This window comes from Adiantum capillus-veneris, chromosome 14 (assembly GCF_014529385.1).
Source record: "Adiantum capillus-veneris isolate H3 chromosome 14, ASM1452938v2, whole genome shotgun sequence".
Classification (NCBI taxonomy): Eukaryota; Viridiplantae; Streptophyta; class Polypodiopsida; order Polypodiales; family Pteridaceae; genus Adiantum; species Adiantum capillus-veneris.
The window spans coordinates 53101028-53173116 of record NC_140944.1 but is presented as its reverse complement, the minus strand read 5'-3'; the positions used below and the strand labels follow the sequence as shown (position 1 = coordinate 53173116).

Genomic DNA, 72089 nt, shown 5'->3' with positions numbered 1-72089 from the left:
ACTTTTATGTCCTGTTAGGTTACCATTCTAGTGTTAATCTTTTGAAAAGATTCTTGTAGGTCACGGCTATACTCAATGGCAGCAAAGATCTTCCCATGTACTTTGAGTAGCAAGGGACTTTTAGGTCTTCCCTCAATGATCTCGAAATGTGCTTTTCCCATAGAAGTATGTATAGTATTATTGTAGGCATACTCTACAAGAGGTAAGTATTTTTCCCATTGTGAGCTTTGATCTACTTCAGTAACATAAGTCTTGAGTAGATTGAGTATCGTAAAATTGGCTATCTCACTTTGGACGTCCATTTGTGGGTGATAGGCCGAAGAGAAATTCAATCTTGTTCCTAGATTTTCAAAGAGACCTTTCCAAAAATTATTGGTTATTCTAGGATCTCTATCTAACACAATGGATGTGGGTAATCCATGGTGTTTGAAAATATGAGATATGAAGAGAGTTTCCATTTGGTGTGCCTTAATAGTCTTTTTGACAGGAATAAAGTGTGCTTGCTTGCTAAACCTGTCGACTATTGTTCATATTCCCGTATTCCCATAAATAGACTTGGGCAATCCAAAGATGAAATCCATGGATATACTCTCCCATGGTGAATCTGGGATAGGCAATGACTGGAGTAATCCAAGTTGCTCTCCTCTATCATATTTGGTCTTTGGCCATACTACGCATTTTGAAACATACTCTTGTATATCCACTTTCATGGTAGGACAATAGAAATACGTCTCTACTCCTTGAAGAGTAGGTTGAATACCTCTATGCCCCGCATAGGGAGGAGCATGGGATTCATACATAACTTTCTCACAAAGGGAATGGGTAACACATAGCCTATTTCCGTGGAGAAGATAACCATCCTGCAAGGTGAATGATTCCTCTTTCTTCCCCAAAGCAAGGAGAGACATTATGTCTCTAAAGTCACGTTCAATAGCATACTCATCTATCATAGAAGATAGATCATTGTGAGTAGCTATAGACACAGCATTAACTTTTGGTCATCGTGAAAGTGGATCAGCCACTTGATTGTGCTTACCAGCAATGTGAGCAATATGGAAATTTAATTGTGAAAGAAAATTTACCTACCTCATTTGTTTGTTGAAAAGCTTGGTTTGTGTCATGAAATACTTGATACTTTGGTGGTCAGTTCATAGAATAAATGGAGTCCCCAATAGGTAGTGCTTCCATGTATCTAGGGCATGTAGAACAGCTAAAAGCTCTTTCTCATAAATGACCAAGACTCATTCATCCGTATTGAGACTTCGGCTCTCATATGCTATGACATGCCCTTCTTGAAGAAAAACTGCTCCAAGGCAATCACCACAAGCATCACATTAGACCTCAAATGTCTTTGAGAGATCCTGAAGCATGAGTATACTTAACGTTCTTCTTCATTAAGTCATGTAGTGGTCCTGCTACTTGAGATAATTTTGCTATGAAATGTCTATAGTATGCACACATACCAATAAAATTTCTTAGCTCATGTAGATTCCTTGGATTAGGCCATGCTTTTATTACCTCTAGCTTTGATGGATCCATACGGATGCCATCTTGAAAGATAATATGACCTAATTATTGAATCTCTTGAAGGAAAAATTCACTTTTCTTTTGGTTGAGAAAAAGCTTAGTCTCCCTCAATGCTTTGAAAAATCACTTGCAGTGTTGCTTATGTTCCTCCAAAGACATGGAGTAGATGATGATATCATCAAAGAACACTTCAGTAAATTTACGATAAGGTCTCAAAAATTTCTTTAGGATATCTTCATCCACTATCCTTATTTGATGATAAACACTTTTAAGGTCAATCCTAATGAAGTAGGTAGAGCCTTGTAGCTTATCAAACAGATATTCTACCTTGGGCACGGGAAATTTGTTTTTGATAGTGATATGGTTTAGTGCGCAATAGTCCACACACATAAGGATGTACCATCTTTCTTTTCCACTAAAAGGATTGGAGAAAAAAAGGGGGAGGAACGAGGCCTCACCATCCCTTTGTCTACAAATTCCTGTATTTGCCTCATGATCTCCTCTTCCTGAGCTTGAGAGACTTGATAAGGAGGCTTGTTAGGCGGTGAGCTTCCTGGAAGGAGCTCAATGCGATGATCATCATCTCCTTGTTTTGGAGGTAAGTCCATAGGGATATCATCAATTAACACATCTTGGAATAATTTAAAAAATTAGATAAGTCTAACTCTTCTTGATACCTACCATTTATATTTGATGAAACATTAGGAAATTGTAGAGACTCTTTGACAAAAATCATGTACGTAGAAACTGAGCTCTTCATTGACTTATCAAAAGCAAGAGTATTTACAAGTGGAATAAAGCGACCACGCTCAATAGCATCTATATACATGTTCTTTTCCCTGTAGGTGAAGTAGATTCTCCATTCAAGGAACTTCATATTGGCAGCCATGCAATTAAACCATGGTGCCCCTAGGATAGCATCCTCATGTTGGAGAGGAGAGATGGAAAATTCTTCTTTGTCAACATAGTTTTGGACATGAAGCCTCAACTTCCTAATCAAGGGAGTAACGAAGGCTTGTTGTCCCTTGAAAGCTTTGTTAGGCATTACCATATCTCCCATCTTGAAAGCTTGAATGCCCAATTTGGTGGTCAACTCCATTGATATGAAGTTGTGAGTAGAGCCAAGGTCAAACAATATGAAGGCATCATGCTCTATTACCTTTCCCAAAGAATAGGAAAGTGATGATCCTTTGCAATGAGCATCCTCTTTTGGAGCTTCGATGGTGGAAGCCCTAGGAGTCTCATTGTGAGTATTCTTCTTGGGGCAAGAACGATATCCATGTCCTTGATCCCCACACTTGAAACACTTATGGTCCTTGCAAAAAGCTTCAAGCTCTTCAGGAGAGAGTTTGTTTTTACCTTTGTAAACGCCCTTCTCCTTGGATTTTTGTTTGAAGTGCCTTGGGAAGAATTTTAAACATTGATTTTTCCCTTTGCATCATTTTTATCTTTGTTTTCCATAGGCTTGACATTTCGTCTAGCCCCTTGATGGAAATTGATGCGTGAAGCAACAATGGTGTGATGGATTACTTCGCTTATAGTACCACTCCGTTGAGAGTTGATGTATTCGGCCATGTATTTAGGTAATCCCGCACATAATTGTTACCTTTTATTAGCAAAGTCTATCTTTTGAAAGACATTAGCCTTGAGATGTAAATCCCAAAACTTGTCTGCATACTTGTGTATAGACTCATGAGAGAGAAGCTTCAGGTTGTGCCATTCTGTAAGCACTTTGTCCTTTGCATCGCTTGCAAGGAATTGCTTCATGATGGAAACTCATACAATTTCCATGTCTTTGGGGCTTTGCCATTGCCACAAAGGCTAGCCCACCATTGATCAGCTGATTTTTGAAAGTGCATAGCTACATGGCTTAGCTTGGAGGCCTCCGTAAAGCCCTCGTCTCCAAAGGGCGCATCAAATTGTTGGATGAAGGCCAAAACTTTGTTGATAGCACCAAAGGTGCCATCATAGGTGAGAAAAAGGATACTCTTTCCTCCCTCCTTGAATTTTGTTAGCGGGTCGCCACGACAGACGTCTGCAGCATAGCTCTTTTGTACTAACATAATGTCTATATGCAAGGATGCGACTCTAGATGGGGCACGGAGACTTAATGAGAGTGTCAATCTCACTAGATTGAACTCAAGAGGGCTACTCATTCTACGACAAAAGAAAATCAACCACTTCCTAGTCAGACAATTAGTATGCATCCAATCTCACCACTCTAGGTCATCACGCCTTTTTAGCATCCAAACGAATCCGGAATGCAATGGAACTTAAGGAGAGGTATCAAAACACTTAAGGGCTCAATCCTACCAAGTTCTGTCACCATCTAGAAAGGTACATAAATCACGATCCATCACAAAAAATGTGCAGAAAACTAAAACAGAAGTACTCATGAAGGTCCTCCCTAAGCATAGAAACACTTATCCATGGTCAAAACATAAAAAAACAACCATTCTAACCTCCAAATCAATACATTTAGCTCATAGACAATGCGTCACGAATCACAGCAGAATTGAAAATGGTCACACTTAGATTGTAGAGCAAGAGACAAGGAATGCAATGTGCTATTCGGAAATGAATTCTGATTACCAGTTCAGGAGAAAAGAAGATTACAATCTGTAGCAGTAAGATGCCTCCATAGTGCACGTTCTTGATTCTTCAAGCTAATGATAATTCTCCCCTCAAAAATAAGGGTTTTGACTTTACAAGTTAAGGGGGATCATTTCCCACGGCCATCCAGCCTCTTACAAGGGTGTAGACTTACAGAAGTAGAGAGGGTATTGTCTAATTACATCACGGTTACAACTCATCCTAGGCTGAATTACATGGATTCCTTTGAAAAAATAGAGTGTTTACAGGGTTTGATGTGCATACACGTGTATATGCCTGTATCCACCAAACATTCCCCCTTCCTATTCATTGCATGTCCTCGTGCAAGCTGTCTCTGAGCGAGTCTACTACCTTCTTTCAAGCATTGCAGTGAGATTTCTAAATTTCTTAGCTCTTGCTTCAATCTCAAATTTGGTGGCTAGCTCTCTGAAGGGATTATTACTAAGGGTACTTTGGTAGGCGATGTGGCGGGCTGGCAGATCTTTTGTCATTCAATTGAGTATGGAAGAGTCCACTTCAAAGAAGCCTGTCATTAAAGCCTCTTCAAAGGTCTACATGTAATGAGAGAGAAGAAACATGACTCTTACATATAATCCCATGGTGACATTCCTGCTTGGGATTTCTGTCTCCATATTGCAGGAAATGCCCCGCATACCTTCGACAAAAACTTGCCAGGGATGCTCTACTGCTTCGATATCACTGAAAGCTTTAATGCATGTGATGAGCATTTTGGAAGTCTTTACAAGCATCTGACAGGCAAGATCTGGGATCTCCTTCATCATGTTGATTACTCCTTTTAGAGTTTGAACCATGTACTGCTCGGATGGTGGGTTGTTATTGAGAGGTTTTGTGATTACCGGATAGTTTATCATTGACGGTCTTTTGCTTTTCCAAATATAAAAACTATCCCAGGATCATCGTCTGTTGATAGGACAGTAAGTGAGGTCGATCTTGAGATGCTGGGGAGCGTTCCTTAATAGGTTTCATCAGTTGGTCGTTGATCAAACCATTTTTTTCCGCCAAAGGGGTTGATTTTCTATGATTGTCTGAATCTAAAGAGCCATAACAGGAACTTCTCTGTAGTCCCCTCTACTGTTTGATACAAGTTCGGGGAGCATCTTTTGCTACCATAATTTAACTTCTGCCGCATCAATGGAAGTGCGATCATCTCGTGCCCATGATTCTTTACTACCGCCTCTGGAGTGATCATGAGGAGGGTAGAGAATTCCAGGACCCTCAATTCATATTGCATATAATCTTTGTGTAAAGGGTCCTTAACTTCTAAGATCCAGCACTGAATTTCATCCCTTGTCAAATTCGAAGTGGATGTCATGGCTGGATCTGCAGATTCCTACGTTCCTTTTCCCATGCTGGTAGTGGGCACCTCTGTTTGATGAGATTTAAACGTTGATTGTTTGAATCCTCCTCCTTTCTCAAAGTCCCCTGGGGCCTGCTGATATTTTGTCTGATCTACTCTCTAGGCTGCTAAATCACCTCTTGCCTCAGCCAATTGCCTTTTTAAATCTTTGATTTCCTCATCCTTGGCCTATTTGCAGGGTCCTATGACTAGCCATCATGATCTGTCTGTCATATTTCTCTTGATTGAGGGCTTGTTTCAACTCTTTGATTTCTTGACTCAAGGAGGTAGACCTTGCAGTCTTTGTTGAGGAGGAGGGGGTGTCTTGTATGGCTAGGAGCTGAGTCAGAGATCTGCTAACCACTGCATACGAGCCTTGTAGCTTCTCTTATTGTTCTCTTTCTCTGGTTAGCTACTCCTCGAGACGTTGTTGGTTGACCTGCAATGCGGAGTTCGCCTCGTTAAATTGTTGCGCTTCCTTGTAATAGTAGCTGCATTCTCTTGTTCTCTTTGCAACTCCGATTGTGCCTAGAGTTGTGCCTTCTCTAGTGCTTCTATTTGTTGCTTTAGCTGCAAGGACTCTGCTGCTATTTTAGATGATTTCTTCTTGGTATCTTCTAACTCCAGCTCTCAAATATTGTAAAGAGCCCTTTGACATTGAAATTGTAGCTTGATCTACTCTAAGTGAGCATCAATGTCAAAGGATTGGACTATCTCTACTCCTTCCTCCATGGACGCTTGTGAGTGTGGCGACCTTGGCCTATGCTGGCCTTTTTGGCCCTGATCCGATTGTTCAACCGCCTCAGCTTGCTTTTCTCTTTGTTTCAAATCTTTTAGAGCAGCAGAGGTTGTGGCAGGCTTTGTTTGTGCACAATCGATTTCGTGATTTGTTTTGTGTTCCATCTGCTTTTCCTCCGCTCCTTGTTCTGGCAAGCCTACAATTTTTCCTTCCTCTTTTTTCGAAGTCTCTGGAAGTGCCTCAACATCCTTGGGAGAACCAAGGTCTTGACCTTGCTGATCGTGTGTATCGTGCTGTTCCTCTCCTTGCGAGTGACTTTTCCCTTTTTTTCTTCGATTAGATTCATTATTTTGCCTTTGCTCCATCTTTTGCTTGAGTTCATTGTGAATGCTCTGTCGCATGGCGCTGGCAATCTTCCATTTTTCTTCAGCTTCCTGCCTCTTCTGTTGCTTGATCCTTTCTAAAGCCGTTGTTTGCCTCATCCTCTTCTTTCTCATCATCCTCTTATGTTCCTTGGGTTTGTTTCTGATCTTGCTTTTGTTGGCGGAGCCTTTCCCTCAATGCCTGAGCTTCTTTCATTGTTCTCCTAGCATGTGTAATGGGAATAGCCTCTACCACATGCACAACTTTCTTTTGCAATCGTGTATATCCAAGTGTGTATGGGTTGTCCTGCTCCTCCTTCAAAAAATGGTACTCGGAAGGAGTGTCTCTTGGGTGGGACCCTTCTTCCTGGCTACTCCGAGCATCTGACTCGGTCTTCTCGCTGTCAGAATCCTTTAACAGTGCACTTTGCCTTGTCTGTTTGACTTCAATTTTTGGCCTTGTAGAAGGTCCTGCCACTGGTCTTATAGCTCTTTTAGATTTGTGGATCAGATCTATCTGCGCTTCTGTAGGTGGTAGATCCTCGATCATCCCCAGTGACTGATAGGCTATACGTGTGAGCATTGGTCCCCCGTTCATGTAAGCTTTACTTTTTTGACTCCCTTTCAGGTTTGTTTCCACAATAGTGTGAAGAAGATAGTTGCCAAAGTCGTAAGTTCCCACCTTGCCTTTAGCCAAGCCCATTGCCATTACCACGGCCATGTGTAACAAAGGTTGGGTATATCTAGGCAGCTTCTGCACCTTGAAATGTTGCGATATAAGGCACAATGGCAGTTTAGTTTTTGAGTAGATCAAGTCTTGATACGTCAGCTTGTGGCCTCATTGATTCAAAAAGTCTTTATCATTGTCTATTGCCTTTGTCTTCTGCAAGAGATTGTGCGTCACTTGCGACAGATGGAGGGATTCATTGATAATTTTCGTTGTGATCCTTACCTTGAGGACTGCCCCACCCTTGTCTGTAAGAGTTGCTTCCCCATTGTATTGAAATGAACTTATGAGCTAGTGAGCTCGTCTGAAGTTCGTACCCCAAGGAGGCAATCATAAGAAGTTGCCTAGTTGTAAGCACCTGCCCCCTGCTTTCACTTATGGCTTTTGGTGCAAAGTCCACATTTCCTGTGGAAAGATTGTGGCCTTTACAATTTCTCCTCTGCTACTTGAAACCTTCCAATGAAGATGTTCGCCGGAATTTCTTCAAGTACCTGTTCAGTGATGTGAGCTTTCTCATTGGATGAGATATCGGTTACCTCATAGGGTGCTACGTTCCACTCCCTTTCTGCTTCCTTCGAGGCATCCTGTTGTCAATTCTAGCATTGAAAATAGGTTTTAGCCAATGATTAAAACTGTCAAAAAGTGTAAACTCGACCATGAAATGAAAAATGAGCATAACTTTGTCAAACGTAATCCAAATTTCACCAGTGCATCTAGGATTACTATAGGCACAAGAATGTAATCTAACAGATGAATTTTGGTAAAAAGGAACATGGATCGCGATCCATGTTGGGATACATTGTGAAATTCTAACTTTGGGAAGTTATTCCTGGGCATATGGGGATGCTACTGAGCAATTTTCTCTAGATTTAGGGTTGAAGGTACATGGATCACGATCTATGTTGGGCAACATTTTGGAAATCTAATGATACCATCTAGTAGGGTTCACCTAGATTATGCCTTGGTCCAAATGTTTTGGGATTTGGATCAATGGTTTGACACGGGCTAAATTTTGAAAACCTTTTGCAGACTTAGAGGTTTTTTGCATTTTGACATGGATTTTGGGATTCAAATGGCTTGAAACTCCATGGCTTGGATTTCTTGAACATATTGAATCATATGGCATGGTTTTTACTTATATTGGGCAAAAAGGTACATGAATCGCGATCCATGTTGGACAAAATTTTGATACAGTTATTGTGCACATTTGTTCCTATAGATTTCCTAGTACATTGGTGAAATATTTTCAACTTTGGACATGTTTTTCCTTAGTTTGCCCCTTTTTCCAGTTTATGACCATGTTTTTTTTGTTTTGACCATATTTGTTTTAGGCAACCATTTTTGGACTCATGTTTTGCCTGAGATCTATCATTGTTTTGATTTTTGATGATTTTGGTTTGTAGTTCATAGCTTTTCTGGCTCCTTAGAAAATTTTACTAGACATTGAATCCTTTGGAGAAGACACATTGAGACCTGCAATTTTCACCATTTTGCAAGTAAAACTTTGCTTAGTTTTGATTCTACCACCATCCTTAGGTTACATTTGCTTGTTGATAGACTCCGAAGAGAGTGTGAAGTCTCCCAATTGACTTTAGCATTAATTTGAAAACTTGTCAGGACTCTGTCTTTAGCCTTTGTTTATGGGTCTTGTGGCATCCCAGCATTTGACCTCATGAGTTTTTCTTTGGGATCCCACCTTTTTTCCTGTGAAAATGACCAAAAGACCATTTGCAGATTGAAAGTAGCAATCCTAGAGGATTTGATGATCTTAAGAGCACTTCTTGTGATCATTTTGCAACACCAGTACTATTTGGACATTGTCCAGCTAGTGAGCCACTTTCACCTTGATTTTGTCAAAAAGGAACATGGATCTCAATCCATGTTGGGGTGCACTTTGATACACTAGTCATAGGATTTTGTTCCTTCCCAACTCTGGGTTCTCCTAAGCAATTTTCTCTGATTTTAGGGTTTGGGAAACATGGATCACGATCCATGTTCCACCGATTTTCTCTGTTGTTTCTACCCTGCGTGATTCTATTAGATAATTTGGATCTACTGGTGAAATGTTTGTGGTTTTTCATGGGTTTTGGACTTCCTCAATGGCCCTGTTAGTTTGCTGATTTTGTGACTATGTACTGCTCTGATTTGTTGTTTGGGCATTGTTGATGTAGTATGGGACATACATACATGCTCTTGCAAGGTTAATGATCATACCTGTCAAATTTGGTGTAAGATCCACCGAGGTGGTTACAGCGGGTAGAGAACTCCGGAAACTCTATGCTCCTCTCTCTCTCTCTCTCTCTCTCTCTCTCTCTCTCTCTCTCTCAATGCAAATGAGCTTATGTTGCCCCATTTGACTATATGTTCCTAGTCTACCCGGAATGCCACATTTGTACTTACCTTCATTGATCATATCTTGTTGTTCGTATCACCTGCATTTTGAACCGTTCATCATTGTGAAACTCGGTTTACAAATGCCGTTTGATTTGCATTTTTGATCCTTCAGAAGTTGGCTTAAAATTCATATTGTGTCAAATCTTTCCATATTCGCCATGTTCGAAGTCCTTGATTTGAAGTTTCAGCGTTTGCTTTCAAAAGTCAATTCCGATTTTATTGGCTCAACTTATCAATTTTTTGTTGATTATCTGTCAATTTTTGTTTTTTTGTAAAAGAAATTTATTTACAATGATTATTAGTCGGCCAAAAATTAGCCAAAGTCAGTGTCGCCTCCCTTATATACATACTCTTATTCTGGTATTAGATGGTGACGGTATGGCTCATGATTATGCCAACTAAGAGTTTGTCAGGCTCTGAAAAACTTGGTTTTAAAAGAAAAAGAAAGGAAAGGAAACGAAAAGAAGTAAGATGATAATAATAATATATAAAAACGATAATCCTGCCACATTTTCCCCCCTTCCTAGAGTGAGTCATCCCCGATGAACATATGTCACAGTGCTTGGGAACAAAGCGCGTGACTATGCATAGACGTATAGTGTGGCTCTATGATGCTGATGGAGGATATGCATGGGGAAACAAACTGTTTTGTATAGAGAGGTGTTGAACAATATGTTTAGTGGTTGTTGGTGGCGAGGTTTCCTTGAAGCTGTGTGGGCCAAACAATAGTAATTGGAGAAGATGTGTTGTGTGTTTAACTGTGACCTACAAAAGTTTTGATGTTGATGGTTGGGTTGCTTTTTGGCTTTGTTTTGGTCGCCATTGAAATTGCTTGGGTTTGGATTCGCTAAAAGAGGCATCGTACTAGTGAGTTTGTTTTTGTCGCCATACCCACTTAACAGTGTTTGGTTGTCGAAGATAGTGGTGCATAGGCTTAGGTCATGTGACAACAATGGTGGGCAATTTGTGGAGGTTTGATTTTTTTGTAGGCAATGTAGGCTGACGTGTATTGGTTTGTCGTTTTTGGTGTCCACAATTGCCTAGGCTTGGTTTCCATGATTTATTTTTTAACCCATATTTTCTTGACCATGGTTGTGGAATATTGCTGAGCTGGTGCATGTGGCGATGGTAGATGTTTCCATACATGATCCATTTGTACGAATGGCGTGGTGAAAGATTGGCCATCGTGTTCGAGGAGTAAGGTATTGTCCTGCCAGTTTGGCATGGATTGATAAGTGCGCATCCACGGCACTCCTAGAATAATTGCTTTGTTAAGACGTTGATATTTGACCACATCAAATTGATGCAGATGAACTGTTCCAGCAATGGTGATTGGTAAATTTATGTGGCCCAGAGTGTCTATAGCGCCTTTGTTTGCTACTTTGAACCCCATAGTGTTGGACATTAGAGGTTCCTACGTGATTTTTATGAAAGTGAAGTAGTTAACCACATTCGCTCTGGCCCCTGTGTCCACTAAGGCTCTTTCGGTGGTGCCATCGGCAAGTTGTAAATGAATGCATAGATCCATTCTCCTAACCATGTAGCTACCGTTTGTATGGATGCTATCGGAGCAGTCTCAATAGCAACGTTATATTGTGCTTTCCTTTGGAAGTTTGCTTGCTCTTGCGCTTTAATATTCTAAGTTTGGATTCGTGTTGTGCTTATTTTCGAATGTCCTGTGCTTGATGTCGGTGTTGAGCTGCTGCATGTAGTGTTGCAAGTTCTTCTGGTGTTAGTGGAAAAAGATATTTCTTTAATCTGTAGCCACTCGTCCAATTAGGCATCTCCTCTCCTCCTAATGTTGCAAGCTTGATGGCGCCACTTTGTGATATATCATGTATTACAAAAGGCCCCATTCCTCGCTTTTTGAGTTTTTTGGAGTGATGTTTGAGGGTATACATGAGAACGTAATCCCCTTTTTGGAACCCTTTTCAATCACGTGTTGATCATGGAAAGATTTCATTTGTTTTTTTTTAGCATATATCCGAGCTATGGCTCTAAGTCTAGTTTCATCTAATTTCTCCAGGGTATCTAATCTCTCCAATAGGTCATGGCCCATCCATCCTAATTGCGTTACCACTCTTAGGGTTTTGATTAGGAATTCCAGTGGTAGGATCGCATTAATCCTGAATACCAAGTTAAAGGGATTCATTTCAATGGAAGTTTTAAAAGCTACTCTATAAGCCCATAAGGGTGTGCGTAGCTTTTGATCCAAATCATTTCTTGAGTCACTGACTATTTTGGTGAGTACGGTGCATAAGATTTTGTTTGTACTCTCTGCCTGCCCATTAGCTTGCGGATGATAGGGTGCTGATTTGTGATGGACCACCATGAACTCATCAAGGAGGCTTTCAATAACATCATTTGAAAAGTGTGTTCCCCTATCGCTCACTATTTTGATTTGTAGTCCATATCTTGTAAAGACGTTTTTGAAAAGGAACTGGGCTGTAGTTCTTGCATCATTTTTAAGGGTTGCTTTTGCTTTCGTCCATTTCGTCATGTAGTTTGTTGCTACAATGATGTATTGTGCATGAGTCCTGTATCCTGGAGGTATGATGGGACCAATGAAGTCAATGCCCCATTTGGCAAAAGCACGTATGCCCTCATGGGCCTCACTGGCATTTCATTCTCCTTTGGGGTGGTTTTGTGCGTTGACATTCATCACAACATTTGACATGTCTCTACATCCATAAACAAGGTTGGCCACCATATGCCTGAGTGTAGCATGAGCCTTGCCATTTTATTATCCGAGAAATGTCCCCCTGGTTGTCCTGAGTGTGCTTGATCTAGGATAACATAATATTCGCTTTTTGTAGCAGACAGCCATAGTTGTTTGTCCTTTCCCCGCCTATATAGTTGGTTGGCAATGAGCAGATATTGTTTGGCCTCTTCTGCTATAATTTTCATTCTTGCTTTGTCCCATTCCTCGGGAATGGTCTGGTTTTTAAAGTACTCCCCATGAAATAGTTGTGAAAGATTATCTGATCTTTGGTGTGTGGTACCCTTTTTTATGACTATCGTGAAGCCAAACTCAAGCAACAATATAAACCAGTGAACAATTCTTCCAGTGTTTCAAGGTTTGTTTACTAGATATAACAGTGCTTGATGATCCACGAAGAAGAAAAACTTGTTTTTGGTGAAAGGTAGTGTCTAAATTTCTTGACAGCATAGATCATTCCCAGACCTTCTCTTTCCATAGTGGTATAATTTATCTCTGTGTTATTTAGTTGATGACTAGAGTAGCAAATGGGAAAATCCATTTTCTTATATCCTGTTGGGCTAATATGCACCCGATGGCATAGACTGATGCATCCACATGGACATGAAAGATTTTTCTCCAGTCAAGGGCTTGCAAAATTAGAGCCAAAATTAATTGTTGCTTCAATTTTTGGAAAGCCTGCTGACATTCCTCCGTCCATTCAAACTTAGCAATGAGGGCGTACAACGGCTTAGCTATTAACGCATACATATATATGAAACGCCTGTAGTACCCAGAATGGCCCATAAATGCTTGTACTTCATTCATCTTCGTTGGTCTCAAAAGTGCAACAACTATTTGCACCTTTTCTTGATCAGTTGAAATTCTATTTTTGGACACAATGTGGCCCAAAATTCTACATTGTCTTACCATGAAGACACATTTTTCTGGGTTTAAGCAAATACGATATGTTTTTCACTTTTCAAAGACTTTTCCCGGATGAGTGATGTGGTCACTTCATTGATGAGAATGAACACAAAGATCATCCATGTAGATCTCCATAAATTGTATGAGATATAGTTCTTGAAATGTAGCCGGGGCCTTGGTGAGGCTGAAAGGCATTACCCTGTAGGCAAATATACCCCACTCTGTTGCAAAAGTTGTCTTATGTTGATCTTCTGCTTTAATTGTCAACTGGTTGTAGCCTAAGAATCTATTCAAGAAACTATAGGCCTCTTTCCCTGCTACCCTTCAATAACATAATCCGTTATTGGCAGTGGATACTTATCCCTGATGGTGGCTACATTTACCTGTTTGAGGTTTACACAGACACGCAGTTTGCCGTTTTTTTGGTTACCACCACAATCAGGGACACCCAATCAGTGTGTTCAATCTTGTAGATAAACTCGGCGTCCTTCAGCTTTTTTATCTCCTCCTTAATTTTCTTGGAAAAAGTTTAATTGTACCTATAAGGACGTTGTCTGTGTGGTATCGCATCACTCTTAAGGAGAATTGTGTGCTGACAGATCTCAAGATCTATCCCCTTTAGATCTTTGTATGACCATCAAAGACATCTTTGTACCGTCTGAGCGTATTGACTAGAAGTTGCTCTTCCTCGTCAGTAAGGTCAGTGGCAATGTATGAAGGTTTAGGCTCCTCACCTGGTTCTGCTAAGTCGATCCATTTTACGTTTTCAGGCCCATCATATGAAATTATTGGTTACTTGGGATATTTTTTGGGTTTTTGCACGACGGTTTTCCTATCCTTCATGGTATATTTCATATAGTGGGAAGGTGCATCGAATTTATCATCATTTGATTCCTTATTAGTTTCCATTTTTGTTGTGCAAACTTCCTTCAAGGCTCGCTTCAGTTCATTGTATTTGTTTTTGCGCTCCATTTCGGACAACTTAATAGATTTTTTGGTATTGCTCCCTTTTCCTGGTTTTTGTGTGTTTCCCTTCTTTGATTTTATTTTGGTTGGGTCAGGTTTCATGTATTTCTTTGATATCCTGTCCTTGAGGCAGTCAGTCGCTTCTACTAAGCTTAACTATTAAATGGTTGCGTTGATGCTTCTAAAGTCATCATTGCTGTGTTCTTGTATCAATTCCACCTTCCCCCTTCCCTTCTCTGCTTGTGTGGGTGTGTTGGCTTGTATGTCCCGTCCCCCCCCCCCCGAGCTGTAGTGTGCAAAGTGAGATAGAGAGAGGTTGCGTGCATGTGGAAGGCTGTGAATTGAGCAGAGAGGGGTGATTGAGCTGGTTTGGTGTGTTGCAAGCATGTGTGTGTATAGTCATGTGCAAGCAGTGGTTTTCTTGTGAGAAGTGTCAAGTTTTGACGGTTAACTCTAGTGGATTGGGGCACTGTGTATATCAGGGTCTATATTGAGGCAGTGTGTTATGTTTTGGGTGTGTTCCCCTTTCCCCCTCTCCAGCGTGGTTGGTGCCACAATGGAGATAGACGAAGGTGGATGACCCTTGCTTGGTGTGGCAATGGGAGGCCGGAGGGAGGAGAGAGGAGCTTCCTTGAAGTTGCAATGAAGATGGAAATAAAGAGATGTTGGGGTAGAAGGTGAGTGTGATGGTTGCAACCAACGAGGGCTTGGAAAAGAGGTTCTAAAGAGAGAAAATCATTTTTTAGGCATGGACTAGTTTTGGGGTGGCTTTGGAGAGTAGGAAATGATGTTTCAAAAGTTTTTGGGAAAAAGATAATTTAGTGTATTTTGTGACTCTTGGAGGTTTAAAAAAATCTTTTTGGACCATAAAATAGGTTTAAGGGGGTTTTAAGAAGATAAGATTTTATTTTTGAAAATTTTTAAAATTTCAAATTCTTGGGGTTTTTCCATAACCGGCTCAAAAGGGAGAGAAACTTGGAGGTTCCAAGTGCGAGCTACTTGGTGACTTGAGCGTACATACACAACTCTTCGTTCTTCCAAGATAAGCCTCCTTTTCATACTAATGTTATGATATTTTATGGCTAAGGCTTTCTACATAGCTAGTAGCTAGGCTCAATGTGCATTTACGAATATCGTGAAAGAATTACATGACAACTCTTAGAACAGATCTACCACATTAGAATTAGGATGATTTACACATAGTATAGCTACACTAGCTCCACAAAATAATAGATCTACAAATTTGGAATTAGGATCTACACATTGTTTAGCTACGCTAGCTCAAAAAAAAACCAATACAAATATATTAAAAATGTGGTGTCAAGCTAAGTGGGCACCGTATGCTGAAATGGCCAAACAACAAGCCTTAGGCTAACCTATGATCTGGCATAAGTGATCAAGCATCAACTTAGCTATTTCTTCTTGATCCTTCACATCATTTTCCACGTTGTCTTCCAATGAGTGTCCATCATTGACCTCTCTTGACTTTTAAGACACTGAAGATATGTGCCTAATTAGCCACCTCAGGCTACAAGTAGGTTTATCAAGATAATAATCTTGCCTTTTTGGTTTCTTCAAGATGCTATTTAGCTAGGTCATTTTTGTCTTCTAACCATCTTCTCTGATCTGCTTCAGAGGAGGTTCCTTCATGCATTTTAATGGTAAATTAACTGCTCAACTTCTTCTTCCATTTGCTTAAATTGCTCCTCTCAGGACTTGTTCAATCTAGGGCTTGCGGTTTGGATCGCTTTCTACATATTCCTAGTAAGGGTGTTCTAGCTTTAGGGTCATTTGCATTGACATCTTTTCCAAGCTTCCACATAGCTTCTTTGGCCATGCTTCTGAAAAGAGGGTCTTTGAGAAGGTGTGCACCTAATGGAAGCATCTTTTTAGACCCTTTAGGGTGTTATCCTTCTCCTTTGGATTTTTTGAATTTAACATTGAGATGTTACCACTTTTATACCTAGTAGTGACGCAGTTCAGTTGGCATAGTGGGAGCAATAGTAGTAGTCCAAACATGAAGCCATCCAAGCATATTGCGGGGGCTGGTGTACGTGAAGCCTGGCATGTTGTTCCAAGGGCCAACCTCCCGGTCCACCAATGCCCACTTCTCACAAAGGCTTGGCCATTTAGATTTTTTGGATCAAGCTAGCATACTTGCGGATCTTGTTTTGTCCTTACTCTTCAGCACAGTATGGAAATCTCCAATAAGGAGCCACTCCCCTTCGACAGAGAAGTCTTTGAGCTGCTCCCACAATTTGGATCTTTCTTTTGCAATGCAAGACCATAAATGTTGATAATGGTAACTCACTGGTGAGCCCACTTGACCTTTACTCCAAGAGCTCTCCCAAATAGTTGATTCAAGACCACCTTTTGTGCTAGGTCCCAAAAAATGATTGAGAGGAAGCCACTCTGCCCATCCACTCCCTCTCCATAGAGCACTAACTTCATTTCTATTTGGATAATCTTCGTTTCTAACCATGATGTTCAAATTTTAAAATTGAAAACAAGGTTCAATCAAAGTATAACTTGGATTGTTTTATTTGAGGCGACATTTGCACAAAAAACAAAGGCATGTTAGCACTCTAGTCAATCTTGTTAGGAACCCCCCATAGGGGAGAGGGTAGTTTTTTAGAGAGGAAGAAATGACCCTTGATTGGATATCTACTCATGCGCGCACACACACACACACACAAGAACGAGAGGGGGTAAGATGCCCAAAATCTAACTACATCTCTTTAAGGTGCAGTTAGTGGAGGGAGGATGGGGTAAGTAAAAACCATTCCCTCCCACCCTCTACATGACTATATTATCATCAAAATGTGACATGTATGACCCGGAGAGAGAGAGAGAGAGAGAGAGAGAGAGAGAGAGAGCGGCATAGTGCTAAACAATTTACCGGACATTGTTTAGACATAATTTTTATAAAACTTATAGCATTTCAAGTGAATAGCCCAATCTGATGGCAACATTTATTCTAGCTCTAGGTATGTATTTTATTTATTTGCAATAGTCTTGGGTAGGGCAGTTTAGTGATGGGGGTACTTAAGGGTCCCCAAGCTAGTATATAAGCTACACCAAGGCCCCATCGTATAATCACTAACTCATTTCCCAATTGGTTGGTTTTGCAATACACATCTCTCTCTCTCTCTCTCTCTCTCTCTCTCTCTCTCTCATATTTCCCCCATTGCTCTACACAACAATCTCCTCTAGGCTCTACAATCATGGAAAAGATTGCAACACGATGATGAAGAGGTAAAGATGAGTCAATGAAAATGCTAAGGACAAGCAGTGGCTTCTATCAGTTGTGAAACGCTAGGAGACCAAGTGAAAGGGTCACGACGGCTTTCCATAACAACAAGAAAGTGATAAAATCATTAGGTCAAGTTTAACTAGAATTATATAAGGTGAAGTAGTGTTCGGGAATACCTCTTTTAATAAGAGATCGAGTGTCTTGCTGACAAAGAAGCAAACCAAAACTACTAGAATTTTTTTAAAAATTTGTAAGATTTTTGAACTAAGTTTTGACATCATTGCACCGATTTTTCTTCTCTTTACCATGGTTTTCTAATTGACATATATATATATGTGTGTGTGTGTGTAAATATATATATAATTAAAAAACTCATTAGCATATATATATGTATATAAATAAATAAATAAATTTATATATATATTAAAAAAAACTCATTAACATATATTATCTATTTATTATTTATTTAATTATATTATATATATATATGTGTGTATATATATACATATATACACACACATATGTATATGTATGTATATATGTATATGTATGTATAAAACTTACTAGAATTATGCAATATGAAGCTTCACTTTATCATTCTAAAAGAATAGAATGCAAGAGAAGTGAAGCCATGTGAGAAAGTGAAACGAAAGTTGAAATAAAAATATCTATGTAATACTTTAAAACCAAAATAGCAAATTTAAAATAAGTCTCAATCATCACTAAAAACATTGAAACTATTATGCCTAACCCAAACACTTCTCTAAGGCTTCTTTTAGAAAGAGAAGTGAAGCCATGTGAGAAAGTGAAACGAAAGTTGAAATAAAAATATCTATGTAATACTTTAAAACCAAAATAGCAAATTTAAAATAAGTCTCAATCATCACTAAAAACATTGAAACTATTATGGCTAACCCAAACACGTCTCCCAGGCTTCTTTTAGAAAGCCAAAAACGATACCAAACACTTCTCTAAGGCTTCTTTTAAAAAGCCAAAAATGATAACATGAGTTCTCAGCTCCTCTCTAGAGCATTTTCAAAGACACAAGAGGGGAGCGAAAGAGGAAGGGGGGAAGGGGGGGGGAAGGGGGGGATTTTTTTTGGGTCAACAAAAATTCGACAACACTCCTCGTATCTTAGATTTATAGGTAGAAATTTTAGTTGTATATTTTGGTAAATACCTTAGACTTGAACCTGAATTCCAATTGTCTCGGTAGACCTCATCCATTTTGCGAAGTGGTGTATTAGATAGATTTTAAGGAGATGCCTTTTGGCTTTGAGGGCAAAAGTGGAGGTTGTTGCTCTCCTCCATCTCAAATGATAAAGCGGGGCGCTATCATGTGGAGGACAGAGAGAGGGGGAGAGAGAGAAAGAATTCCACGTGCATGCGAAGGCGAATGGAAAGGAATATTTTTTAACACTATGGATTATGTTGATGGGAGGAGTGCCTATTGCATTCCAAATTGCCGTTGGTCTCACTAATGATGGGAGAGGAGAGGGAAACAATTGGTTCGAGGGCAAATGTGACAGGTGGTGAATGAGGGTGATAGCAAGTCCACGAGACTCTCTCTCTCTCTCTCTCTCTCTCTCTCTCTCTCTCTCTCTCTCTCATTATGTCTCTCCGTGGTCAGAGGGGAGACATGGAGCATAAACGAGAATCATAGTAGGCCCAATAGAGAGAGAGAGAGAGAGAGAGAGAGAGAGAGAGAGAGAGAGAGAGAGAGAGAGATGGTCGTACCGCTTGCATGAGAGAGAGAGAGAGAGAGATTCCATGGGCAACAGAGTCAGAAGCAAGGGATACAGAGCAAGGGGCTTGCACAATGAGGATGATGTTAAAAAGGACATGCAGAGGTACACATTGCTATCCTACTCTTGGGTGGGAGGCAAACCTCTCTCTCTCTCTCTCTCTCTCTCTCTCTCTCTCTCTCTCTCTCTCTCTCTCTCTCGTTTACAGGTGCAAATGGAGAGCCGGGTTGGAAAATCCAGCTACAAATTGCTCTGCATGGCACGGAATAATTTATGTGTGGATACAGCAACAGGGGAGGTAGCATTGTGCGCAAGGCTGAGCAAGGGGCTCTCAGTAGTTGGTGAGGAGTGGTTGATCGGAGTGTGAAGGGAGGCAGGAGGGATAATCTTCCTCGTGGACCTGCACAACGAGGCAAGCCAAAGGAGCCAGCTGATGTGCGCAGGGGGGATGCGAGGGGCGGGGGTTGTGCAGGCCATGCAACGGCCTCCTACCTTTTGGTTTCAAATTAGTGGACTTTAACGTCAACCCATTCGGGCATAGAAGTTATTGTTTTTGCTTTCTAAAAGACACCTTAGTATTCTGTTGAGCTAGGGAGACTTTCATGGTTTTCAGTGCATAATGGATACTTCTGCTTTTACAAAGGGTGACTCTACTTTGCAGCTTGAAAAAATAATGAGTAGCGAGGTATGTCACGTGTTGATAAGTTGGTCCGTCTCAAACATGCGTGTGTGTGTGTGTGTGTGTTTGTGTGTGTGTGTGTGTGTGTGTGTGTGTGTGTGTGTGTGTGTGTGTGTGAGAGAGAGAGAGAGAGAGAGAGAGAGAGAGAGAGAGAGATCATGTTTCATTTCTATGGCATTGTCGTGTGGGTCGTAGGTCTTAGAGAGAGAGAGAGAGAGAGAGACGTCTTCGTTATTTGCTGCAGTTGTGTGTGTGTGTGTATGTGTTAGAGAGAGAGAGATAGAGAGAGAGGGGCAATCCCATTTAGTCATGCTGAGGAGTGTGTGTGTGTCTATTTTTGTCCAAAAGAGAGAGAGGGTGCCATTAATTGGCCTTAGCGCTTGACAGAGAATGCTCTCCCCCCCCTTCCCCAAACTCAATCATGAACACAACCCACCACTTACTTCATGTACAACTTCTCAAATATTGTTGCAACAAGCCTCATGTAGTCTCCTTTATCAACACCCGTGGCTGCCAACAGCTGATCCGCCACAAGCCCCATACCCTTATACAACCTCAATCCTTTGTTGGCCAGGACACCAAGAGTTTGGATCCAACACATCTCCCACTCGCCACAAGCGCTTGCTGAGCCACCTACTCCTCTAGCGATGCCTGTCCACCACCCTTGATCCCGACGGACTCCATTTTTGCATAGTTGCGGCCCTCCACACCACGAGAGAGAGAGAGAGAGAGAGAGAGAGAGAGAGAGAGAGAGAGAGAGTCCCACATCCATCTCCACACTTTCTTCATCTTGTTTGGCGAGTCAGTGGATGCTACAACGTTGAGAGCTCCAATGTGAACATCCAAGCTTTTTAGCTTTCACAAGTTTTTACATCTCAAACTCCTGACACAGGCAAGAAAAAAGGGGTTCTGCAAGGGGACAGGTGGCATTGACTGTTGCTACAGTGCTCATGGCAACGGTCGTGCAAGGCGGGTCTTCAATTCAATGTTTGGGAAAAATGTGTCTCAGATTAATATCATGCCGTTTTTAATTTCAAAAATACCGTTTGAGGGCAAGGGGAAAAGGAGAAATTCTACCCCAAAATAGAGAAGTAAGTGAGTGATGAGATAGATCTTGAGCAGGTTTCTGCTAGCCGAGAGTACCTCAAAAGTCAACCAAGTCAACCATGTGAAAGGCTATGCTCCTTTCAAGGATCTTAACTACCACAATTAGATAGGTAGAGAGAGAAGATCCGGCTCCTGCCCGGGCAGAAAGCAGGCTTGCTGGTACACGCGACCCAGCTCTTAGCCTCTCACATGCTTCATTTTAATACTACAAACTAGACATGCAGCCTGAGAGAGAGAGAGAGAGAGAGAGAGAGAGAGAGAGAGAGAGAGAGAGAGAGAGAGAGAGAGAGAGAGAGAGATTTCTTCATAGTGACGTGGTTTGAGACCTGTTAATGTTGAGACCGCCTAATCCCAACTCTCAGCTATTAAGTTTAGGCAAAACTTATCCAATCTAAACATTGCTGGCAACAAGTCATCATGCTACATAGCAAGTTAGAAGAGAGAGAGAGAGAGAGAGAGAGAGAGAGAGAGAGAGAAAGAGAGAGAGAGAAAAGAAGAAGAAGAAGAAGATCACAAGAGACCTAAAAATTTTAGCTGATGAACGTTGATTCTTGAGCTCAAGGGCTTGCATGCTCACATACTTATACAAGGAGAGGGGGACATAACTTTCAATATCATAGAAACAATCACAATGACCTCAAAGGTTAACGGAGAGAGAGAGAGAGAGAGAGAGAGAGAGAGAGAGAGAGAGAGAGAGAGAGAGAGAGAGAGAGAGAGAGATTATCCTTAAAGGTCAGATTGACCTATGGGACCAAGCCCAACATGTAAATTGCTTGAAGCCTATGGATATAAGGGTCGCCACTAACAAGTTGAATCCATGAGGTGGCTAGGAGAGAAAGGTATGTAGGCCATGGTATGGGATAAAATGTGGGTAAAGCAAGTTTGATGTGATCAAAAATTGAGCACTCATGTAGGGTATGATGATCGCACTCTCAAATAGTTAAGGGATATAATTTGCATACAAAAAGGGACTTTCCTCCATGTAGCGCCTCAATGCTCTATCTCACATTTAAGGGAGTGGGAGCTAAGCCAAATGCCTGCTATGGTATAAAAGATGGGTAAGGGAAAGCATGTGAATGGTTGAATACAGTCTTCTCTTTCAAAGAAGAACGTGCATGTGTGCTCCATGTGTGTATATGTGTGTGTGTATTTTGCAGCACGCTCTTTCTTTTAGCATGATGCCCAAAACTCTTGCAAAGAGAAACTATTGAGTGAACTTTTTTGCTTTCATTGCCCTCACATTTTAAGGTGCCAATGGTGCCCAGATGTACACAAACAAACAATATGCACCTTACATGCTAGCTAGATTGAGTGCAATCCAGCTTGTAAATTTTGAAATTTATCCACATATAGAGACAAAGTTGCTATAGCCATGCAATCACCCCCAGGTCACACACCCATCATGAATATTTCCTTTGAGAAGCAAACGACACATTGATCACCAAATCAGTTGTGCATACTAATGGCAAAGTTTCTTCTACTACTATGTGGTGTAATGTTGGCATGTTGGTTCATGGCTGGTGCATGTATCCTAAGTGCCAACAAATACCAATTGATGATTTAGTTGAATGTGATGCCCCAAATACAAGACCAAAACTACACGAGAGAAGCGGGGGAGAGTTGCTATTATGACCAATGCTTTGATTGGTAAGGATGGTGAGAGGGGATGCTAATGCATCTAAAGAATTCGTTGTTCAATGCAAACACTATAATCATAGAAGGATACCAGCTCTCTATTAGTCTATTTAGAGGGCCACTACCACTCAGCAGGGTCCCATATCAATTGTGTGAGGGGGACGTCTCTAGCCTAATCGCAAATTCGCTGTCTCCTTAGAGAGAAACATAGGATGTTAAAACAAGACATCATGCGAAGGATCCCATTACTTAATTCATTCCCAAGAGACCTCAAATTGACTTGATGATTCTTGAACACACACACATAGATAGAGACGGGGGGGGGGGGGAGGGGACAAACTCGCCATGACTAGGAGGAGAATGTTGGAGCTTGGCATGATCAAGTAGAAGGAGATTTGTCCTTGGTCATTCCACAAGAATGTGGAGAGTAACTACACTTCATTAGTTGTTTGATCTTACACTCTCAAAGGTAGATATATTGTTGATCCAAAAAATAGATTTGTGCTTGGTTGATGTGAATGTGGAGGGCACTTAGACCTTGTGTGTTGTCATACATTCTCATTTAGAAAGTAGTTATAGTGGTGGTTGATGCACAAGCATATTAAAGAGCTATAAAAGCTCACATGAGAACCATAGGCATTTGCCCACATTTTCCCTTCATGTGAAGGGAAGAAGAACAATGGTTGCTTCAATTGACGCACATGTAGCCGCGGCAACGCGCGGATCACATACTAGTTAAATGTTTATTTCACTTTAATTTCATGTTGACATGTCGTGACTGTTTTTGCATTCTTTTGTTTTAGAATGTTAAAGTGAAACTTCACTTGCATAATTCTAGTAAATTCTATGGATACACCCACAGACATATATATTAATGAGTTTTTTAATTTCAAAGCCTCACATGGCTTGACTTTTCTTACATTTATAACTTAATTATAGTCAATATTCAAAAAAGTCTCTTTTATTAAGCGATCGTCGATTGAGTTTCCTTCCCATAAAGAAGCGAACGGGAAATACTAACATAAATTTAAAATTTGCACGATTTTTGAACTATTTTCTCACATATTTCACCAGTTTTTCTTTCCTTTACCATGGTTTACAACTAGGTAGTCTTCGTTTTCAACCAACTCAAGGCTAAGCTGAGACAATCTTTTCTTGAACACTGATTCTACTTAAACTCAACCTAATGATTTTATCGCGTTCCGATTATTTTAGAAAGCCAGTGTGATTCTTTCACTTGTTTTCTTTTTTAGTAGGCATCACATCAGACCTCTTCATGATAGCGAGAGATTGACATTAACGTAAAAGAGACATTTTAGACTAAGACTAGAGGGTGAAAGAATCAAAGTAAACGTGAAATTACAAAGAGAAAGTGGTAGTTCAAACTTCAAGAAACTAAGCTTGCGCTTGTAGGTCATTAGGCCCTTGTCACAGGTGGGAGGCAAACATGCACCAAAAGGATCATTTTGGGCATCATCGCTATCAAACAAGGCATGCACGTCTTTCAAATTAAGAAAATTTTGGTAGCAATTGAGAGTAGTGCATGTGGACAGTGGAGTACCCTGCGTTAATAGTGCAATAAAGCATGTCCTTGAGGGGTATGCTTGCCATCAAAGCAGTGTTCGGGAAAAATCATTTTTCCAACCATACAAAATGCCTTTCCTTGAATTTGCCAAGAGGAAATTATAGAAAATTAGGTTATTTTTTTGGATTTTTACAATATTTTTCTCTCTCTTGGGGCGGAATATCTCCTTTTCCCCTCGCCCTCAACCGAGGCATTTTTGAAATTGAAAATGGCACGATATTAAGCTGAGACACATTTTCCCCGAACATTGCATCAAAGTGACAATCCACGAATGGCACAATAGCACACACATCTAGGTGGACGTGCGCAACATAAGCCTGAGGCCTCCGTCACACATGTCGTCTCGGATGTGTATGCAAGTGAGATGGCAAAACCTTATTGGTTGGCAATTGTGTCCGTCAAAGCGAAGCTATCTGGCCTTACCCCCTCGCCCATCTTTAGCGAGCCATGGACACACATAAACATAAAAAATCTGTGCCGAAGAGAGGGAAACATAATACTATTGCAGTTGCACCTTGGCTAGCAGCCTACATCTCATTGGCAATGGTTGTGGTGAAAAATATATATATTCTCGCATATCTCTGTAGGTGCCCAAACGTGCTTTTTTTTTTAGCATGTATGGTGCCTCTCTGTGAATGAGGCCTTAATAGAGAATCCTTTCTTGCACGTTGGTGGGCAAAACTTCTCTCTCTCTCTCTCTCTCTCTCTCTCTCTCTCAAAAGTATACGTGTCGAAAAATAAGAAGTATACACATCCCTTTTACAAGTCCTCCACTCCGTGGCCATCTAATTACGTCAATTTGTCTCTCTTCCACGTTGCAGAAAATCCCCCACCTCTAGAAACGGGTTTCAACGTTTCTTACAACTTACAAGGGGGTGTGCATTTTCAACAGCATCAAACGGCGCCCTTTTTTCTCCTTTATTTAAAGAAAGCCGAGAGTGCATTAGTTCATAAAAAAAGAAAGTCCATCTAAATTAACCCTCCCAATTTCAGTCGTGTTTGAATCAGGTACCCACGTTTAAAAACAAGTCCTATTATCCATCCAAAATGAACGCTTAAACGTGAGAAACAAAAAACGTTTTACAGAGAGTGGAACTGGTTCTCTACACAACACATAGAGAGCTCCAAAAGCTTATAGAATGGAACTGGTTCTCTGCACAACACATAGAGAGCTCCAAAAGCTTATAGAATTCTCTTCTTGGCACAAGTGCCGGTGGCGACTCTTTCATGTGTATGTGTTAATGAAAGAGGAAGACTCTACCACCGCAAGCTCTTGTTTTTGTTTCAATTGCATCCCATGAGCTACTCATTATTTGGTGTACCCCCTTCATTTCCTTGTCTTGGAGAATGTTATTTCTTATTCTTCTGGAAGTTTGACATTTTGAGTTTGGAATCATTTTGTGCACACAAGTACTCTTGTTGCTCTTCACCATTCTCTCTCTCTCTCTCTCTCTCTCTCTCTCTCTCTTTTCTTGATAGCAACGCTGGACGTGCTCACCATACCCACCCCCTATCCTTCCACGCCCGCTTGGTGCATCGACACAGTCCCTGCTTGCCCATCAAAGAGCTCTCACACTTGTCCACAAACATGTCTAAACTTGCTCTTGAATTACTCAAGAAGGACTAAGAAAGACTAGAAAAGAATGTATCTAGGAAGAAACTCCCACAAGATCACTTCACTAGAGGTCCAAGTACACAATTTTTTCCATGCGATAGACAAACCGCATGCTATCCACAAGAATGCCCTATCCTTGATCTGAATACCTCGTCCTCATATACACCTATATCCTGCACCACAATAATTCGTACAATATGATATGCTCGTTGATAGGGTTTTGACAAAGTGACATGGACTTCATTGGGTTGCCCACTCTGGACAAGAGAGACAAAGTCAAACATCCTTATAGGGCCCCTTTGAGAGTCCAAATTTTCCTAATGATAGCTACTATTGCATGCAGAGTTTGAGGCGCCAATAGAGCCAAATTGACACCATGTGCGTCCAGAGAATTATGTGTGTGCACACACACATAGATGGTAGGAGGAGGATATCAAGGAGCTGTCTCCCATGGTCCACCACTGATCTTGAGTCCCCTTATGGGCTGCCATGTAGCCTCATCATCATTGTGTGAGTCTCTGGTGGCTCTTGAGTCTGGCTATTGTTCAGAGTAGAGTGCGACCATAGCTCCTACTGCACGTAGGGTTTGAAGTGCCAATAGGGCTACAATATTGTCACCAACTACGCCAAAGTTGTGTGTGTGTGTGTGTGTGTGTGTACACACTTGCAAAGGCTAGGAGGAGGACATAGAGTTTGTAGAGAAGGTGCAGAGGATTGCGTCAAAGGTTTAGAAAATGAGAGTTTGGGTGTCAAAGGTGAGACAATTAAGGGGATGTAGTGTTTCACTACCCACTGATCCCATAACTCAATGCAGCAAATGATAATCAATGCCCACTCTTCTGCAATTCTACTACCCTAAGGTGACTACTGTTGGACGTGGACAAGCTATTTTCTTTAAAGGGCTTCATAGTTTCAGGGCCGCTCGGTGGGTGCACTATGTAATCATGTTAATGTATAGCATGAGTTCGAAAGGAGGGGTTTTAAAATACAAAAATTTGAGCAATTTAATAGAGATACATTAAAATAAGGGGTTTTAATATTCAATTTTGGAAAAAAAATCCTAAAATAAGGGGTCATTTTATTCATTCAAACATGATAAAAGAGGGCCTCTTTTAATGTCCCACGGACGCACATTATATAGGGGGATATTGAACAATGAACCCCCCAAGCGGGGTTGTAAGCATGCTCCAAACTACAATGTCATCAGTAATGTTGTATCATTATTAGAGCATATGCAAGAAGTGTGGACATCCGAGACAATGAAAAATGAATTCAGGAGATAAACGGGCCATGTTTATTGGTTGGAACACTTCATGCATAGAAAGAAAGCTGGTTGAAGTTAAAATCCACGGAGAGAGAGAGAGAGAGAGAGAGAGAGAGAGAGAGAGAGAGAGAGAGAGAGAGAGAGAGAGAGAGAGAGAGAGAGAGAGAGAGAGAGATTTGACAAAATAATGAATCCATATAATTCCATGAAAGAATTGAGGATGAATGTGAATTGGTAGACATTGCAAGGAAGCCATGCCAAGAAGGTATATCAGAGATCGCTTTTGGAGGTGCTTTAGGCTATGCATGAGTAGCAACAAGTGAGGTCGCTCGTAGAGGTCGACCATCCTCATCAATTAAAGAAAGCATCACTAAGACATTGGTTGACTGTAGAAAAGGGCCTTGTGGAGGAGAATTGACAACATCGAATGGATAAAATTGGAGAGAGAGAGAGAGAGAGAGAGAGAGGTAGATTTATTTATGCTTCTTTAAAGACATGCTTGCAACAACTGCACAGATGCAGAGCATGATGCAAGGGCTTGGAGCCACCCCATTTGAGGCCATATTATCTGTTCGTTCGGCTTCGTGCACATGATGATCAGGAACTACCTCGTGCACTCCTTCTACCCTTCACTGCATGGAAATTGGCTCATGAAGTAATTTGTAGTTCACTCGCCTTTGTGTAGGTCATGATCAACAACTTATACCTTGTCCGCTTTAGTTGCCCTTCGATGCACCGACGCATCTTGTAGGTCATGAAAAATAGTTTCTACTGCCCTTCAATGCACCGCAACTAGTTTGTCTTTGCAATCGACCTGACCGCTTGCTGCTTCTCATGGCCTATAGTGCTACCATTTATAGAATATGAAAAAGAGTCACATTTTTCAGGTAATCTACATTTTTGCGTAAATCTCATCCTTTTGTAAAAGAGCTTCTGTAAGCCAAGAAATTGTAAAGAAAATTTTAATTACTTTTCCGAGAGCATTTGCATAGTGGAGATCCAGTTAGAAGTTTCGGACTTTTTGGCCAGACAAGCCATTTGTAAAGACCTAAACTATAAAGGTCAGTTTTGTAAGTTTGAACACAATCCTCTTTTATCACAAGTTTTGAAGAAAGACAGCGTACGTTTGAGAGCTTCCTCTTGCTCCAACTTGTAATCTTCGCTATTGTGGCTACGGTAATCCGAATTCAGATTCGTTTATTGCATTGTGTTCCTCTTACTTTGCTCTTCCATTCAAGTGTAAGCATTCAAGATTCGGTGTAGGTGTTAAACTACGAGTTTGAGACCTTAAATCGCTGTTTTGAGTGTTTAAACGCGTATTTTATGTTGTTTTGACCCTAAGAGAGGCTTTAGGGACCCTAAAACGACCCTTTGGGATCATCTGTTCACTGTTTTTGCTAACTTTGGGATGAACGATCCCAATGCATGTACCTCTCCAGAGAGCTGTGACAGTGATAGGATAGAATCTAAATAGTCCCCTGTAGCTCCTCTTCAAGTTTCGTGCGGATCCGATATCATTTTCATGGTAAACGGGCGTGATGACTGTAGAGCTGTGTAGAAGGACATAGGCATATTACTTGGCTTTAGTGCGTATGATTTGCTTGCAGAAATAGCTAGTAGTCGCATCTCATCGAGTTCACTTCATTAGGAATGACACCCTAGTGAGTTTCCATGCGTCATCCTAGTCGCTTCCCTTGTATTGATATTTTATGTTGATGCGTGAGAGCTATGCTATGGACGTCCGTCGTGGCGACCCCCAAACATTGGTGCCACTGCCGGGGAATGCACCTTAGGTGATGAGTGACCGAGTGTGTAGTTAGCTTCCTTAAAAGAAGATCAATCCACAAATCCATTTTACATCTCAGTTAGGCTGCTAGACAGGGGTTTAGAGCTTAGTGGAGTCTAGAGTCAGTGGACCGGCTAGATCCTCTCTTAGGAGAATTAGGGAGCTGTGAGTGAGAGTGTTCAAAGCATTTTTGCTCTTCATTTCTCTAATTTGATTGAGTACTGAAATCTCACTCGAAATCCGTCTTGTTTGTTTTGTTTGATTCATTTCTTTATGTTCTTTTATTTCTGTACTTAGGAGTAGGATAAGTAATTTGCATTCTAGTCACATTTGGGGCAAAAGTTAGAGTCGAGAAACAAGGAAACCATAACTTTGGCAAAAAGACCATAAGACTCTGAAAGTTAGAAAATCTGACCAAACAGGGTTGATATTGATTCAAATCACCAAGTGGTAGCACAAAACACTGTAAAACACTTGTTTGAGGGAGCAGACTAAATTTCATCAGATTTGTCTCATGTAGGATGATCGCGATTAGTGTACCTCTGTGCCAGAATTGGACAAGAATTGTTGTGTGCCTTCCTGATTAGATTTTAAACAAGTTTGTCTAAAGCAACCACACCCAGAAACATCAAAAATCAAGAAAATCAGGCTACTTGGGCAAAACTAGCCTAGCAAACCCAAAAAGTGCAAAATTTTGGCTTATAGTGATCCAAATGCTTAGTGAATGGGGAAATAGCCTCAGAACACCTTTGCCAACAAGCACACCAAAATTGGTCTGATTTGGCCTTTGTACTACAATCGCGATCGGTGTACCTAAGTGCCAGATTTTGATTATATTTCATCTGTGGGATCCTCAGGTGTATATAAGCATAAAAGTATAGAGGACCAAGAGCCAGAAACCTCAAAATACCTGTAAAACCATCTAAGTATTGATCCAAGTCGAAAATTGATATACTGACATAGAAATTGACTTTCACCATGATCATATACATCAAATTGGGTATAGACTATACAGAGGGAGAGCCTGTACACAGGAAAAACCGAGATAGCTTTCATATCCCAAAACAAACACCAAAATCAAGTCAAACTTACAGATTCGGGCAAACAGACACTTCCAACCAAGAACTGGTAAAAGCTTGACTTTTGGGGATTTGAATACAAAAGTAATTGGTGGGTAGCCTTAAAATAGCCTAGTGAACAAGTTGGTGAAGTTTCATCAAATTTGGGCACTGTACTACAATCGCGATCAGTGTACCTCTGTGCCAGAATTGACTCATTTTGACCTGTTCATAAACCTAGACTAAGATATCGGGAGTTGTCAAAACCCAAATTGGACATACTATCAATAATCTGCAAGCAAAATTGTGTTGAAGTCGTTGTGAAGTTGTTGAATCTGCTGACAGTTGGAATGATACAGTGATCTCATAGCCATCAAGAGTATTCATTTGCAGAGACCGATCCAGTAACAATCCATGCAGTCGTGAGAGTTGAAAGATCACTCCATCTCCAGGTAAGAGGTTTGGATTCAATCGGTAAATTCCACTTTCTTCATGTTTTTGAGATCGGGAAAACAAATCAACAACCAACACCGAAATTTAGCGGATCAAGCAAGTGTTTTATCAACGGAGGAGAGTGTAAACCAAGGTGTAGTACGACCGTTAGAGCCGATCCTTGAAGGAAGTATTTCCGATACTTCTTCAGAGAGATCTTACGCATATTTCACGGAACACTTGGGACATTTAAACCTAAACGAAAGAGAAAACATGGTAGCAGGACCATCAAACCCTTCGGCCATAATGAAGCTATTGTTCATCAAGTATCAGTATGACAACAAGCAAGGTGCCAAGATCTACAAAAATGGTATGGACCACTACTGTGTGAAAAATAGAAGATAGACCAAGTGAGTTCAAGCACTTAGTGCCTGTGAGCTATAGCGGAGATAGGTACCTAGATGACGAAGGTATCATGTACTTGGTAGTCCTGAATCCTAACATTGTGGACAAGTGGGGATTGATGGGCACGAAAGCCAAAGTAGATGAGGAACCTGAGGAGAAAGCACCAACAATGAGCTTCCTTGATGCAAGGTTAAGGCGAGAAAATGAAACTATGAGAGTCAACACAGACAACATCTACTTGGGGTTATACAAGTATAATAATGAAGAGAAAGATATCTATTATAGATGCGAGGAACCCTACGTGAGAGAGTTGACAGAGCGGAAAAGACTTTATGTATTCACCTACACCGAGGGATCAGAAACGAAAATTGACGCATACGACAAATATGGAAAACGATACGCAGCAATCGATAAAAAGGAGTTGGAAGGATATACGTACTTTGGGGGACCACTCCACCAGTATTATGTCACTCCAAGCCCATAGAGACGAGTACCTACAAATGTTATGCTAGATCCGATGGCAACAATTGGAGAGAGGACTCATGTAGCTAATTCTTTCAGTCAACCTTAGTATCCTATGCCAAACCCCATGGGAACATTACATCCCAGAGAGTCAATGGCTACGAATCGAGGTAGTGCGGTTCCTATCTCTACACATACCGCAGTAGGTCCGACATTTGCAGCCACACCATCACATTTGCCTCCTAGTAGTAGATTTGTGGCAGGGGAGCCAACGAGAGCAACCCACGACATCCATGATGTACGAGAACGATTAAGTCGAGACAAGGGAGCATTGAGATTGGTCGCGGACCATAGCCGCATGAGGCCATCCCAGGTAGCGAAGTGCATGCCAAAGAAGAATAGTGGATCAAGGATCCATATGCCCATGTGTCGCTCTTCAAGCAAGTCTTCAGATCATTGATTTCCATACTTAGTATGAGGGATTCGGGCTGACCTTGGAAGGGATGGCCTTAACATGGTTTCAACCTTTGAACCCTGAAACTTGTCCGAATATTGAACATGTATTGCAGGAGTTCGCGGAAGAATTCTCAAAACGGGGTATAGAGCATAATACTATATCACAGATATATGATTTTAAACAAAAGGAGAACGAAAAAGTGAAGGAAGCATCCTTGAGATTCAAGCAATACATTGAAAGGTGCCCAAGGAGAGAATTGCCATAGGACGAGAGATTGTCTGTGCTCTTCATTAAAGGACTTAGAAGCAAAACCTTGAAAAAGGACCTTCACTTGAAAGCCTGTAGCACGTTTGAACAGGTTACAAGGGAAGCGTTATATCTTGTTGATAACTGCAAAGCATATGGGGAAGTGGCAGAGGATACTGATTCAATAACCAGTGGCTCTTTATCTATTAAGAGTGAACCCTCTACCAAGAAAGATGCTCAGGCTTATTTGATACCGACAATTGACCAAATGATAGAGGAAGTAACGAAGAGAATGGAGCAACATATGAGATCAAATCTGGTGATGAGAAAGTCTCAGGCGAGGAAATGTGACATATGTGGGGGGGGATCACCCAACCCCGTGGTGCACACTACAGCAGAAAGCACCAGTAGCGAATGGACGAGCACTAAAATGGTGCACCATAGAGAAAAACTGGACGAACCATGGTACGGATGAGTGTTTTTACAACAAAAACTATGTGAGGAAAAGGCCATATGGACTTCCAGTAGGACCACCCCAGCCACCTCTTCCAAGATATCAAATTGGGCCTAATGTGAATATGGTAGTAGAAGTAGACAGACCTCGACCTGTGTTGGGTCAACAACCTCCTTTACCACAGGAAAATAGGGCCATGATTAGATATGCTCAACCTTACAAAGCATCCCCAGGAACAAATAATACACCTCAAAGAGGATCACAGCTATAGAGACGTTGCAACACACTAGTGCAAGAATTTGATTCAACCACAGTGAATGAAAAGAAATACCTGCGTGGTTACAAATGAAAGCACATGTCTGGATGTGTGGAGCATCTGATTGTGGAGACTTAATCAAGAGGAATGTGTGTTGGAAAGGTCAGTAGAAGACGAGGCTTATCTCCCTGAACATTTATTTGAGCCATTTGGGTGGACTCAAATATTGTCAACTTTGGATGTATGTGTTAACGAATGCACGCCTACAAAATTTTGTGACGATGAAGGATATGACCTAGTAACATTGCAAATGGATAGAGTCATCCTTGAGTCAGGATCAGATAACGAGGAATAAGAAGAACTACTACGTGAGATGCGTGTAAAAGAATAGTTGATGAGATATCTATAATGGACGATAGGAATCGAACAGAGGAGGAATTCACAGACTCACTAAGCGATGACCTTCCATCACTGGGTGATGAAATCCAAATGATAGATGCTGATGACAAAAGATCAAGTGGATCAGGGACAGATAGGAAGTATATGTCGAGACCGGACAAGTTTTATGAGTTTCCTAACCAAAAACCTAGTCGACAAGAGCGGTATAGATCAAAGAGAACAAGGAAATCAAGAGCGAATAAGCACAAACCCATGCCTCTTGTCAATGACAAAACGGGATGTCTAAGGCTTGTAAAAGCTGACGATTGTGTCAAAATAAGGTCACTGGCCGTTTTATCAAAACTAAACCATGGAAATACAACAAGAAGAAGAAGCACGAAAAGAAAACGTGTGAGACACATAAGGAGGGGGAAACAGGGTCTAGAATAACCAAAACAGAGAGGAAAATAGAGTACAATAAGCTCAAACAGACCCTCAAAGACATATGGACAACTGAAATGGAAACAAATGAGGACACGAATTCTAAAAATTTGGATGTGCCATCCCATTATAAGAAGTATACCATACAAGATAGAAAAATCATAGTGCAACAACCGATGAGAGAATTGAAGAAACCCGGTACATCATACGACGGTCCTGAAAAAGCCAAACGAATACATCTAGCAGAGCCAGGAGAAGATCCAAAACCTGCATATATTGCCACGGATCTTACTAAAGAAGAGGAAAAGCTTTTGATAGCTACTCTAAAACAGTATAGAGATGTGTTTGCATGGTCATCCAAAGATCTTAAGGGGGTGGATCCAAGTATCCGTCAACACACAATACCCCTTAAGAATGATGCCAAACCCAACAGACAACGTCCTTATACTTACAATGAGACATTTGCAAGGAAGTTCAAGGAGGAGATAGATAAGCTGAAAGAGGCAGAGTTTATTTACGAAATTGAGCACACTGACTCGGTTTCATCGATTGTGGTCCCGAAGAAAAATGGAAAGTTAAGAGTATGCGTCAATCTCAAGAAAGTAAATGCTGTTACAATTCGGGACAACTATCCCCTACCCATTACTGATCATGTAATAGAAAGAGTGGCAGGAAAGAAGCTTACAGTTTCTTAGATGGCTTTTTAAGCTACAACCAACTCGCAATAAAGCCATAGGATTAGCACAAGACGGATTTTGCAATTGAATGGGGTATTTTTGCATTCAAGGTAATGGCTTTTGGCTTCACAAATGCACCAGCCACATTTCAGAGGCTGATGGGTCATGCTTTTAAAGAATATCTAAGATATTTCTTAGAAATTTACATGGATGACTTGTGCGTTCACTCTCTCGTAAGATTGGAGCACATAGAGCCCTTGACCAAAGTGTTCAAGAAATGCAGACTGTATCGGATTTGCCTGAATCTGAAGAAATGTGTTTTCATGGTAAGACCAGGAAAAATATTGGGACATATAGTGTCCAAAATGGTATTTCGATAGACATGGAGAAGATCAGCGTAATTGTTGATCTACTACGACCAGTAAAGGTAAAGGAGGTACATGCATTTATGGGCCATTGTGGATATTATCGCAGATTTATCTACTCATACGCGATAATTGTGAAACCACTTTACGCCTTGATAACTAAATTTGAGTGGACAGATGAGTGCAAGAAAGCTTTTAAAACTTTGAAGCAAAAATTGATATCCGCTCCAATTTTGAAGGCTCCGAATTGAGAAAAGATATTCCGCATCCACGTAGATGCATCAGCATATGCTATAGGATGCATACTTGCACAACCTGGAGAAAACAACATGGATTTTCCAATTAGTTAATCCAGTAGACAACTAAACAGTGCAGAGAAGAATTACACAACAATTGAAAGGGAGGGTTTGGGTATGATCTATGCTGTGAAAAAGTTTAGACATTACCTACTTTCCAATAAATTTGTATTCTTCATTGATCACCAAGCACTGTTGTACTTGGTAAACAAACATTGCAGTACGGGGTGGATTGTACGATGGTTCATCATACTGCTTGAGTTTGACTTCATGGTTGTAGTAAAAAAAGGAACTATAGACCAAAGAGCGGATCATTTATCTAGAATGGTACATGGAGAAAACCCTATAGGACTTGATGATGATTTACCAAATGCATATCTCTTCAACATAGAAATGGTTCCAAGATGGAGCGAGGATGTAATTCCTTTGTTGATTATTGGGTCATTGAATTTGACAAGACAACCATCTATCATTGCAGCATCTAGATCATTGGTAATGCTGGCTGGAAGGCTATACAAACAGGGATCGGATCAAATCCTTAGGCTTTGTGTTGAATCAAGTGAATAGGACTTGTATCTAAACCAATCTCATGTACAAACAATGGGGATTCACAATGGGCATGCATAGACGTATCAAAGATTGATGAGAATGGGTGTATATTGGCCGAAAATGCAACAAAGTGTTCACAAGCATATCAAATCATGTATTATCTGAATTTTTTAAAAGCCGATAGAACACGCGACTCTATTCAAATTATCTGTAGCACCCAGATGGAGTAACTACATTGTAGAATACCTCACCATCGGAATACTGTCTTAAGGGATGGGTAGATCACGTATCAAAACGATCACGAAAGAGACAAAAAACTATGTAGTGATTGAGGACAATCTTTACAAGAGGGGAAAAGATAATCAATTGAGAGTGTGTGCGACGGAAGAGGAATACATTCCTATCTGAGAGCAAGCACATGGCGGACAAGCTGGAGGACATTTCTCAGCTGAAAAAATGGCAAAAGCAATTCTTATTGGTGGCATATGGTGGCCTACACTGTTCATGGATGCCGAAGATTTTGTGAAACGATGTGATGATTGCCAGAGGACAAAGATTCCTAGAGCACAATATGACATGCCCTTGAGACCAATGATGGGGGCAAGAGCGTTTGCAAAACGAAGAATAGATTTCGTAGGAACAATTGCACCTCCTGGATATAAAACACTATCTAACAAAGTGGGTTGAAGCAAAATCAGCAACCAAAAATGATGCAAAAACGACAGCACAACTTTTGTATGAGAACATTTTCACCAGGTATGGCTTAGCAATAGAGATGGTGAGCGGTAGAGGGACTCATTTTGTCAATGAAGTGATCGAATTCCTATTGGATGAATTCATGGTAATTCACAAGAAGTCAGCTCCCTATCATCCACAAGCTAACGGCCAAGCAGAAAGTACGAACAAAATTTTGTTGACAGTTCTCAGGACAATTATTAGTGAATCAAGAGCCGACTGGGATCACAAGCTGCATTCACCTTTATGGGCATATAGAGTAGCATACAAAACCTCAATCGGAACGACTCCGTTCAACATGGTTTATAGAATTCAAGCGATTTTGCCACTTGAATTTCTTATCCCCACACTTCGGGTAGCTAAAGAATTAGAATGAATGGGCCATGAATTATCCAATCAAATAAATATCCTGGAAAAACTGGATGAAACTAGATTGAGAGCAGTTGCATCAATCTACACGCAAAAACGAAACATGAAATCATTCTTTGATCAACATATTATCAGCAAGGAATTTGCTACGGGGATTACGTCTTAACGTATACCCTAAAACAACATTCCCAGAAACTCAAAAAGCGAGGCAATGGACCCTATGTGATTCATGACATATCATCTAGCGGTGCCATTAAGCTTGTGACATTAGAGGGAGAGGAGATGCCTAATTGGATTAGTGGCTGCAGATTAAAGAAGTACAACCTACCACTAACCTTAGAGATGCTTGCCAAAATCCACGCTGCGAAGAAGCGCAAGAACAAAGAAAATGAGACAAAGGCTCAAGCACAGGAGGAGGCCAGAATCAGGATTTTAAAGCGAAAACAGAAATTACAACAACAAAGACTTCCTCAACCAGCAGATACGGCTCAAATTCCTCTTTCTATAATTCACACCGACGAGCAATGGGAAATAGGAATCGATGTTCGCATCAATGTCAGACTTCTGAATGGCAGATATCAACGAGCATTGATTGACACAGGGGCAAGAGTCAATGTGGTCAACTTCTCCACTTACAAGATGCTTACCGATGAACCCCTAGTGCAATCCACACGAGACTTACAAGCCACAAACGGGGCAAAAATGCCAACTTTGGGAATAGTAAACTTACTAATCAATATTGATGGAAATAGTTGTCCTTATCAATTTCTCGTAATGAAAGACGAAGGAATCAGAGAATCACTATGTTTGGGAGTTCCATGGATGAGAACGTACAATGCAGTTACCGAATGGTCAGAAAATGCATTGATGTACACACACAACTCTAACACGTACATGACTCCATTCGCCAAAACAGATCACTCGTGGCCGAGTATCCCCATCGACAAAAAGAAATCAGCTCATCAACCAGAAACATCGAAAACGGATGTTCGGAAAGTATGGATAAAGAAAAGCGTCGTGCAGAAAAACAGAGACAAATATGGCTGCCTAAGTTACAACTCTCGATGATAGCAACACCATATCAAAGACCTTCAGGAGCTCATCCAGAGTGGAAATGGCAACCAAAGCTAGAGACAACCAAAAATTCAGCGATCGACAAAGATCGAATGGAGTCCAAAAAGTCAACACAGGAAGCCTGAACTAACAAATTGGCAATGGAAACCTAAGAAAATTTAGGAACCTACATTCAAATCTGCAAAAATGAAAAAAACTGAATACAAATGGTTTCCAAAAATAGTTGCCATCAAAAAACCAACAATCAAGGAGAGAGCAATTAAACTACAAGCTCTTTTGTTCCATAAACAGCTAGTCTCGCTATCCAAAGCCATTGAAACTTACATTTAGTCCCCGTATCTTGCACAACACTTTGTTTCCCAATGCATTGTCTCAAACATGAGGGTAGGGCGTTCTCATCCTACGTTCTCATCCATGGAACTCCCATGTTTGTACGTTCTCATCCATGAGGGTAGGGCGTTAATAAAACTTCAAAAATGAAAAATATATCACCCATAGTGGCGGAATCAAGTTCTAGAAGAAAACACAAAAGTATCATGATAGGGTTATTAAGCATGGAAGATATGAAGCTAATCTGAAGACGTCGAATTTCAGCCTTAATGATCATGACCACATTTCCTTAGAATCGCATCAAACGGTGATACGATGCCACAATGACGAACGGTTCGACCCACAGGTGGTATACAAATTATCTCAAGATCAAAGGTGAGGAAAATTAGCCCTATGTCACGAAAACCTTGGGAAGATATGGTAGGCCAAAAATCTAGCTCATTGTTCAATTTCCATTTTGAGAGAGAAGAGGAGAGCTTCTTGACCTAGCGCGAGTTGCCATATTTCTACTCCGTATGGAGGATTGGAGCTGGCATTTCACACCATACTTCACAGGTATGTTCTTTGTCGATCAAAGATCAAGTGGTTTACACATGCAAGCGCGAAACATCGCACAAACGGACGCATTGACCAAATCAAAGTCGGATTGAGTCGAATAGGTCAAGGGCCCTTAGAGGCATCATGAAAAAACTTTTTCACGGACAGAACACATCAATGTGCTCCCCACAATGTTAGGAACAAAGCCATGTGATCAGATCTCAATTTGGTGGTGGTACTACGATCGTGATTGTACCACACTGACCAAACTTGACACAAAAATTGCAAAAAGCCTTCTCTCAACTTCGCCAACAACCTGCAGGTGTCAAAAATCAATTTGGGATCTATGGTGCGATCGCGATCAGTGCCCCCATTTTCACATTTAGAAATTTTGATCTGGCCCACGGTTAGAACTCATGGAGGAGTACACTCTCTTGAAGTTTCATAGGAAATGCACAAAGTTTGCTCATAGAATGGGCCAAAATTGTGTAACACACCCGTATCGGGAAAATTGACCTACAACTACCAAAATTTGACTAAAAATTATGACGGATGGTTTGAAAGGCATACCTCTCCGACTAGGAGTTAGCACAGTAGTAGAAAACCCTGAATGGAGCTCAGAATATCCTACAAGGACGGAGATGACCATTGCAGTCTCGAGTGATCACACAAGGGAAGAATTTTGCCGAACTAATGTCAAAGACTACAAGGCGACTTAAAGATGCCAAATTATCCCATTGGTATCCAAAGAATGCCTGAAAAATGCACAAGTCTGGAAAATCTCCAAAGACGGGGTAAAAAGTGCTTGATCAAGTCAGAATCAGACAACGGAGTAGACTAATGATAGCAACACATCATGGAAGCAGTAAAAGCTCAAAAACTAACATCAACTAACTCTAGGCTCCAACCAGAATTCATAAGGAAAACCCAATATGGTTAGACTTAGTAAAATATGGTCAAACAGTGAAAAATTGCTCTAATTTGTTACTTTTAAGTCCAAAACTTGAAAATAAATCATCAGTGGGCTAGGTAGGCATAGGAGACTAAAGCCATCTAGTTTTCACCCAAAAAAGCTCAGGTACTACGATTGCGATCGGTGTACCTTAGCATCAGGTTTTGACCAAAACCTAACAGATCCCTTGTACACATCTTGTTCAAGTCACACATCAAGCTTCAAGCCAATTGGACATAAAAAACCCATGAAAAATCAAAGTCTAGTCCAAAACTCTCTTGTAACCCAAAATTGGGACTTATAAACTCAAAGGTGGCTCAAATAAAAGATAGAGTGGACCAAAATGACCCTCTAGCTATCAACAAACCACTCATGTGATCAAATGTTATTTTGGACTCTGTACTACGATCGCGATCAGTGTACCTCAGGCCCAGATTTGACTCAAATTTCAATCAGTCATAGCTCTAGTCTTCCTAGTCCCACTGGTGAAATATGGACAAGAATGGATGAGATTTGTTCAAGTTGTGATCAGTTTTAACTTTTGAACTGCTTTTTACTAAAAGTCTAAATGCTACTGGTTGTGAAAGGAAAATCCTGACAGCTTGTGATTCTAATGACACATAATGCCTCGCCAAAAGCAAGCAAGGCAGTGGATGGCAGCACCATATGAAGTGGATGAGCTCTCTACGAACAAAAAAGCTCACATCTCGGATGAAACACTAGCTCAGACCCCTGCTCACATTTTCATCGCGAAGTTTAGGGATGCTAATGGTGACATGGTAAAGACGACCATCATGCCACGGGAAATATGGAATCTTCACCGAAGGTCAGAGGTCACCAAAGCCGTGCGGGCTATTCATTTGGAGCAATTTTTCAGATTGCAGCCATGGGGAACAGACTACATGAGGGCCCACGAGCTCATGATCTCGATACACTATGATGGGCAAGTGATGCTCACCGACAATGATTGTTCAAAGGTGAAAGTAAAGATCACAAAAGACATCATCAACGAAGCTTTGCACTTCCTTCCAGGGCAACAAGACTTGCTGGCAAAGACCAAGTCATTGGACAATGAGAAGGCGTTTATCAAAGCAAAAGGAAACAAGTACAAGTACAGTGACATGATATACGGTGAGCTAGAGTTACCAATGAGATTGATCTCTCAACATTTCAGGGTACAAAAGCCTCCTCGCTACACCGAGCCGATCCTGCACGACTTGCTGGCAAAGACCAAGTCACTGGACAATGAGAAGGCGTTTATCAAAGAAAAAGGAAACAAGTACAAGTCCAGTGACATGATATACGGTGAGCTGGAGTTACCAATGAGATTGATCTCTCAACATTTCAGGGTACAAAAGCCTCCTGGCTACACCGAGCCGATCCTGCACATTGTAGTGGTCATGGCTCTAGCAACAGCTGAAAATAGAACCATCTGATGTGATTATGGTTCTTACATCTTGGAAAGCTTGGTCGAAGCAAATTTAAAGGGCTCGGCAAAAACAAAAGCTACATGAGCGCAGGACCAATGCTAAGAAGAATAGCATACCAAGATTTGGGAATGATTGAAGACCTGCCGGAGGCTAGTTCTCAAGCTGCCTTGATTCAGAAAGCAAAGATGATTGCTCACTCAGTAAGGACGACCACTAGTGCAACATCATCGCGCTCGGTCAAGGCATCCAACAAGAGCTCAAGTGATGAAGAAGAGATGAATAGTGAATATGAGGGAAACCCTCAAGGGTCAAAAGACAAAGAACCATTTGAATTCGAAGAAAGCGAGGAGGAAGACACCACCACACTGCTCTTGATAAGAAGAAGGGAAAGAAGTACAGTGCTGCAGTTCGAACTTCAAAAAGTATATGGAGAGTCCCAACAAAGAATTGAGGAAAGAAGGACAAAGTTGTGGGCTGACAGAAAGGCAAGGGCTGCTGCAACACAACTAACAGAAAACAAAGGTTAGAGAAGGAAAGACAAGCAAGAATAGAAGAGGCAACTCGAATACGGGCTGAAAAACAAAGGATAGCCACGGAAAAAAAGGCTGCAGAAGTGGAGGTTTCTTCTCAGTCCACTGAAGGAACAAAGGAGAAAGAAGTGGCTGAAGATACAAACCAAGGAAAGCAACTAAAGAAAGCTCAAAGAGAGAGGAATGTGGAAGCATGACAGGCGGAGGAATTGACTCACCGAAGAATAATAAATATTTTAAAGAAAAGAAAAATGGACGCGTCTGTTTCACAGCCAAGTGAAGATGCACCAAAAAAGAGGCACGTACAAGAAGTGGAGAAATCACCACCTCCTCCCTCGTCGAAATCACCATCTCCTCCTCCATCACCTGCACACAAAGAGTCTGTACCCCCTCCTGAAGCAATAGGGCACCAAGAAGCCTGTCAGGCTATGGATGATTTTGACTACAGAAAAACCTTGCAAGATCTGAAAAAATAGTTCCGATGCTAGCAAGTGGTGATAGAAGAAAAGGAAAGGCTGGTACAAGAGGCTCAACACATGCAAAATCTGGGCAAGAGGAGTTAGAGAGCCTGCGGGCACAACTGGAGCTCACAACGAAGGAAAGAGACACTGAGCAACAACACACTCAGTCTCTGATCAGAGACCTGGTGGATGTCAGGACGGAGTTGACAACCAAGGAAAAGGAATGCCAAGATTTGACAGCAAGGGTAAAGAAAGCGACAGAGCAGCTTGATTACGAAGGCACAAGGTTACAGAGGATTAATAGTTCATATCGCACTGTCAAAAGTACTCTAACAACCTTGCAGACGAACCACGAACCTACTGGAGCATTGGTCTCCACATCAAACAATGCTACAGCAGTGAACACCCTAGCGGCGCTGAAAGTGGAGCTAGAGCAAGAAAAACTTCAAATACAATTGCTTCTCTCGGGGATGATGGCCTAGACGAATGCCAACGAGCAAAAAGTAAAAGAGCTGGAGCAGCAATTGGCAGAAGCGAGAGCCGAAATAGAGACGTAGAAGCAAATCAGTGAGACACTATTGAAAGAAAAATAAGCACTAATTTCTCAACAACAAATCAGACCAGACGAAGCCCATGTGCAACCACAACTGCTGTCTATTCAAGACATGCATGACTTGCCTGAAACTTCACATGAAGGAGAACAAGGATAGGGATCAGCCAAGGCAAGCCTAGATATTAGAGATGAGCTCACCCAAAGCATTAAGGATATGTCGGAAGGTCTAGGAAAAGAATACATACTCTATGAAGTAAAGATAATGGAGTTAGCAGCACTAGCATTCTTACAGCGAGAAGAGCAAGTACAAGGGTTTGGCCATGACTACCTACCTCTTCCTTTGATATGCCACGAAGCCAATTTATGGAAGGAAAAGATGCGGCCAGCCGTGCCACGAAACAAAGAAGGAAATTACAAAGGTTTAGCACTAACAGTAGAAGAAGCTCACGTTCTCGTCGAAGATCACCCGAAATGGAGGCAGAAGTGGCTGGACAAGAGGCCGCAGGATCTAACAAATTACCACAGTGCTCCTCAACACATCCAAATAGATCCGACCTTCTGTCCACTCCCTCGAAGAAGGCCATGGAAGGACTTTGTAGCATGGAGAGGCTCGAAGAGACAGAGACTGAACTACCCAGTCCTAACAACGCAAAACCCTCCTATAGTAGCCTACGTAGTAAACACTCTCAATTCAACAATCACTTTGCTGTCCCCGACGTAGCCTGTCAGATGCTGGTAAAGATAGCCCGGATGATCATCACCTACATCCAGGTGTTCAAAGACACTGAAGGCGACGATCATCTATGGAATCTGTTCTTAGAAGGGCATAGAGGAATTTGCTGGAATTTGCAAGATTCACCACCACGACATATCCTGATGGAAATGTACTCCAGACTTATGTACCTATCGTCACATTACTTGCAAACATTCGAGGAGGCCTTCGTCATAGGTTTTTTCGATCGACTCAAGAATCTTTCATCCTATGATGAAGGACCTCAAGGCACGGTACATAGCATACCAACTCACAGTAAGTGAAAACCTCTTCAGAGAGCAACAAGAAGACTTGGAGGTTGTACTACGCAAACGACGTTTTTCAGCACAACTTGACTCCTTTGAGCCCCATCAACGACCAAAGCTTTGAACATGCACGAGGACGTGCAAGGATAAGGAAGGGGGGAGTGTTTGGCGGACGAAGCAATGGTCTCCAGAAAAAGAGTCACATTTTTAAGGGAATCTACATTTTTGCGGAAATCTCATCCTTTTGTAAAAGAGCTTCTCTAAGCCGAGAACTTCTAAAGAAATTTTTGATTATTTTTTCGAGAGCATTTGGATAGTGGAGATCTAGTTAGAAGTTTAGGACTTTTTGGCCGGACAAGCCATTTGTAAAGACCTAAACTATAAAGGTCAGTTTTGTAAGTTTGAATACAATCCTCTTTTATCACAAGTTTTGAAGAAAGACAACGTACGTTTGAGAGCTTCCTCTTGCTCCACCTTGTAATCTTCGCTACTGTGGCTACGGGAATCCAAGTTCAGATTTGTTTATTGCATTGTGTTCCTCTTACTTTGCTCTTCCATTCAAGTGTAAGCATTCAAGATTCGGTGTAGGTGTTCAACTACGAGTTTGAGACCTTAAATTGCTATTTTGAGTGTTTAAACGTGTATTTTATGTTGTTTTGACCCTAAGAGAGGCTTCAAGGACTCTAAAACGACCCTTTGGGATCATCTGTTCACTGTTTTTGCTGACTTTGGGATGAACGATTGCGATCCATGTACCTCTCTAGAATGCTGTGACAGTGATAGGATAGAATCTAGATAGTCCCCTGTAGCTCCCCTTGCATTACAAAACATGGCTTCATTATCAATGCCAAACTACCAATGTCATTGGCAAGCGTTGGTATATGCATTGCTAAACCTGGAGGGAGATTAAAAGATAAAATAAATTTTGAATTATCGAGAGGCATACCGAGGCCTTTACTAATGGCTATACCGATCGGCTTATTGCCACGTATATTGACACCTACACGGATGTGCATACCGACACCTGCATTGATGCTACCTACAAAAGTAGAACCGCGGTCTTTACTCTCCAGTTTCACCCCATTTTTTTGATTTTTTTTTTGCTCTCCTCTTCTCCCTTGCTTCAGATCTACTGCAAAAGGACTTACCAAGCTTCGGATATGCACTAATACACTCGTCGACAACAATAAGATGATATTATTCTGTACATTTATGGTCATTTTTTTGGTTTGTGTGTGTGTATGTGTGTGACATAGTGTGTTTTTTTGTTTGTTTTTGTGTGTGTGTGTGTGTGTGTTGCAGATTTGGCGTGCATGGCATCTTCTCAGGCCACTTGTGAGTGAACTATCACTTTCTTTTTTTTGCGCACACACACACACACCTAAAACAATTAATTAAACTATATTAGATCAAAAAAATAGAAATTAAAAAACATATTAAAATTGTTATTTTTAAAATTTGAAAATAGAAAATTTAATGCAATATTTAAATAGTGTATGAACATATGTTTTTCAACTATTTATCTTATGGTTTTGAATGGTTTTGAAATATGGATCCAAGCATAGACTATCAGCTCTTCTTCTGCAACTTCAAGATGAGGGAGTGGACATCGATTGGGAGGCCTTACCTTGATCAATCTGGTCGACGTATGTATTTTTATTTATACATGTTGGTGTGTAGATACTTATGTTTTGGTTCATATATATTTTTAGACGATAGCTATTACGTTCATGGCTATGTCTGTGTTGCTTATGGTTCGTATAAGGTTATGGGTATGGTTTTAACATTTTGTTATGGTTAAGTTTTCTTGATGTTTATGGTTATGTGGGTTTTTATTATGGTTATGTTTAAGGTTATGGTCATGGTTTCAAAATTTGATTATGGTTATGGTTTGAAGCTACGGTTATCGTTTCAGAATTCGATTATGGTTATGGTTTCAAACTTCAATTATGTTTATGGTTTGAGGTATGGTTATGATTTTAGAATTCGATTATGGTTATGGTTTCAGAATGCGGTTATGGTTATGGTTTGAAGTTATGCTTATGGTTATGATTTCAAAATTCGGTTCTGGTTATGGTTTCAAAATTTGTTTATGGTTATGCTTTCAAAGTTTAGTTAAAAACATGGTTTGAGGTTATGGTTATGGTTTCAAAATTCGGTTAGAAATATGGTTTGAGTTTATGGTTATGCTTTCAAAGTTTGGTTAGAAATATGGTTTGAGTTTATGGTTATGCTTTCAAAATTCAATTATAGTCTCAATATTTTGTTATGGTTATGGTTTGAAGTTATGGTTATGATTATGCTTAAGGTTATGGTTATGGTTTTAGAATTCAATTACGGTTATCTTTTGTGATTAACACATTGATTATGGTTTGCTCGCATTGTGATGGTTATGTTTTGTGGATCTCGTCATGGTCATCATATTCATGCAAAATGAAGGTAGAATGCGGTTTCTTTTGCACTCTCTCCTTTGAGCACAGAGGGCTGCTTTTGGTTCTATAGTACATGCACGGCCAGATGCAAGTCCACTTTGATAATTTGGTTTTGCAGGTGTTGGCATAGGTGTGAGCATCTATATAGGCGTCAATATGCTTGTTGATATAGGCGTTGGTATGCATATATTATATTTCAGCACGTATACCATCACCCTGTACATGGACGACCATACCAATGTGATGGTACCGATAAGCATGTTGATGATCGTTTTTTTTATAACTAGTTTACTTTTGTTGATAGGAGCGTCGGTATTCGCACCACGTGTGGTAGTGTTGCAGTAGAGGAGAGGTGATCATCAAAATATACACATGTGCCATAGTAAAATCAAGTGGAGGGGGAATCCATATAGAGAGGAGAGGAAACCTTACAAATGGCACTCTACGGAGAGGTATGAAAAGCAGGAGAAGCAAGGAGAGGAGCGAGCTGCCGAGTGTGCGAAAGAATTGCAGATGCAAAGGGCACCCTCAGATCAAGTGTGGAGAAATATAGTTATAGATGCATGTAGCATTGAAATTGATCAATTGCCCCATAGTTCAAAGGGCAAGATCCTATAAGTCAAAGTGAGATTAACTGGTTCTGCTTTAGTTCCTTTTATGTGCCAAGCTAGCAAGGGCAAGGTAGGTGGTTGCATCCATCCTTGCTACAAGCATATCGAGCCACGTGGATCAAGGACTAATTTTTTTTATAGTATATAGATGAGATAGGTCTAGCACCTTTGGAGAGTTAGCAAAAGAGACATTCACTATAGGCAATGCCACTGTCCAATAGTACATATTTGGGTGTGGCATTTGAGACAATGCACCTTTTTCTTGGTGTGGATGGTCGTTTGGGGTTGGCATGGGGTTCTCTTCGCATCCTTATCTAAATGGTCTCTTTGTTTTGGGGGCCTTTGCATATTGCTTACCTATCATTTTCTCATCAACCAAATGGTAGGCTTTATCGAATTTGGTTGAAAATCTATCTTTAAAGATAGAAATGTAGGATTTTCATTCACGCCCATGATATAGAATGTGTATATGCCAAGCTTTTACTTTGTGTGGCTTGATGCCATATTAATGAGGGCATACCTCTTTCCCTTGATTCATTCCCAATCTCCCCCCCCCCCCCCCCCCAAGTTTCTTCAACTTTCATGTACAATCATCACTCGACTACCTTACCTTGATTATGTTACCTTTCACAGTTCTTTCATAGCCGAAAGTATTAACATAATTACCACCATCCTTTCCACCGTGAATGACTTCATCTTTGACACTTATTGTGGTTTCAATAATGATTCAGATATCCCAGGTGTGGCATTCCACTTGACCTTCCCTTAGATGTGGAAAAAAATGTTTATCCATGGGACCTATCTACTAATTGATACCCTTGGCTCATGAATGAGTGGAGAAGTTATATAAATTTATCCAAACAATATACAAAGAACCTCAAGCACAATTTTCACCTTGAGGAAATGACATTATCAAAGAGGGGTTGTTGGATGCATACACCACAAAGTTACTAAGATAGTACCCAATGGATATTTTTGTATTGTCAGCAGCTACAAGTGAGTGAGATGGCATGGCTTACTTGATTCCACTTTTTAGAGCTCCTTCTTTTTCCAATTGATATGATCACTTCCTTGATTTCCTAGATAACCTTGTTGAAGCTTATAGTGGAGAGGTTGTTTTCAAATACGTGTATGTTCCTAGTCCTCCACACATGTTTGAAGTAGCAAAATCAAACAATCTTTGTGTATATTAGAAGAGGTTGGTTCTTTATGATCTTCCCTCCTAGGATTAGATCATTATTGTAGAACAAAATCCTCCAAGTCTTTTGTACCCATTTGCAGATTTTACCTACAAGGCCACTGAAAGTCGGTGAACAAGTGTAGAAGATCTTCACTTGTCGCTTTGCATCTTGAGTGCTAATTTGAGCCAACCCCTCTAGAAATAATACTAGTGTTGGTTGGAATAGCGCCCCACAATAGCTTCCATATGAAAATTTTCATTGCCAAGGGTAATTGAGGGTTTAAACATTACCGTGGCTATCACCCCCACCTAGAGTTTAGAAATTTCTTTTGCCACTATTTATTGAGGGTGATCACCAATCTGTTTTCATAGTAAATTTCCATGGTTTGTAGTCTATAAAATGTTCTGTTCATGGGTGAGTGCTAGCCTTTCCACTTGAATTTAGCCTTGAAAATAGGCAAAGACGCATTTTCCAAAGCATGGACAACTCTAGATTAGGAGTCTATCGATTTTGTTGAGGTGAAACCAAGCCACCAATTGGTCTATTTCATTCCATCTCGTATAAGCCTTGGTTATGGTTGGATTTTTTTGGTTCTTGGTGTTGTGACTTCTTGCCTTTGGGTGGAGCCTTATGCTACATGATAGATCTTAGTTGTTTTGGGTTGATCTATTGCTTCTGGTAACCATATTTGAGAGTTACCTTCATAAAATCCTTCTTCTTGGAGTAGCTTGTGGGATGCATGTCTATCCTCACCATCCTATCTTATTGCAGTATTAGCGAGAACCACGATTAATTTGTCAATCCATGGGATGAAGCTGACTCGACTAGTGCATAGAGGCTACATGTGTTATTCAAAAGTAGAACAATGTACATGTGGTACTTTCAAGTTGAAAATCATCAAGCTAATCCTCAAGTCAAAATGCTGAATCAAGCACTTATGCATAGCAATTCCAATCTGTCAACATGTTTTTCAAGTTTTTAGTAAGGTTCACTATTCATGTAGTGTATACAAGATTCAAGAAATGATTATGCCCAAATTCAATTTTTGTAAGTGTGCAATAGACCAATTTTCAAAAATTTTCTAGCATCATGTTTGCATTTTGATACCTTTTAAAAAAAAACCCCAGTGTTTTCCATCTCTTACGAGACCCTCACAAGAGGTTAACGGCAACAAAAAAGGGAAAACAAATATCTTCAAACAATCTAGAGTATGTCAAAACGTAAAATGTCTTTGTAGTTTTATTCTTCTAAAGTAAATAGCCCTACGCTTGTTATCATTACGAGTTCAACACTCCTTTGAGTAACTATTGAAATTTCTCTTGCCAAGAACAAGAAGCAAATCCATTATGTCTAAGATTCTATATTCAAACCTACAAAACATGTGCAAGTGAATGTGTATGTATATGTACACGGGTACATTATGCTAAAAAAAACAGACCAAATAAAAAACTAAGAAGCCTCCGTAGTAAATAAAGTACTGAGTAGGTGCAGTTGCACCTACCTGGACTCTGTTACTCTCCAACATATCAAACATGTAGGATGAAGGTGGGATGAATCAAAGACCATTGTTTTCCACCATAGTATAGTTTCGTTTACAATCATTCATATTGCGTATGTGTGGTATGCATACACAGTTACTCCCGCGAGAAGAGCCAAAACAGTTTGTGAGTATGCTTGTAGTTGTGTTTGTGTGAGAGTGTGTGTGTGTGCACGCACGTGCTTGCACGCCCACATGAGCAGATCCGTTTTTGATAAGCCAAGAGCCAATCCCAGATTCTGTTGGTTATAGAATAGCAAAATCAAATGAGATAAGGGCTAAGAGACAATCCTAGATATTGCTGGTAATAGAATATGGAAATCAAATGAGACAAGGGCGTGTGTGTGTGCGCGCGAGTGATCTAGCAAGTTTCACCATGCCAAGTGTGTGTATCATCTATCACTCATTCATATATCTATGACTACAAGAGAGGATGCCATCATCCTTATTTCAGAGTCAACTGCTTATGACTTCACCTAAGGCTTCAAGGCATGCGAATGCAAGTGGGACATTGGTCACAACTTAGATTTGGTAAGTCTTGTCTCTATTTGCTGAGTGTGTCAACTAGAAAAAGAATCATTTATCAAAATGTATTTCAAAGAAAACTAGAAGCATATACGACTTCCAAATTTACTGAGTAGGTGCAGACGGACCTAGCTGTATGATGATAATTCCCTTTTCTGTACCCGATGAAGCATGAGGGTTTGACAATTTGCTTTCATCAAGAATGGTGTTCAGATTTTGAGTATATCAAAGTTGAACCACTAGATCATGTGTGCGTGTAAATGTGAAAATACGAGGAGAGACTAGCTTGCCATGATTTTGCACGAAGCCAGCTCACGATCAAGAGAGGTTTTCCAAATTTCAAGTGATTGCCTTGTATCTACGCAAGGGTGAGTGGGTGTGCATGTGTGTGTGTGTGTGTGTGTGTGTGTGTGTGTGTGTGTGTGTGTGTACCGCATGCCTATTTGCGTCATCTCTAGCATAAGTGTGTGTGTGTGTGTGTGTGTGTGTGTGTGTGTGTGTGTGAGAGAGAGAGAGAGAGAGAGAGAGAGAGAGAGAGAGAGAGAGAGAGAGAGAGAGAGAGAGAGAGAGAGAGAGAGAGAGAGAGAGAGAGAGAGAGAGAGAAGATCCATACAGGTTGCGTACGTGAAGGTAAAAGATTTTGCAAAACTGCTAAGCTTCTTATGGCATTCAATTCTCAACAGAGGCTGATACGTATCCTTGTGGTTGCATGTGGTGCAAGTTTAAAGGCTATATATCAATAGTATGTGTAATTTACTTATTTTTAAAGAGGCTTGTGCTCATCACATGCTTTTTGATGTGCTGCTACATTGTGCTGGTCGTAGCCATGTGCTTGTGCCTCATGTGGATGTATATAAAGTGTTCTCACTTGATTGCAGCTCCCTATGTGATGCTAAAATCCATATCAAGAGATCGTAGTTGGATTGTAAATCATAGCCAAAGTTGATTGTGCATGTGTGTGTGTGTGTGTGTGTGTGTGTGTGTGAATGGGTTGTGTTTAAGCTGAGAGGGGCGAGCATAGCCCATGCCAAACGTGATGCTACTACAAGGAAGATCATGCGTAGCCAAGGAAAAAACAGGCTCCTGATAGGTCTTACAAAATAAAGACAGGTAAGTTCCAAATTTAAGTACTCCTAGCGAGCCATGTGTAGAGTGTGATTGTGTGCATAGATGCATGCACATAAGAAGCCAATGCACCCTTTTTTTTTATCTTTCAAGTGCCAAAAACGGCCTTAGACAACTAGGGATGAAACTTGAGGGTAGGTGAGGTAGTTGCAATCAAAGTCACTTCTCATGGTAGGGGCATGTGCATGGCAAAGATAAATAGTATTTTCTCAAGCCAAGCGCATGTGTGTGTATGTGGAAAGCAAGTCAAACAAGTGGGGTTCCTTGTCTAAAATAAGACAACTCATCCATAACATGAGGGTTATATACAACCGCATTTAGCAGAGGCCACTCTAAGGAATGAGTTGAGGTAGGCTGCAAGCATGAACCCGCCTGCAAGACTGAACTCAACCTAAAGGCCCTCCTTGGTAAGCTAAGGGTATGAGATTGAAAGGGAGAGAAAGCTGTCAATATGTCTCAGAGAATGGGGTCCTAGGTTTTGCTAGTGTAGATGTGTGTGTGTGTGTGTGTGTGTGTGTGTGAGAGAGAGAGAGAGAGAGAGAGAGAGAGTGAGAGAGAGGGAGAGAGAGTTCTAAGAAGAGAAAAAACACATAGGCAAGGGTGTATGTATTTGCAGTGGGTTAGGGTAAAAAATGCCTAGCCAAGCTCACTGGGTTTTTTAATATTTTTTAATTATTTTCTTCCGTGCTTATTACTGTGCAGATTGCTGTAATTATAGCCTGGGATGCTTTTTTTTAATTTAATTTTGATCCCTTCCCTCTTCTTTTGCCGACCCCCTCCCTCCACTTCTTCTAAGAAGAATTTAATAGGCATGCAAAATCATTCTCATTTTAAGCTCTTGTTCACCTTCCCTAGCTCCCCTCTTGCATTTCAAAGATGCAAGCGCCAACGTGGGACAAAGACGGACCAGACAATGCGGTGGAACGTGATTGAAGGGTAACTGCTTTTTCACTGGTGGGTTAGGGTAAAAAATGCCCAGCTCAGCTCGTTGTTTTTTTTAAAATTTTTTAATTATTTTCTTCCGTGCTTATTACTGTGCAGATTGCCGCAATTATACCTTGGGATTCTTTTTTTAATTTAATTTTGACCACTTCCCTCTTCTTTTGCCGACCTCCTCCCTCCACTTCTTTTAAGAAGAATTTAATAGGCATGCAAAATCATTCTCATTTTAAGCTCTTGTTCACCTTCTCTAGCTCCCCTCTTGCATTTCAAAGATGCAAGCGCCAACGTGGGACGAAGACGGACCAAACAATGTGGTGAAACGTGATTGATGGTTGAACGACAGGTTGTTGTGTCCGTGCAAGCGTTGCAAGAGGGCCATTTTGAGGCTCGGATTAGTCTGTTTGAAGCATGTCAAGGACTATGGAATGTGGGACGATTCACGAACGCAAATAAGTGATCTTCACGAACTTTCACACATGTTTGATTTGATTGACCTAGGCTGACCAAACTCTATTTGGCATGTGTGCACTGTTTGTCCCATAATTATCCTCTATCTCTGGAGTATTTTTTTGGGGACACTCTTTTGTATAGGGCACCCAACATAAAATAGTTGAGCATATGAAAGGGGTGTTGGAATGGATTTTTCAAGACATGTTGGTTTTGCAAGAGGGTTTCTAAAGGAGAGAAGAAAATGGATGAAAGTGAGTGACATATTACCTTTTGTTCATCTTGGAGTTTCCTAGGAAGCACAAAAATACTATTTTATCTTATCCGAAATTCCTTTGTTTATTCTAAATGGTTTTGATAATCCTTTGATTATCAAAATGTAAAATTGGGGCATCAATTTCTTAGAGTGACTAGTCAAAAAAACATTTTTAGTCATTAGAAACCAATTATTACGAAAAAGTTAATTGACTACCATTGAAATCAAAAGATAAATTAATGGGAGATGCTAAACGAAGAAAAAGAAAGAAATGTCCTTCAATTGTGAAATTGTACTCAATTTTCTTACATGTCTTTTTTGAAAGACCATAGAGAAAATTTCTGGATGGTTAAGATTATGATTCTTCTTGGATAGTTTGTATAAGCAAGACAAATTATTTTAAATTTGGAAGTTATTTTAAATTTGGAAGACACATTTTGACTACTCAAGTTACACAAAACAACTGTTTTGTCTTTGTGGAAAAGGTTGAGGTTGTCTTCTAAGCCATGCAAATGCTCTTCTTGCTTCCTCCCTCAGAAATTTGAGTTGCATGCCTCACTCTATGTTCCTTTTGGCCCATCATGTTGCATGTAAACTTTCCAAAAAACTGTGTGCATGTGTAAGCACGTGTGCATACACACACATTTAGTATTTGAGCATGCATATAGGTTGTTGCTTTCTTTTGTAAATGCTTGACAAGTAAACATAGCCAAGCTCCTCCCAAGCTCCTCTCTCCATTGATACATCCCAATTGTGTTGAGATGTCGAGCTCTACATCTTGAGCTGGCATCCACTACAGGTCTTGGCCGCTTACGACATTTACTCACTGGCGCATTAGGTGACCGACACGGAGGATCTCTGCCAGGGATTCTACAGCTGGACTACATTTATAGTGCCAGCCTAGTACGCTTCTAGCGAGTTCACACTTAGTGACCACATGTATATATGTGCTACTTTTCAGTTTTAGCACTTAGTCATTTTGTACTCTCTTTTCTGTGAGAAGAAGAAGCAGCTTTCCATCTCTCTGTGGTGTGTGCTTGTTTTGTGTAGCTCTCTTGCAACCTCTTTCTTTACATGGTATCAGGGCCTGGTGCAGGCAAGAGAGGCTAAGAGAGCAAGAGCATCACAATTCCTTCGTTCGCAATCCACGACCAGATGGTAGAGGTCTCCAAGTTTCTGAATAGGTCTCCAAAGTGCTAGAGGTTTTTCGTACAAGTTTCTGAATAGGTCTCCAAAGTGCAATATACAGAGATTTACTGTACAAGTACAATGGTTGTATTTACGCTTGATTGTGGACACTCATTGAGTGTAGAAAGCGTTACAGGTACCACGATAGCAGGTTCAGCAGATTTGCAGGTTTTTGTAGATTGCAACTATTTTGTCTTAGTGCTTCAGGATGTCTGACGGTTTCACTCAGATTGTCACTGAGAAGCTTGAGAAAAATAACTCCCTACATGGAAGTTCAGAATAAAAAATTTCCTAAAAGGAAAAGGTTATTGGGATTATGTAAAAGGAGACAATGAAAAGGCACCAGAGATTCCTGAGGCAAATGCTACAACAGAACAAAGGAAAGCTTTGAGGGACTGGCAAGAAGGCCAGAGCAAAGTGATGTATTGGCTTTCTGTGAGCATCACAGATGGCATGATGGGCTATCTACAGGATGCTGAAACTCCCGCCATTGCATGGAAAAACTTAGGCAGACTGTTCGAGGTGAACATCAAGGCCAGGAAGCTTCAACTAAAGTCGGAGCTAAATCAAGTTAAGAGGAACAACCTCTCCATCAATGATTATGCTTTGAAGATCAAGAGTATCATCGAGGCTCTTGGATCTATTAAAGTCTCAGTGGAAGACGATGACATTGTCCGTGCATGCTTGGATGGTCTAGGAGAGGAGTATGTACATTTCAGGTCGTCCATGAATACAAGAGACGACAGCCCCGTGTTCCAAGATTTGATTTCTATGCTTATTCTTGAGGAGAAGAACCTTGACACATCTTCTTCTCATGGTAGAAATAATTCTGAACAGGCCTTCTATTCTAACTCCAACAGAGGTAGAGGTAGAGGTCGTGGTCGAGGCCCAAGGGGTTGCAGGGGCCAATTTCAAGAAGGTCAATCAAATCAAAACAATACAGGTGGTAGGGGAAACCAGTCTCAAGGCAGGGGGAGTCAAAGAGGTTGTGGTGCAGGATCAAGAAAGCAGCAACATACCGCAGATAGCAGAGAATGTTGGACTTGTGGTGAAAGAGGTCACATGTCACGTGACTGTCCAAAGGGAAAAGCAAGTGGAAAGAGAGAACAGGGCAACTATGCATCTACTAGCAGAGATGCAGATGACAGCAAAAACGAGCGCATGTTTGTTATGCAGCATGTAATGAATACAATGACTGCAGATGTGTCAGGATATGTGCAGACAGGAGATGACATAGCTCACCCCATTGCTCATGTAGGGGACATACCTCTAAATACGAAGAGTGGGAAATCAAAGTACTTAGTAGATGTACTTCATGTCCCAAAAATTACAAAGAATCTTGTTTCTGTTGGACAAATGGTTGAATAGGGTTTGTAGATTCCCTTCAATCCAAATGGCTGTTATGTAGAAGATTTCCAGAATGGCTGTAAGCTGATCACAGAGGGCAAATGTGTGGGCATAATGTTTACGCTGAATGTAGACATGCCTAAGGTAAATGATGCATTATTTGCACAGGGCAAAGGTGTTGTGGCTGATGTTGACATTTGGCACAAATGGATTGGCCATGTCAAGGAGCAGAGATTGCGTAGCATGCAATCAAAACAGATTGTAAAAGGTTTGCCCAAATTCAAAGTGGATGGTATGCATAAAGTGTGTGCAGCATGCCAATTTGGAAAACAGTCAAAGGGTTCATTTCCACATGAGTGCAATGTATGTAAAAAGCCACTTGAGATGGTGCACACAGATGTTTGGGGTCCAACCGATACTGCAAGTATACGTGGTTGCAGGTATTATGTCTCTTTCATTGATGACCATACAAGGAAAGTATGGGTCTACTTCATGCATAACAAAAGTGAAGTTTTTGGTCACTTTCAGGACTTCAAAGTCATGATTGAGAAGGAGACAGATATGCAAATCAAGACATTGAGGTCAGATGGAGGGGGAGAGTACTTCTCCAACAATTTTTCAGATTTTCTACGAATGCATGGTATACGTAGGTAGTTTACATGTAGATATACTCCACAGTAGAATGGGGTTGCAGAAAGGAAAAACAGACACATTGCAGAGGTTGCACGTGCATTGATGAATGAGAAGAACATGCCTCATCATTTCTGGGCTGAGCTGTAAATATAGCTGTGTACATTATAAACAAGACACCTACAACTGCGGTGCATGATGTAACACCTGAGGAAAAGTTTACAGGTACAAAGCCTGATTTGGCACACTTGAAAGTGTTTGGCTGCATAGCTTACATGCATGTACCAGATGAGTTGCGTAGGAAATAGGATCCTAAAGCAGAGAAATATATTCGTGTGGGATATTCCCTTGAACAAAAGGGGTACAGGTGCTACAATCCTACTACACGAGAATTACGAGTGAGCAGAGATGTAGTCTTTGATGAGATGAGCAACTGGTACAGTAATGCACATGGCACTATTGGGGCTGATGTAAAAGATGATGTGGTTGTACAAAATGTGAGGCCACAGTCACAGGTTTTGAGTGGACCACAAGAGTCCTCTTCTCGTGGCTCTCTTGAGAAGCCATGGAATGGTAGACTACATATGCAGGTTACTCCACCAGCAGGTACAGGGAATGTATCACGAAAAGGAAAGGAAAAGGTAGATGAACCTCCCTTTATGGCTGATGCATCATCAGGTTTTTCACATGTAGACATGGATTCAGATGGTTCTGAACAAAGTCTTGATGAGGAATTTGGAATTCCGGCTGTCACGACACCTACTGTAAGGAAAGTACAAGAAGATGCTAGAGGGCAAAGGAGTGACCCAGGACCGCGCAGATCTAACAGAGTCAGAAATCCAGTTCAAAAATTGACTTATGACGGGTATCTAGCGCATCACCAAGCCTACATGGCTAAGGTGATACAGGATGTGGAGCCCACATGTTTTGAGGATGCACTTGGAAATGTGCATTGGGATGACGCAATGAATGAAGAGATGGCTGCATTGGAAGCAAACGACACATGGGAGTTGGTGCCATTGCCAAGTGGCAAGAAAGCTATTGGCTGTAAATGGGTGTATAAAACCAAGCATAAGGCTGATGGTAACATTGAGAGTCACAAGGGAAGGCTCGCAAAGGGTTATGCACAGACGTATGGCATAGACTATGAGGAGACCTTTGCTCCAGTGGCAAAGATGATGACTGTGAGAGCTGTCATAGCAGTGGCTCAATCTAGAGGATGGATTATGCATCAAATGGATGTAAAGAATGCCTTATTGAATGGTGAGTTGCAAGAGGAAGTGTATATGGATCAACCACCTGGTTATGTCGATCCAGGTTACCCAGATTATGTATGCAGACTTCTCAAAGCTTTGTATGGTTTGAAGCAGGGATCTAGAGCATGGTATGATAGGATTGCCAAGTATCTTGTCAGTATTGGGTTTAGGAGAGCTCATGCTGATCATTCACTCTATGTACGTGAGAGTGATGTGGGGATTGTGGTCATTACCATATATGTAGATGACCTTATTATTGCGAGTGACAATGCTATGGAGATTGACCATGTGAAGGGTCTTCTCAAACAAGAGTTTGAAATGAAAGATTTGGGCGAGTTGCGCTACTTTCTTGGCATTGAGGTGATCAGGACTCCAGAGGGTGTATGGCTGTCACAGATACAGTATGCTTTGGACATGTTGTCAAAGTATGGTATGGATGATTGTAAGCCAATTTGTATTCCCTTGGATGTGAATGCAAAGCTGAGTGCCAAGAAGGGTGATGTTGTTGAGGATGTCAAGATGTACAGGAAGATTGTGGGTAGTCTAATCTACTTGACTATCACGAGGCGAGACTTGAGCTACACAGTAGGCTTGGAGAGTTAGTTCATGCAGCTTCCGAGGAAGCCACGTTTTGATGGAGTACGACGCACACTTTGGTATGTGCAAGGGACTCTTGACTACGCATTGTTCTATGCAGCAGATGTGCCATTAGCATTGTATGGGTATAGAGATGTAGATTGGGCAGGTAGCATTTTTGATAGGAGATCTACGAGTGGCTTCATGTTCCCTTTTGGGAGTGCTGCTGTTACTTGGAGCAACAAAAAGTAGCCTGGGGTTGCTTTATTGAGCACAGAGGCCGAGTACAGAGGTGCAGCAGTTGCGGCGTGTGAGGTAGCTTGGCTACGCACATTACTTGAGGACTTGGGAGTGCAGGTGGACCAGCAGATTGTCATTCATTGTGACAACCTCAGCAGCATGCAGTTGGCTAGGAACCCAGTGTTCCATGCTAGGACCAAACACATAGAGGTCCATTACCACTACGTTCGAGAGCGAGTGTTGGCAAGCGACATCGACTTGGTCTACGTCAACACAGAGGAGCAGATAGCGGATATCTTTACCAAGGCCCTCGGAGCTGAGAAGCTTCGACGTTTTCGGACTATGCTTGGACTCTGCGACATGCAGAGCTCGAGGGGGAGTGTTGAGATGTCGAGCTCTACACCTTGAGCTGGCATCCACTACGGGTCTTGGCCGCTTAATGCATTTACTCACTGGCACGTTAGGTGACCGACACGGAGGATCTCTGCCAGTGATTCTACAGCTGGACTACACTTATAGTGCCAGCCTAGTACGCTTCTAGCGAGTTCACACTTAGTGACCGCATGTACATATGTGCTACTTTTTGTTGAGATGTCGAGCTCTACACCTTGAGCTGGCATCCACTACGGGTCTTGGCCGCTTACTGCATTTACTCACTGGCGCGTTAGTTGACCGACACGGAGGATCTCTGCCAGTGATTCTACAGCTGGACTACACTTATAGTGCCAGCCTAGTACGCTTCTAGCTAGTTCACACTTAGTGACCGCATGTACATATGTGCTACTTTTCAGCTTTAGCACTTAGTCATTTTGTACTCTCTTTTCTGTGAAGAAGAAGAAGAAGCTTTCCATCTCTATGTGCTTTGTGCTTGCCTTGTGTAGCTCTCTTGCATCCTCATTCTTTACATGGTATCAAAGCCTGGTGCAGGCAAGAGAGGCTAAGAGAGCAAGAGCATCACAATCCCTTTGTTTTTCGCACAAGTTTCTGAACAGGTCTCCAAAGTGCAGTATACAGAGATTTACTGTACAAGTACAGTGGTTGTGAAACGCTTGATTGTGGACACTCGTTGAGTGTAGAAAGCGTTACAGGAACCACGATAGCAGGTTCAGCAGATTTGCAGGTTTTTGCAGATTGCAGCTATTTTGTCTTAGTGCTTCAAGATGTCTGACGGTTTCAGTCAGATTGTTACTGAGAAGCTTGAGAAAAATAACTACCCTGCATGGAATTTCAGAATAACAAATTTCCTAAAAGGAAAAGGTTATTGGGACTATGTAGAAGGAGACAATGAAAAGGAACCAGAGATTCCCGAGGCAAATGCTACAGCAGAACAAAGGAAAGCTTTGAGGGACTGGCAACAAGGCCAGAGCAAAGTGATGTATTGGCTGTCTATGAGCATCACAGATGGCATGATGGGCTATCTACAGGATGCTGAAACCCCCGCCATTGCATGGAGAAACTTAGGCAGAGTGTTCGAGGTGAACACCAAGGCCAGGAAGCTTCAACTAAAGTCGGAGCTAAATAAGGTTAAGAGGAACAACCTCTCGATCAATGATTATGCCTTGAAGATCAAGAGTATCATTGAGGCTCTTGGATCTATTAAAGTGTCAGTGGAAGACGATGACATTGTCCGTGCATGCTTGGATGGTCTAGGAGATGAGTATGTACATTTTAGGTCTTCCATGAATACAAGAGACGACATCCCCGTGTTCCAAGATTTGATTTCTATGATTATTCTTGAGGAGAAGAACCTTGACACATCTTCTTCTCATGGCAGAAATAATTCTGAACAGGCCTTCTATTCTAACTCCAGCAGAGGTAGAGGTAGAGGTCGTGGTCGAGGCCCAAGGGGTTGCAGGGGCCAATTTCTGCAAGGTCAATCACATCAAAACAATACACGTGGCAGGGGAAACCAGTCTCAAGGCAGGGGGAGTCAAAGAGGTCGTGGTGCAGGATCAAGCAGGCAGCAACATACTCCAGATAGTAGAGAATGTTGGACTTGTGGTGCAAGAGGTCACATGTCACGTGACTGTCCAAAGGGAAAAGCAAGTAGAAAGAGAGAACAGGGCAACTATGCATCTACTAGCAGAGATGCAGATGACAGCAAAAACGAGCGCATGTTTGTTATGCAGCATGTAATGAATACAATGACTGCAGAGAATTCCACCCAAGATGATGTTTGGTATGTGGATTCAGGTGCCTCTAATCACATGACATCTCGTGGAGAGTGGTTTAGAGATATGCGCAAACCAGACGTGTCAGGCTATGTGCAGACAGGAGATGATACAGCTCACCCCATTGCTCATGTAGGGGACATATCTCTAAATACGAAGAGTGGGAAATCAAAGTACTTAGCAGATGTACTTCATGTCCCAAACATTACAAAGAATCTTGTTTCTGTTGGAAAAATGGTTGAAAAGGGTTTACAGGTTCGCTTCAATCCAAATGGCTGTTATGTAGAAGATTTCCAGAATGGCTGTAAGCTGATCACAGAGGGCAAATGTGTGGGCAGAATGTTTACGCTGAATGTAGACATGCCTGAGGTAAAAGCTGCATTATTTGCACAGGGCACAGGTGTTGTGGCTGATGTTGACATTTGGCACAAACGCATTGGCCATGTCAATGAGCAAAGATTGCGTAGCATGCAATCAAAACAGATTGTAAAAGGTTTGAACAAATTCAAGGTGGATGGTATGCATAAAGTGTGTGTAGCATGCCAGTTTGGAAAACAGTCAAAGGGCTCATTTCCACATGAGCGCAATGTATGTAAAGGGCCACTTGAGGTGGTGCACACAAATGTTTGGGTTCTAACCGATACTGCAAGTATACATGGTTGCAGGTATTATGTCTCTTTCATTGATGACCATACAAGGAAAGTATGGGTCTACTTCATGCGTAACAAAAGTAAAGTGTTTGGTCACTTTCAAGACTTCAAAGTCATGATTGAGAAGGAGACAGATATGCAAATCAAGACATTGAGGTCAGATGGAGGGGGAGAGTACTTCTCCAATGATTTTTCAAATTTTCTGCGAATGCATGGTGTACACAGGCAGTTTACATGCAGATATACTCCATAGCAGAATGGGGTCCCAGAAAGGAAAAACAGGCACATTCCAGAGGTTTCACGTGCATTGATGAATGAGAAGAACATGCCTCATCATTTCTGGGCTGAAGCTGTAAATACAGCTGTGTACATTATGAACAGGACACCTACAGCTGCGGTGCATGATGTAACACCTGAGGAAATGTTTACAGGTACAAAGCCTAATTTGGCACACTTGAAAGTGTTTGGCTGCATAGCTTACGTGCATGTACCAGATGAGGTGCGTAGGAAATTGGATCCTAAAGCAGAGAAATGTATTCTTGTGGGATATTCCCTTGAACAAAAGGGGTACAGGTGCTACAATCCTACTACACGAGAATTACGAGTGAGCAAAGATGTAGTCTTTGATGAGATGAGCAGCTGGTACAGTAATGCACATGGAACTATTGGGGCTGATGTAAAAGATGATGTGGTTGTACAAAATGTGAGGCCACAGTCACAGGTATTGAGTGGACCACAAGAGTCCTCTTCTCGTGGCTCTGTTGAGAAACCATGGAATGGTAGACTACGTACGCAGGTTACTCCACCAGCAGGTACAGGGAATGTATCACGAAAAGGAAAGGAAAAGGTAGATGAACCTCCCTTTATGGCTGATGCATCATCAGGTTTTTCACATGTAGACATGGATTCAGATGGTTCTGAACAAAGTCTTGATGAGGAATTTGGAATTCCGGCTGTCAGGACACCTAGTGTAAGGAAAGTACAAGAAGATGCTAGAGGGCAAAGGAGTGACCAAGGACCGCGCAGATCTAATAGAGTCAGAAATCCAGTTCAGAAATTGACTTATGATGGGTATCTAGCGCATCACCAAGCCTACATGGCTAAGGTGATACAGGATGTGGAGCCCACATGTTTTGAGGATGCAGTTGGAAATGTGCATTGGGATGATGCAATGAATGAAGAGATGGCTGCCTTGGAAGCAAATGACACATGGGAGTTGGTGCCATTGCCAAGTGGCAAGAAAGCTATTGGCTGTAAATGGGTGTATAAAACCAAGCATAAGGCTGATGGTAACATTGAGCGTCACAAGGCAAGGCTGGTCGCAAAGGGTTATGCACAGACGTATGGCATAGACTATGAGGAGACCTTTGCTCCAGTGGCAAAGATGACGACTGTGAGAGCTGTCATAGCAGTGGCTGCATCTAGAGGATGGATTATGCATCAAATGGATGTAAAGAATGCCTTCTTGAATGGTGAGTTTCAAGAGGAAGTGTATATGGATCAGCCACCTGGTTATGTCGATCTAGGTTACCCAGATTATGTATACAGACTTCTCAAAGCTTTGTATGGTTTGAAGCAAGGCTCTAGAGCATGGTATGACAGGATTGCCAAGTATCTTGTCAGTATTCGTTTTAGGAGAGCTCATGCTGATCATTCACTCTATGTACGTGAGAGTGATGTGGGGATTGTGGTCATTACCATATATGTAGATGACCTTATTATTGTTGGTGACAATGCTATGGAGATTGACCATGTGAAGGGTCTTCTCAAACAGGCGTATGAAATGAAATATTTGGGCGAGTTGCGCTACTTTCTTGGCATTGAGGTGATCAGGACTCCAGAGGGTGTATGGCTGTCACAGAGACAATATGCTTTGGACATGTTGTCAAAGTATGGTATGGCTGATTGTAAGCCGATTTCCATTCCCTTGGATGTGAATGCAAAGCTGAGTGTAGAGAAGGGTGATGTTGTTGAGGATGTCAATATGTACAGGAAGATGGTGGGTAGTCTAATCTACTTGACTATCACAAGGCCAGACTTGAGCTACACAGTAGGCTTGGAGAGTCAGTTCATGCAGCTTCCGAGGAAGCCACATTTGGATGGAGTACGACGCACACTTAGGTATGTGTAAGGGACTCTTGACTACGCATTGTTCTATGCAGCAGATGCACCATTAGCATTATATGGGTATAGAGATGCAGATTGGGCAGGTAGCATTGTTGATAGGAGATCTACGAGTGGCTTCATGTTCTCTTTTGGGAGTGCTGCTGTTACTTGGAGCAGCAAAAAGCAGCCTACGGTTGCTTTATCGAGCACAGAGGCCGAGTACAGAGGTGCAACAGTTGCGTCGTGCGAGGTAGCTTGGCTACGCACATTACTTGAGGACTTGGGAGTGCAGGTGGACCAGCAGATTGTCATTCATTGTGACAACCTCAGCAGCATGCAGTTGGCTAGGAACCCAGTGTTCCATGCTAGGACCAAACACATAGAGGTCCATTACCACTACGTTCGAGAGCGAGTGTTGGCAAGCGACATCGACTTGGTCTACGTCAACACAGAGGAGCAGATAGCGGATATCTTTACCAAGGCCCTCGGAGCTGAGAAGCTTCGACGTTTTCGGACTATGCTTGGACTCTGCGACATGCAGAGCTCGAGGGGGAGTGTTGAGATGTCGAGCTCTACACCTTGAGCTGGCATCCACTACGGGTCTTGGCCGCTTAATGCATTTACTCACTGGCACGTTAGGTGACCGACACGGAGGATCTCTGCCAGTGATTCTACAGCTGGACTACACTTATAGTGCCAGCCTAGTACGCTTCTAGCGAGTTCACACTTAGTGACCGCATGTACATATGTGCTACTTTTCAGCTTTAGCACTTAGTCATTTTGTACTCTCTTTTCTGTGAAGAAGAAGAAGAAGCTTTCCATCTCTGTGTGCTTTGTGCTTGCCTTGTGTAGCTCTCTTGCATCCTCATTCTTTACACTTTTCTGTTTTAGCACTTAGTCATTTTGTACTCTCTTTTCTGTGAGAAGAAGAAGAAGCTTTCCATCTCTGTGTGGTGTGTGCTTGTCTTGTGTAGCTCTCTTGCATCCTCTTTCTTTACAAATTGGGCTCCCAACTTTCCCTATATAACCCGCATTTCCTCCTTACCTCTTCCCATGTTGGATAATTTGAGTGCCACATGGCATCTTCGTCCCACACTTCTTCAACTTCTTTCTTTCCCCATACAAAATTCTCAGCTCAACGTCCTTTCAGGACCAACTTCCCCGGAGCATGCTGCACCGCTCTAGGCACCAAATGCAAAGCCATAAAGCACGGCTTGGAGCTCATCACTTTATATTTCTAGAAATTTAAAATCTCAACATTTCTAATTTAAATCATCAAGCTAGCCCAATTGCCTTTGTCGCATGCATCTGCAACCACTTTCTAAGTCAAGAACGCCCACTTCGAATGCACATAACTCATGATGTACAAGTCCAATTCACAAGCTGTAATTCACGGGTGAAAATACTTATTGAGAACCATCTTTTTAAGATTGAACAAACCCAAAACTCCAATAAAGAAGCCCAAAAAAACCAAACCTTTATACGTGAATGTTTACATGGTCACTCCCAAGACTCGAAGTACTATGTACACATACAGACATGAGGCTAGCTAGCAAGCTTCCTGGCATGATTTATTGTCTTTATGTTCATCCAAAATATGCTTGACATAGCTTGCCAACCCTCGCTACCCTGCTTGATCATTCATGACAAGCAGAGGTTTCTAGGGTGAACAACTGTTGTAACTCATTCCCTGAAACCTCATTTAGAACCTCGTTTATCTTTGCATTTTCTTCTTCCATTGATAGCATCCCATTTGTCACAATTGTCATCAAACATGCTTAGTACTTCTTTAACCTATATCCATTAACACGGTATTTATGTTGTGGACCACCCAAATCTGCCAGCTAATACGTCCCATTGTCAAATTTGTTCACAACAGTAAAAAGACCTTCCACCTTAATTTGAAACTTTTTCTGAAAGGTATTACCCAACTGACTATTTTATCGCAACCCAGATCACCATTTTCAATTACCTTATTCTTTGCACACTTATTAGCCTTTATTTGAGCTTTCTTTGACACTTCCTCATAGTATCTCAAAGCCAAAACTTTGTCCAATTGCAAACATTGTAAATCCAACAACCTTTTTTGCCAAGTATCTCTTTCCTCTTCATCTCCCAATGACAACAATTTAAATGCAGGAATCTCCACTTCAATCCGTAAAAAAGGTTCCTTGCCATAAACCAAGTGGTAAGGAGAAAAACATGTGCTCGTTTTGATAACAGTTCTCTAGGCTCATAATGTACAAGGCAACTTTGAATCCCAAGTTTTCCCATGTGCTTGAGTCATCTTTATCAAGATTCTCCCCAACTCTCCATTGAACCTTTCATTGATACCATTGCATTGTGGATAATAAGGAGAACTGTACATGTGTGCTGTATATTAAGCTTTTTGCACATGAAATCAAACAGCTCTCCTCTAAATCCCGGTCCTCTATCAAAAATTAGTTCTAGTGGCACACCAAATTTGCAGCATGTATGTTCATATACAAACTTTCCCATTTTATTACTGGTAATTTGTTTGACAACTTTAGCATCTGCCCAACGTGACAAATAATCCACTATTGTTAAGTGTAAGCATTTCTTTTACTAGTCATGGGTAACGGTACAGCAACATCAAGACCCCAATTTTCAAACATATCAAAAGCTAGAATTGTCTTTCATAATTCAGGTTTCAAATTTCTTTTTCCCATTTTTCTGATAAGATAAACAAGATTTGCACCAATGGTTAACATCCCGTTGAATACCTGGCCACACATAGCCTTCTTGCAAAATCTTATGTAACATAATCTTCATGTAAAAATGTCCTCCACAAGATCCCTCATGATTTTCTTCCAAAATCTTATAGATTTCTTCTTTCCATGGCACACGACGCAATACTAAATCATTTCCCTTCATATAAAGCACATGAGTAGCATTTTGTACTTTCTAGCTTTTCTTATAATAGCATACTTTTTGGATGATGGTAGACCTTAAGTTAAAACACATTTCAATAGAAAATCCACCTCCTTTGATAACTCTTTCCCTCCATGATATAAAGGGGCATTAAACTTCAACACAAACACACAAGTGATCATTTCTTGGGCAGCATCACGAGCTTCTTTATTTTGAAACCTTTCAATATGCTGCAAACTCCATGCTTCAAACTTTTTGAGTAACAATTTCACCTTGAAGCATAATATTTTTAGTTTAGGATTCATATTCTTCCATACTCCCAATACTTGCTTCACAACCAACAAGGCATCTCCTTTGATTTGTAGGCATCTAATTCCCAACTGTAAACAGATGTGCAAGCCACCTTCAAGAGCCATGAACTTTGCTTCATTTTTAGTTTTTGCATCAAGTTTCAGTCCTTGTTTCCTTACAAGATTTCCTCATGCATCATATATGAAAATTCCTCCAGAAACAACATCATGACTTCTTCGATAAGAGCCATCAAAACACAGACTTAGTGAAGCATTGGATATGGCAAGAGGTTCCACCTTCTTTCTTTGCACCACCTCTTCCTTAACCAAAACAGGAGTCTCTTTATAAGTGAGTAAATTTGCAAAGGTAGCCCAAGTACTCTCTTCCACTAAAAAAGTGAATTGAACTCCTACAATTCAATAACCCATTTTATCATTGTCTTTGATATATTTGAGTTTTTAAATAGACAAGGAAGAAATGGATAGTTGGTGAGAATTCCTTTTCCCAATCAATAGCTTTCATAATAGGTAGTGTACTAAAAAATTCTTTGATTGCAAAAGTCATTTCAAGCATATGAAAATGCTCTTTACTTGAAATGTATACACAAAAATCATGTATTAACCCTTTGATAAACTTCCCAAGAAATGGGGTAAGGACACAATCCATTTTCCTTTCAAAGGCTCCTGGCCCATTTTATAACCCAAAAGGAAGACAGGAAAAGCAAAAATAACCCAATGGAGTGATAAAAGTAGTCGTTTTTTGGTCTTCAAGAGCAAGGATAAGTTGGAAATACCCTGAATAACCATCACACACATTGTATCTTTCAAAGCTAGCCAATGCATCCAAAAGTTGAGTAATAAAAGGCAAGGGACAAGGGTCTTTCTTGATCACTGCATTTAATGGCTTATAATCAATGCAAACTCTCCAGCGCCCATCTGGGGTAGGGCTCACCCATTCAACATTGTCAACTGGCACAGTGAACCCTACATCCAAAAGTTTATCCACTTCTTCCTTTAAAGAATTCATTTGCTCCTTCAACCATCCTTCTTAATTTCTATCTTATCGGCTTTGCCCCTTCAACTAGTTCAATCTTCACAAGATCTCTAGTAAAACCCCTTATTTCTTGATATGAAGTGATCAAAAGATTTGGAAACCTATCCAACATTTTTAAGTACTCCCTTCTTTCTCCTTGTGTCAAATCAGTACTCAGCATGTTTTGAATCAACTCCTTCTTCACTGACAATTTTGTCTAGGCTGCTTCAACTCCTCAAGTTTTTCTAAACAGTTGGAAGCATTTATATCCCCTGACACTTGCACTACTTCACCAATTTCTCTCTTCTCATCGTCCAACAGTAAAAATGACACTTCATCCTCATCACTCGAGCTAGAAGTAGTGCTACTTTCTGAGTCTTCAGAACTATCTTCACTAGTAACTTTAGATTCATCATTCTCACTCACATCTTCTAGCGCCAAAGGTTGCTTGGTGGTCATTTCAAACACCCTTTTTTCACCCTTCTTTCCGTACACACAGATTGTGCCCTTGCCCCAATCTTGCACAACACTAACAACTGTCAACCAAGGTCATTCCAATAAAAGTTCACTATAACCTTCACGTTAAAGACTTCAAATTCCAAATTCTTAGTGATCCCCAAAGACTTTACTTTGGCATGATTTTCTAGTCAAATCTTGAACCCAGAGCTTTTGCATGTAATGAGACCCAATCTCTTGACACAAGACTGTGTGATCACACAAACTTGAGCACCTTCATCAATGTAGGCCTCTCCCTTGCCCACACCTTTGTGCCAAATGTTCACCATAGGAAAAATGTTGGGTAGCTCTCCCACAACCAAAACTCTGTCTTGTCCATGCTTTAGCTCTTTCTATGAATTTATTAATGACTTCCACTACTCTTAAGTTTGGGAACCATATTCATCAATTGTCCAAAAGTACACTCTACTTTCCTCCCAATCAGATCTTCCTTTAAACTGTAATTTGTCTGACCTTCTTCCAAAGGTAAATCTGCCACTTCAAACCGTCTACAAGGTCTTCTTTTTTTCTTATCTTTCATATCTTCACCCTCTTTCTCTTTCCCTTTCTTTTGACTGAGACCTAGAGTAGCATAGCCTTTTCTCTCTCTTTTGCCTATGGCCATCATATTTTCTTGTTCCCTTTGAACCCACACAATATCCACATGAGCACAAAAGGTTGAGGCTTGATTTTCCTATTCAATACATTGATCTCCCCGTATATCCAATGCATAATCATTAGACCTATTAGGAATCTGCTGAGGAAGTGGGAACATATCACCTCCCATCATTATTGGCCTTGGACATTGAGTTCTGATATGATCAAGTTCACCACATTTATAACAGTTCCTTTGTGGCTCAAAGACACCTTGTCCATGACCCACATTAGCATTAGGTTGAGCTTCATATGGCTGGTCCATTCCTCTACCACGACCATGAACACCTCAAAGAACATTGAGCTGTAATTCTTGCATCATGGTCATCATCTCTTGCATATTTTGGTGTAACTGTTTAGTGTTTGCAACCATTTGAGCAGGTCGGGCATCAACCTCTTTCTGTTTTCCCGCATTTTTGAAACCATTACCTTGCACATGGACCAATCTCCCATATTCCTTAAGTCTCTGAGCTTTCCATTCTTTGTCCTTGGCGATGGTGATTGCTTCCTTGAAAGTAGCGGGCCTTTTCAACTCAACTTGAAATTCAAAATTTCCTTTAGATTTGCCACAAGATGTTCCTTCTTTAACATGGCTAGAGGGATTTCATTGCCTAAATCTTGGGCCCATTTATCCCATAAATGGGTAAACTGCATGAAAAAATCATCAACACTTTGATAAGCCTTCCGAGTGTACCCAAAATTTCATGCCAAACTTCATCAGGTACTTCAATGGATCTGTATTGTGCAAAAAAAACTTGCTTCACATGATTGGAGTCCAAAACCACCCGTGGAGCTTGTGCCTGTACTACCTCTTCATATTTGTAGCCAAACTTTTGCCTCATCTTGTAAACTATATTGCAAGAACCGCAATAATATAGCTTGATCTAGTATATTTTGCAATAAGCAATCAACTTCCAATGTCTCAATAAAGTCCCATGCAATCTCATTAGGCAATCCATGAAACTGTGGAAACTCGTTCTCCATGTTCGCTTACCACAAAAACACTTTCATGTGATGTCGTAAGCTCAAGGGATGTCAATGGATCGCTCCACTACCTAATTCTCACAGTAGGTAACTCGCCCCCCAGTTCTTGGCTTCACAAAACCTTACGACTATCCAAAGGCTGCAATCCAATTACACGTTCTCCCCAAGCGTTTTCCACAATTTGCACATACATAGGCGGTTGTCGATAAGGACCCACATCCCCTTTACATTCTCTGCCTGCATGATAGACATATTTCACAAGAATTGAAGCACATGAGCACTTTCTCCTCAGTGGGGGCACAAAAATTATGCTAGCTTGCAAGCAACAATAAAAACAAGGGCCTCTATAGCCTTGCACAAGTCACACCATCGGAAAGAAGAACTATTGCACAATCAAAACTACCTGTGATAAGCACCTGTAAAGATTTATGAAGAACCCTTATAGCATGAAGCAAACTTGGAACTAGGAGAAACTAAGGAAATTAGGACATAGCTTGTCTTGATTTGATGTCCTTAGAGTATCCATAGGCTAAAAACAAATAAAATGTGAAAGAGATATGGCCATTCGAAGTTGGGGATGTACTCTCTTATGCTAAAAAATGAGCTCTCTGGAAAGTTTGGAGGTGTTGCATAGAATTGCAGCTATCAAAATGGGGGCTTTTTCTCTCTTTTATCGAAAGAGATATTTTTTCTCTCCTCAGCCAACAAGGCTCTCTTTGAAGGCTCCATTTAATTGGTTAATTTTTTGCCTCATTTGGGTAGGAAATGGGGAGTCGATTACTTTTGGCCCAAGGGAAGGGGTGGGGTTTGTGTCCACGGGACCAAAAAGGAAGGCTAGGTGCCTGGGTAGCTATTGAGAACTCAAAAAATGCACCATCCACTCCCCCAAGTGTCCACGAGCCCCCATAGCCAAGCTCCTCCCAATATCCCTTTTCCTTTGATACACCCCAAATGGGCTCCCAAATTGCCATATATACCCCCAATTTCCTCCTTACCCCTTCCAATGTGGGATAATCTGAGTGCCACATGGCATCTTCCTCCCACACTTCTCTAGCTTCTTCCTTTCCCCACAAAAAATTTTCAGTTCAACCTCCTCTCGAGACCAACTTCTCGGAGCATGGTGCACCGCTTCGGGCACCAAATGTGATGTTGTAAAAGCACGGCTCATAGCCCATCACTTTGGCTATTTTTCAAAAATTTCAAATCTTAGCCTTTCTAGTTTAAATCATCAAGTTGGCCCAGTTGCCTTTGTCGCATGCACGTTGTCAAAGAGTTGGCGGTCTTGCCAGGAAGGCGCCGGGCCTCTAGTTGTGAGGGTTTGTGGGGAGATTGTGAAGCTTTTCACTTAAGCGAGCTTAGTGTTTGTAGCAAATACATTGTGTGTAGCCATTGGGATTTTACACGCAGGCACACACATACGCACACGTGAAACCCTCAAAACAAGACAAAGATAAAAACATCAAGGCTTTGATCGTATCTAATTAAAGGTAAGATGAAAGGGTTCACTGATGCATTTATAACAACAAGTCGTTGTGCTCCAAATAGACTGCGAATGGTTCTTTGAAACTGTAACTTAGTGCTTACAAAGATGTAGATATTTTGCCTAGCGATAGGAATGAGCCGTGTATACAAGTCTTCTTGGTTCATAGTAATATTAAGAAAGCAAGACACAACCCCTACAGGAGAATAAATATGTGCACATCGAAAGAATTAGAGTAGTCTAGTAGTGGCAAAATAAGAGGATGTGGAGAAAGAAGAATTTCTTGCAGTATTTCCGGCCCAAAGAGAAACACAATTCTTTGTTGGAAGTGGAGTTTACGGCTAATACAAACGTTAATTTTAATATGTTGCACAAAGTGAAAGGGTTGAAAAGTTACACCATTGGGGTTATTCATCTAAGAAATCTCAGAAAGATGTCAAAACAATGGAGGAAAGAGATAAGAGAGACAACCAACACACAAAGACCCACACAGGCTTAATCCAAAGAAGTGAAGCACACCTCAAGACTTGTGGTATTGTAGCCAACTTGATGAAGTAGATGATGTGTGGTAGTCCCAAACACCGTTTGCAAGCCACCAACAATGCGTCTTTATTGATGAAAGAAGGTTACATAGAGTGTATGAATATTACAAGTGAAGAGATAGAAGATTTGAGGCATGAAGTAGCAAGCTCAAGATGTGTTGGGCTGAGATTGAGAGAGAGTTTTCCTCACAGAGATGGCTAGGAGGTTGGGTGATGGCTTGATAGAGTTGTTTGATTATGGGGATTGCTTGAGCGCTTGGTTGCTTGATGGTTTGCTTCATGCCCAAGTGAGGAGCAAGAGGCTCTATTTATAGGTGAGGTTGCCTCTTGAAGAAGATATTTGCTTAGAAATATTTAAGGGATTTGTGTGACAAGTGTCTCCCTTCTCAAAAATATCTTGAAAGTATCTTCAAAGTTTCTAGATCTTTCTCATCAAGAAATATCTAGAGGTTCTCCTAGATCTTTCTCTTCAAGAAATATCTAGAGGTTCTTCTAGATCTTTGTCTTTAAGAATTATCTAGAGGTTCTTCTAGATTTTTCTCCAAATATCTTCTCCTTGCCGCCATAAGCCTCCAAGAGTAGCTTTATAAAAAATTGAGAGGGAGCTTGGCATAAATCATGGATGACATCAAACAAACTCGTAACCACTTTTCTAAGGGATTATTCTAGGTCCATAATCACTCCAAAGTGCACCTACTATGTGTAGAATGACACCTCATGGGGTATACTATGACTAAGGCCACTTTTGGCCATGCTATACATGTCATATGCCACCTAGGATGCCTAGTAGATAGGAGGTAAGTTTTATAGGCTCATTTCATCATGGATCCAAGAAGACATTCACAAAGAAGCTCGGGATCGAAGCCCATTCCCAACAAGAGTGACACATCAGACTTCGACTAGCTTTTTGCATGCTAAATAGAAAATGCATATACTTATGCATGCTTAAGGTATACACATAAAATCCATAATATTGTAGGGCCTAGCTTCCGTTCCCACCATGCACGTGCCACGGCACGACAACGTGCAACCACTTTCTAAGTCAAGAACGCCCAT

General features: G+C 41.1%; 1 pseudogene; it reads left to right on the top strand.

Moving 5' to 3' along the window:
* Positions 1–19333: 19333 nt before the first annotated feature.
* On the top strand, positions 19334–47299 carry LOC147442375 (aspartyl protease family protein At5g10770-like; annotated as a pseudogene).
* Positions 47300–72089: the final 24790 nt, after the last annotated feature.